General features: G+C 49.2%; 1 protein-coding gene and 3 long non-coding RNA genes across 6 annotated transcripts; 2 read left to right on the plus strand and 2 right to left on the minus strand.

Moving 5' to 3' along the window:
• Nucleotides 1-2,069: 2,069 nt before the first annotated feature.
• LOC125323842 lies at nucleotides 2,070-4,940 on the minus strand. The gene is made up of 3 exons (XR_007202673.1): nucleotides 4,853-4,940; nucleotides 3,744-3,894; nucleotides 2,070-2,152 (listed from the first exon to the last, which is right to left on the minus strand). It is a non-coding gene; the product is annotated as an uncharacterized LOC125323842 (long non-coding RNA).
• A 31,415-nt stretch (nucleotides 4,941-36,355) lies between these two features.
• Nucleotides 36,356-39,104, plus strand: LOC125322574. Its single transcript, XR_007202098.1, has 3 exons — nucleotides 36,356-36,499; nucleotides 38,198-38,303; nucleotides 39,064-39,104. It is a non-coding gene; the product is annotated as an uncharacterized LOC125322574 (long non-coding RNA).
• A 153-nt stretch (nucleotides 39,105-39,257) lies between these two features.
• On the plus strand, nucleotides 39,258-42,183 carry LOC125322489. Its single transcript, XR_007202029.1, has 3 exons — nucleotides 39,258-39,299; nucleotides 40,798-40,950; nucleotides 42,144-42,183. It is a non-coding gene; the product is annotated as an uncharacterized LOC125322489 (long non-coding RNA).
• A 23,183-nt stretch (nucleotides 42,184-65,366) lies between these two features.
• LOC125323563 (TOG array regulator of axonemal microtubules protein 2-like) lies at nucleotides 65,367-68,419 on the minus strand. Of its 3 annotated transcripts, none has more exons than XR_007202557.1 (2): nucleotides 66,928-66,970; nucleotides 65,367-65,750 (listed from the first exon to the last, which is right to left on the minus strand). XR_007202557.1 is itself a non-coding variant. In XM_048298662.1 (2 exons), the coding sequence occupies exons 1-2, from the start codon at nucleotides 68,335-68,337 to the stop codon at nucleotides 65,515-65,517; spliced, it is 249 nt and encodes an 82-aa protein (XP_048154619.1). In that variant the 5' UTR covers nucleotides 68,338-68,419; the 3' UTR covers nucleotides 65,367-65,514. The 3 variants fall into 3 exon arrangements, 1 of the variants encoding a protein (XP_048154619.1); XM_048298662.1 differs by lacking the exon at nucleotides 66,928-66,970 and adding an exon at nucleotides 68,325-68,419; XR_007202558.1 differs by lacking the exons at nucleotides 65,367-65,750; nucleotides 66,928-66,970 and adding exons at nucleotides 66,975-67,014; nucleotides 68,325-68,419.
• Between the last annotated feature and the right edge of the window lie 1,652 nt (nucleotides 68,420-70,071).

Here is a 70,071-nt window from a genome sequence, read left to right on the forward strand (position 1 = left end):
AGGTACAAACTGGCACTGGCTCAGAGAATTCCCTGCTCTCTGGCTCCTTGCTTTCTCCCAGCCCCTCCATCTGGGCACAGTTCCTTGGCTCAACCTGACAATTGCCCACACAGCGCCAGCTCCCAAGTGCCACAGGTACCACAGCCAGCGGCACGTTCCTGAGGCCGCAGAGCTCCCACTCCCTGTGAGACAGTGCCCACCAGCAGGACTTGCTCCCCACGAGGGACCCCTCAGCTGCCTCTCCTGTCTCAGCACCCTGATTTCCCCGAGCCCTGAGGACAGAGGCACTCTGCAACTCCCTGAGGAAAGACCTGCAGCTGCCTCGTGACAGCACCAAGCCGAGCCTGAACAAGCGAGTCCTGCTGGGCCCGGCTGAATCCCCTCAGAGCAGCTACCAGGGAACAGCGATACCTGACCCTTCACACCTCACAGCGCCTCTGTTCCCATTGACTTCAAATATTCTAGACAGAGGGCAGCTGAGTGCACTTACATTTCAGCCTGCTCTTGGGAAGGGAGTAGTTCATGGATTTTGTTCTTTCTAAGCATCATGAATCTTTACTATTTCAGTAAAGTACACACTGGCTGTATTTCAAAGATGCTGAGGTGAAATTTGTTTGTCCTCAAATGGACTTGTGTGCACACTGTGCAAGCCTAAGCTTTCTCTTGTGGAAAAATGGAATCTCTAGTCCAGATGGTTGATAAAAAAGCCTTCCAAATGCAAATTGATGATAGGAATACGTAAATACAGATGCAAATTGTTGGCAGATGAACTCTCTTGGTAGTCAGTTTACAAGGTATGAGAAAATTCAGATGATAAATGCATCTCTTAAGAAATCCATTGGTCATCAAAAGGACTGTTGATCATCAATTTCATGTCATGCACTCAACAGGTCGTTTTCTAATGTGCACATGGAAACATCTGAGCTGTCTCAAATGATGGAGTTTAAACATTGCACAGAATCTAGATGAACTGCTCTAGACTCTGTAGAAGTTTTGTGCTACCCTGCATGTTCTCACACAGTATGGAGGGAGCATAACATCAAAAATATTCAGATGGGAGCTAATCTGGCTGTCACTGATGTACCCCTGTCACTGCCATCAGTGGTGTCACTGCAGAAGGATGTGGATGTACACATCTATATTCAATAGGAATGGGGAGCCACGTCAGGCTAGTTCTGGTCAATTGTGAGCATGGAAGTAGCATGACTAGAAAAGAGCACTCAAAGTATCATTCCTAGCTCCCTTCTTCTTCTCTCACCCTACTCAGGATCATAGCACAGGCAGGCTGCCCTCACAGGAGAGGCAAGAGCCACTAGGGACTATGTGCTGTGTATTCACTGCAGGCAGCAAACAGCCTGGGAGCACCAGGCAGCCCCTCCTGGCTGTCACCTGCTACACAGGCCGCTGTATTTGGGTGGGGTGACACAGGAGGCGCTGCTTGTTCCCTCTTGGCATTGCAGGCCGTGGGATGGCAGCAGCGAGAAGCCATTGGGCACTTCTGGGAGCAGCAGCACGGCTGCACCAAGTGGCTGACTGCCATGCAGAGACAACCCTTGCTGGGAGAGCAGGAAAGCTGGCTGCAGAGCCGGACAGCAGCACAGGCAGAGGGCCAAGATGGAGAGTGGACAATTGATCGTGGTGGTACTCGTAGGTGCACAGTGAGCACACCCTGCCAGACTGCCCCGAGCTCATCCCTGCAGTTACAGCTGCCTCCTGGCACCAGTGCTGTAGTTTGCTCTATCAGGATGGGCAAAAGCCAGAGCTTAGGTCTTTACCACTACTTTATGCAGCTCAGCTTTCCAATGGATCAATAAGAACCAACTGCTCCAGTTCTGCCGAGCTGGAGTAACTCAAGAGTAGATTTGCTGCTCATTCTCAGCACAGGCTATGAACCCAAGATCCCAGCTGTGGTGGCTGAGGCAGGAGGTGGTTTGTGCTCCTTGTGCAAGGAAAACCGGTGCGGGAAAAAGCTGCTGTGGAGCAGGCTTACCTGAGGAGTTGCGTGGGAAGCTGCCGTCTCCATGGATGATGGGCTTCTTGGGCAGTAAGGGCACGTTGTCCTGCTTCCTCAAGACCTTCTTCTTCAAGGCACTACCAGGGTGTTTCCTCGGCACACTGGAAGCTGTGCCATTGACAGGCGGTAGGCTAAAGCCTGCAGGGACCAAAGAGGAGCTTGGAAGTGGAGGGTGACAATGGAAAGGCCCAGAAAACTTGCTGGAGCTGGGTAACATCTCTTTGTTATCCCAAAGAACTTCAAGTATAACAGTGGCACAGTACCATGGGAAAGTGATCACAGACTCCTAGAAGAGTTTATGTGGGAAGGCACCTTTAACCACCATCTAGTCCAGCCCCCACGAGCAGGGACATCTTCAGCACGAGCAGCTTCCTCAGGGCCCCATCTAACATGGCCTTGAACACCTTCAAGGATCGATCAACAACAGCTTCTCGGGGCAAACTCTTCCAGTGTTTCATCCCCTTCATTATAAAAAAATTCTTCCTAATATATAATCAAAATCTACCCTCTTCTGGTTTAAAACCAAATTGCAGTGATGCTTCCCCGAAGAAACAAGGAAACCCCAGTATTGCTTTGCTTTTGTTTTCCTGTTTCAGAGGCTGGCTGGGGAAGTTACCAAAAGAAAGCGCAGATAACCTTGCGTGATGCCCTCGGGCTGAGTGCTGCCTCCTGAGGTCCCTGCTGCTGCCCTGGGGCAGCGCACACAGCACTGCAGTCAGAGCCCCTCAGCCCGGATTCAGTCGGCAACGCTGCTTGCTCCTGGGGCTACAACAGAAGCACTGGCTCGGGGCTTCAGCACAGCTCTACAGCGCCAGCTCTGTCGCGATAGAGGGGAAACCCAGACGCTCAATATGAGTGATCAGCAGGAATCCGATTTATTGGTTGTACCAAAACTCCTTATATACTAACAATAATAGGCTCTATGCATATTCGTAGTGGCGCATCGACTAAGCTGATTCTAAACCCCTCCGTAGACCCCCTTTCGTGGTCAGCAGTTCTGCTTTTTTCCCTGGCCTTCTAACCACAGATGTCTATTGTTTATACTGCCAAAACCTAACCTTGCTGGCTCTGCAAATAAACCCATAGTTCAGCAGTAAGCCTCAATGGTGGTTCAGTTACTGAGCAAGATACATGTAATATTCTGTAACTTCAGTTGTTACACAGGATGTGTTGTGCATTGTCTTATGAGACCTTGCTCAGCTAGCTGCAAGGGTCTATGTGCCCGTTCTCACGTAGCCAGCTTCTCAGATCAGTAAGCTGCAAAGAATCTGTATATCCTGAATCTATATGTCCCTTTTCACGTAACCAATCTCTCACACAGCTCCTCAGCAGGGAGTGGTGGGAGAAGGGTCTCTGGGGTTTTCATTAGAAGGAGTTGAATTTTGTTTCTTCCAGGTTGCACCTTGGTTGAAAAGCATTCTTTTGGACCCGCTTTTCCTGGAGGCTGCTATCCAGGAGAGAGTCTGAAGCCTCAGTGTACTTTGCAAGACAGAATTTTACACTCTGAAGGACTTCAGAGGGGAAGGTGGGAAGCTGATATTCTGTTACGGACTCAGTGAGGCCATGGGCAAGACACTTCATGCCTCTCCATTTTTCTTTGGGGACCGGAAATACATCCTATGCAAACTCCCACTCAGATGCAAGTGTAACAGCCCCCCAGTCTGAGGGCAACACTGTGCAGAGGGCAAGCAAGTGATCAGAAAGGACCACAGGTGTAGCAACCACTTACTTGCTGCAGCTGCATCCCCGGGGTCAACTGTCTGTGGAGGCAGCTGCAAGGACGTTTCCTTTTCACTCTTTGTCTTGATCTCTTTCTCCAAAAGTTCCATTGGCTTCCGCTCTAAGTTCCTTTGAGCCAACATGCCCAATGCAGCACGGACCTACATGCAATGGGAATGCATCACAGACTGTAAGCAGAGACACACAAACCAGACACAACATCTCATCAGGAGCACAGAGTCCATAGAGTTCCACAGTCCTTGATGCAGCTCCATGTACATTCCAATGGTTTCTGAAGAATGTCTCCCGTCCTCACCTTGGCAATTACACACAGTGAGGTGGAACACTTTATTGCCATAACTTCCCACTGCTCCAAAGTACTGTTTCTCAGCCTATGTCAAGAGGCCCTGCTTGAAGCAAGAAAATCACAGGAGTGCTCCAAGACAGATGAAGAGCCCACGTGACCAGTGAGCAGGCAGTTCCCTTCCTACAGGCCATGGCAGGAGAATAAAAACCATGTGCAATACGCAGCAAGGAGGGGTAAGTAGCTGTTGCTTAACACTCATGGCCAGGAATTGCAGCTGTTTCTCACTTCTGGCTTCTGAAGGACTCAGCTGCTCTCGGAGACCGTGAGGCCAAAAAGAGGAGTCACGTGAAAACAAGTTGCAGAAACATTGATGTTAGTGCGCGGAAAAATTGAGAATGAGAGGGCTGTGAGATACAGCAAGAAAAGTAACCAGGAAAAATCAAATTCTCCCATTTTATTTTGCAGCCTTGCTTACACTCAGCATTAGAATCCTTGCTTCTGTGCTTCCCAGGATGCACTTTGCCCACATTCACTGATGTGTAGCTTGCTCTGCCATTCAGAACTTCCCTACAAGGGCCTTTGCACAAAAAGAATGCTTCTGGCATGACCTTAGCACCATCTCCAAACCAGTGACCTTGCCACCACTGGAAATAGCCAAGCAATTGCTCTGTAGCTGTCAAATATATTCCCAAGAGAATCCCCAGAGATTCTTCCCCCAAGAGTGGAAGATTATGATTTTCAGGGACATTTTGGGCCAAGCACTAAACAGTCACTGGAAAGGAAGTCTGCTCATCCCTGTCCTTATCCCTCACCTTTCCAAAGCCATCCTTCAGGGCTTCGGCACTCGTAAGGCCAGCACTGGTGGGGTGATCCGTCTCCTTGGCCTGGCTCACTGGGAGGCCTGTTAATGGAAGCAAAGGTTCCTGTAAATCTCTGGCACACTTCAAGCCCCCAACAGCGCCATGCTGGGCAACAGGCAAGACAGCTTCCAGATTGCAGAGCTCTGATAAGACCCAGAGATTGTGTCTGAGAGCAGCAAGCTACATATGCCTAGAACCTCTCCCAATGGATGGGCTACTGCCACAGTGCACTGGCAGCAGACATGGCATTGCTCTGTTGGCCAGCAGAGTGAAACCTCCTGCATGATGGAGGCCTCAGCCCTGGATGCTGGAGAGCCACTGTGTTTGATAGAGAAGGGCAGAGACGGAGCTTGCTCTTGACAGAGATTCTTATCTGCCCTAATTCATGCTGATTTTAGTAAACATCTTCTTCCCGGTTCCTAAAAGAACTCCCAGGTTCTAATACCTGTAAGCATTTAGATGAATATTTTCTTCTCTTTGTGGCAATGTTTTAGAGGACATGAAAAGAAAAGCTTAGCATTGCAGGAGTGTTAGCCAAATGTGAATTGTGTTCTTGAAACTGGATAATTTGCTTTCCCCAAGGATTTTCATTCTAAACTGTGTGAGATTGGGCCACTTTCAGGCCAGTCTGACTAAAGGCTGATTTTCCTAATGGAAGTGGAACAATGTAGCTCGTTCTGAAATACTCTCCATCTGAGCCGTTAAAGCTCAGAGGATGAATCACTCTTTACATGGCTTCACAGAGGATAAAAACACGTGGCAGCAAAGTAGCAAAAAACCAATGTCTTAAATCAGGATTTTTTGCCCAGCAAAATGGTCAGCTTAATCATAAAAAAGAGTTAGATATGGGCTTTGAGGAAGGAGGGCTATTCTGGATTGGGGGCAAGGCCTTGGAAGGTAAGAGCATCTGAGAAGCTGACAGGGAAACTACTGACTCCAGGGTAACCTCCTTGGGACCAGTGCAGTCAGTCCCAAGTGCAAAGTGGAGACACAAAATATAACAGAGGCCGCAATGCCAACATAAAGCATCTGAAGCTACAGTATTTCATTGGAGAGATTTCCTGGAAACTCCTGAAAAGCTGCACAGGGGATTATGGCCTTGCCAGCAGCCCCTTGAAGCAGGCTGTGTGAATGAAGAGACACTGGTGCATTAGAACCTCTGCAGAGCAGCCTCCTGGAAGGCTCCACATCATAGGCATTAGCTTCATTAGGACAGCAGGATCAGTTCTTTACTGCATGCTTGCATGAAGATCATTTGGGACCTCCTTTTTGTATATCATGCAGGAAAGGAGCTCTTAATAATACCCTGCTACTGAAACCCACACTGGGGTGTAGCTCTGTAGTGGTTCCCAATGAAGCAGATTGCCTGCTTTGTCACTGCCAGCCCTGTGACCCTGTGAGGGACCATATTTCATCCCACACACGTTCTGTCTCCAGGAAAAGCTTGCCTTGGCTTATTAGAGTGGAAAAAAATAGAAGAATAATAAAATGGACAATTATACTTGGATACGATCACACTGTTAATGTCAGCCTTGTACCTCATTCTCCCAAGGCTTGTAAGACATCCTGAAACATATCAATAGAAAAAACTCAGATCCTATGCTACATCTGAATGAAATTGCTTCAGATCATTAAGAATTCTCCTGTCAGGACCAGGACAAAACCCTTCCCACACTCACTTGTAGCTGTCCTGGATTTCTGCAGCCCTTTGTGGAAACCTGCTGTAGGCAGAGTGTCTGGAGTTGGTTTGGGCCTTTAGGAAAGATGTGTGGAACAGTATGCAGGGCTCTCCTAGGAGAAAAATGCTGGCCAGCGATCATATTTTAGTAGTCCCCTATGATGGCTTCCCACAGCAACAGCCCCAAGGCTGCTGAGAGGAAGGCACAGAGGAAGATAACCCTCCCATTTCTGAGGGAAATTCTCTGACAACAAACCAACCTGAGTTGTCAAACAGCTGTGAGAAATATTCACTCAGCCATAAGGCTGAAAGAGGAGAAAGTCATCTAAGCAAAACTCTTTATGAGTATAAACAAGTCAGCTGAGTTGAGTGCATCTCCCTGATGAGGCACAGCTCTGCCTCAAATGCACAAACCTTTATGCCTTTCCCCGGCCCGTGGGGCTGCCTGTCCCCTTTCCCATGTGCCGGCTGCTCAGGAACTGACATTCTTTCCGACTGCCCACCAGGCTCCAAGCAACAGCTCCTTTCCCCTCCCCTTTCCCTGCCGGTAACAAGCGTGGGTTCCCTCCCCTTTTCCTCCCGCCCACACTCAGCAGGCCTGGCCTCCTGCTCGTTACATCTTTGCCTGTGTGACACCAGCACTCCTTCTCATGGCTACCTGCAATGCCTGAACGAAAACATCATTTTATCCCTCACGCAGCTGGCCTGATGTTTCAAGACATGGGCCAAAGGGGAAACCTTTCAGTGTGTTTGGTCAAGGCCGGGCTATGCTCGAGGCAAAGGTGTGTCAGTGTACTCGGCTCCTTCTCTCCGCATGGTGTCCGGCAGGCACAGGAGCCCAGAGCTCCTGCAGAAACCATCACAGCACTCGGTGGGAGCAAACTTGTGTCCAGCCCTCACACAGAGCTCTGGTGTCCAGCACTGCACCTCCTTGGAATGAGGAATTGTTGCAGTGCTCTTGGAAGGAGCTAAGGAGGTTTGGCCTTCAGATCAGCTCCTTCCTAGCTCCTGATTTGCTGCCCTGGGTAAGCTGCTGCCTGTGGCAACACTTGGTTCACAGCTGACAGCCCTGCTCTGCTGGCGGGCAGCCATTGCAGGAGCTTTTGCTGGGGACATTGAACCTTTCAGATCTTCCCAAGGAGAGCTAAGGAGGGAACTTGTCAAAAGAGCATTGCCTGGGCAAAGCTTTTAATATTAAATCTTTCCTCTGTGCTCATTACCATGCACAGGAAATATTTGAGGAAGCAGGCTTCCTGCTCCAGAAATTCCCCAAATCTATCAGTTTTCCAGAAAGAAAGCACAGATTTGGGATGTGTAATCCCACTTTAATTCATTGTGCAGAAAAATACAGGAGCACTTCTTGGGAGCTGTGTGTCTAACCTAAGTGACCTTGCCACCAAGAACTGAGAAAGGTGGGGAGAGATGGAATCAGTGGCACAAAGATCTGCAGTGGGATTCTCCCACAGGCCTGAGGAAACTGCCCCGTTCCAATGGGCTTGTTGCACTAGATAACACTCATGCTTCAGGTATATGATCTCTAAGCTGAAATTTCAGGGCTCAGAAAAGCCTCAAAGAACTGACATCACTCAAATTTAATTTTATCCTCCCATCAAGTCTCTGACTGATGATAAACTGTGTTTGACCTCCACAGCAGCTCCAGTCCTGATGGGCTCTGTAGCGTGCTTGCCATGAGCATGTTTCATATAACATTACTGTATGTTTGCTGCACAACAATGGGAGAACATCATGGACCTATTTCCTTGCTATTACTCCTATGAAATGAAACCTTGGAAGATATACCTGACTCCCTGCCTTATGTACTAGCCCCACTCTCAATGGGTCCCACAGAGAGCTTTGGCTGGAACTCAGGGGAACAGGAGAGTTTATCATCTTTGGAGAAAGGGGCAGGCAACTCAGGAGGACTCTACGGATGTCGTGAGGTTATGCAGGGACAAAATTGCAAGGGACAAAGCCCAAGTTTAATCTGACTCCTGCAGGGAAATCGTAGAATCACAGAATGATTTAGATTGGGAAGATTGGAAGAAGATTTAGATAGACTGAAAGATTCTCTACTTCCAAAGCTCTGGCTGTGGGCAGGGACACCTTCCACTATACCGGGTTGCTCAGGGCCCCATCTGACCTGGCGTTGAACGCTTCCAGGCTTGGGGCATCCACAGCTTCTCTGGGTAACTTGTTCCCAGTGCCTCAGCAGCCTCACAGTAAAGAATTTCTTCCTAGAAACTTGCAAAAGAGAGTAGAACTATTGCTGTAAATACAACAGCAACAAAAGGAGGGCTGAGGAGAATCTCTGCCTTTTACTGGATGTGGGGGAAAACATAGAACAAAGCCTGAGGAAAAGCCTGAAGTACTTCATGCACTCTTCCTTCCCTGGGTGAAGACTGTCCGGAGGGGCGGGCCCAGGGAGTGGTGGAATGAAATGGAATTAAATGCAGTTGGTGGCTGGTCACAAGTGGTGTTCCCCAGGGCTCAGCACTGGGGCCAGTCGTGTTTCATATCTTTATCAATGATCTGGAGGAGAGGATCAAGGGCATCTCAGCCAGTTTGCAGACGACGCCAAGCTGGGTGGGAGTGTTGATCTGCTGGAGGGTAGGCAGTCTCTACAGAGACATCTGGCCAGGCTGGATCATGGGCTGAGGTCAGTGGTATGAGGTTCAACAAGGTGAAGTGTCCCGTCCTGCACTTGGGACACAACAACCCCATGGAAGGCTACAGGCCGGGGGCAGAGTGGCTGGAAAGCTGCCCAGCAGAGAAGGACCTGAGGGTGCTGCTTGGCAGTGGCTGAACGTGAGCCAGCGTGTGCCCAGGTGGCCAAGAAGGCCAATGGCATCCCGTCCTGGGATATGCTTTAGTGGTGGCCTTGGCAGTGTTAGCGGTCTCAGGTTATTGGGGGAACTCTGTGAGCTTAAAGGTCTTTCCCAATGGAAACAGTTCTGTGATTCTAAACCTCCATTCCTTGTTTTGAAGGATGCAGTCCCAAACAGACCCGCATTTGTGTTTTTAAGGAATTTAGCATCTACCTTTCCGTGCAAGTAAGAGGAATCAGGCTTGAAATGCTCTCGAAACACTTTTATTCCTTGATCTTAAGCTGTGTGTTTGAATTGAGGAGATTTTGTACAGAAAGGTTGGACCAGAAGATAAATGCAGGCAATTTAGCTGCAATGGCACTTGTTTCATCTGCTTTTCTGCTTCCTTTCCCCATGGGGGGCAGATTTGGGAGTATTTGTCTTGTGCTTTGAGTTCTGGCCCAGACTTGCTCATGGATGTGCTGTAAAATCTTATCTACCCCTTTCTACTGACAAAATCTTGCAGACTGGTGGGAATTGCTAGAGACAAGGCTTATAAAGCAGTCCCCTGTATGATTAGCCCAGTGTCCCTGCTTAAATCCAGGCCTGCTTGTATTAAAAAGGAGCAAACTCTTCTAACCACCCCGCCTTTTATTTGTAGCTCTTAGGGCAAGTCTTGTGTGCCATTCCAACTCTTTGTTATCAAATGTGCGAAGTGATGTTGCTGCTGTAGCAGCAGCCTGAGTTCAGTGGGAACAACTCCGAAGCACTGTCCTGGGTCCCACTGCAGTGGGCAAGGTCAGAGACTTGCCTCTGCTGCCATGGGCATCCTGCCATGGGGAGAGCAGCTGCTGGGGCTTCCTCCATTCTGCTGACAGCGGTCTGCCTCCAACATGTGGACTGTATGGCCATGATTTTGACAGCATGTGGAAAATGCATCATTTGAACATTTTTTCTGTTGCTCTAACATGACCTGACTCGAGCAGTTTGGTAGGCAGGATGCCCTGTGGGCAGGGCCATGGCAGGGATGGGTGGCTGTCACTCGCACTGGCAGCGTTATTTTTCCATGCAGGCTCCTGATGCTGCGGGGCAACGCACCAGCAGCTGTATCGGGCCCAGCGACCAGCAGCACATCGAGGAGACCCTCATCTGCACAGAGCCCATCACCCCTTTGCTCCCCCCATGGCGGCACAAGACAATTCCGCCCCAGGTGAAGGGCTGCAGCAGACTGGAGACTCCTTCAGCCAGGACTCGTTGCAATCTCCTTCCTGCAGCTGTGCCCGGAGGATGTTGGCCTGCAGCGGCGGTGCCCATGCCCAGGAATGCTGCTCGGCTCAGGGAGGCGGAGTGTGTACAAAAGCTGCGCTCAAAGCGCTGATCGCGAGACCCCAGAGCCGCTGGCAAGTGCAGCAGCTCTTCTTCATTCCGTGCAAGTGAGAGCCCAGCCTTAGAGCCTGTCCCTGGGGACAGGGAAACGCTCTGTGTATAGTTTTGAATTTTCAGGGACAGCCAAGATGAGAATTGTTTTGAGGCAGGTGATGTTAATGTTGGGTTTGGGTGTGTCTGCAGGAAAGAAAGCAGGAATAAACCCCTGCCACAAGGAAGGAGAACATTTGCATGGCCAATTTACACCCTACAGATACACTGATCATATCTGCCCGCTGAATACCGGGAGCATCTAGTGCAGCGGGCAAAGCTTCCTTTAATAGATGGGAAAGATGAGATTTGAACAAATAATTTTGCTGATGCAGAAAAAGGGATCAGATCCACTGGTCCCTTGCCTCAGAGTTTGTTCTGCCAAATCCTGGGCACGGCCCCTTTGGAATGATTCCTTAATTGCTGATATGCAGCTGGAATGCTGAATGCATCTGGGGAGAAGAATTGCCGAGTATGTAAGGTGGCATTTTTGCTGGATTAATTCTGGACTAGGAGTGAGCTATCTCATTAAAGCTTATCTTTCTCTCTTTTATTATTGACTGTAATGTTCTACAGGGGGCAAAAAATCCTGATTTCAGAAAGTTATTCCTTTTTTTTTACCGCTTGGCTGCCACATGATTTTATCATTGGTGGAGGACTGTACAGAATGATTAGTTCTCTGAGTTTCAAAAGCTCCAATGGAGAGCATTTCAGAATGACCTGCCCAGTGGTATTTTCATTAGGAAGATTTTCAATTGTTAGGATTAGCCAAGATCAGAAATATTTTGAGGCAGGTCATGTTTATGTTGGGTTTGGGTGTCTCTGCAGGAAGGAAAGCAGGGAATAAACCCCTGGGAAAATGAAGTAGAGCAAAAGTGGATTGTTTGGATAGGCCAGTTTGTTCCCTACAGATATGGGCTGCTTGAATACTGGGGATATCTAATGGAAAGTGCAAAGCTTCTTCAACTTCTAACATGGGGTGCCATTGTTCATGTGCCAGCCCTTCGTTTGTTGTGAACAGAAAAAATCAAATCCAAAAAGTGCAAAACCCAGCCCAGATGTGAGTGGGAGTTACAAAAAGAAATGCCTTGAAAAGTAGCTTTGGAAAGTGCCTTTCCTCCTAGACAGTGTCAAACCCACAGGCCTGGCCTGCTGGGGCTTAGGGCTGGCTGCCCTTGGGAAGGGAAGGGGATGGTGTTGGGATGGGGGTTTTGCGGCCATGGAAACGAGAGAACCACGGGCGAGCGCGTCACAAAGGGGCAGCCCCGCGCTGAGGTTGTGAAGGTGGCGGGTGTCACAGACACAGCGGCAGGAGACGCGTCTGGCTCTGCCTCTCTGTGCCGACTGCTGGCGATTGGAGTCCCCCGACCTTGTTCTAAGGCTGGGTACCAAGCTCCCGTCGCTGTCTACGCTGAGAGCGTTCCCAAATTCAAACCCAGATACTTCTGCGAGGCAGAAGCACGGGTTCCAACATGGACTTCAGTGGAAAAGGAAAGACCGCTGAAGAAAAAGGTGAGGATAGAATGGAGATGAAAGGCCTCAGCCAAATGGAAAAAAATCCCAGCAGATTTCAGGGAAAACTGGTCGATGGTGGTCAGTGCTGGCTCTGTGTCAGGCTGACAGGTACAGATGATCCTGTTGGGATGCCCAAGGCATCACAACATTCTGTCCTTAGTTTACTCTGCTTTCTCCTTTTTCTCAGTAGCCAAATCACTCATACTGCCAGCCAGGACAGGGACTGTGGCCACAGCAGACCACAATTGGACATGGTCATAAGATGCAAGGCCTGTTTCTACCTTTGCCATCAATGTCAGGTCTCACTAAAAATAAATTTCCCGTTCTTCCTCTGCTTGCTGATCCGCTCGAGCCCAGAGGATGTTATAACGGTGCTATTAAAACACCAGCAAGGCCTGCCTGCTTGCTGAGAGGTCTTGCTGCTTTGCAGGAATGGCAGTCAGGACTGTGTGGGTCTGCACTTGGTATGCACAGAAGCCCAGTCTCAAGAAGGAATCTTTTTTCCCCACTTATCATTGCAGCCTTCCACCTTGCCCTTCAGGCTTGCCAGGTCCATACTGTTAAGAAGAATTACAGCGATGCTATTTTCATGAAAGATAAAAACAAAGCGATCTTCTCAATATTTCAAAAACCCCTTGAGTGCCTCACCCATTTGATGAGCAGATATCAAAGGCTGGAGTTTGACTAACTCACTTCTTCCCTTGTACCTGATCCACAGCTTCTTCTGTAGACAAAACCTCAAGGAAGAAGTGGATGGAGACCATGCCTAAGGAGGGCCCTGTGCGGCCTCCCCACCCTGGTGCCCTCCCGCCCCTGGCTGGCTGCAAGGATGCTGTGCAGACCCCCAGGCTTGGCAGTGCAGGTCTCCGCTCGCAGCCTGCTCAGGGGGCCTTGGCTCAGGAGCCCCGGCAGGGGCAGCTGAGCAGCGCTGCCCCCGGGGTCACTGCCAGGGAGCACAAGGTGAAGGCTGAGCATGGCTCAGCCTCACAAAGAGGTAAGGCGGGAGCTGGGCCGCTCTCTGGCGGGAGGAAGGCTCTTGTGCCAGCCTAGAGAGCCTGGGCACATTGCCAGGGAACAGTTCTGCCCTGCATGTGCCCCCTGCACTGAGCTGTGCTGCTCCCAGTGCCCCGTGGAGCTGTAGGGCTGCTCAGCTGTGGGGCCGGGAGAGGAGCAGGAGGGTGCGTGTGCAGCTGAGCCATTCCTGGAAAGCACAGGCCTCTGGGCTCCCTGCTGTCCCAGGGCAGCCCAGAGGCCAGGCTGTTCCTGTGCTGGCTCTGTGCAAGTGGGTCAGGGTGTCTCCCTGGCCTGCCTCAAGTGGCTGCTGGCAGGAGCATGTTTCCCTGTGCAGCTCTTTAGAAGTTTCCAGGGAATCTCTCACATGAAAAATTGTAGCTTCAGAGGCTTTATGTTGGCATTGTGGCCTCTGTTATATTTTGTGTTTCCATTTTGCAGGACTGACTGGCTACACTCTTGCCAAGAAGTTTACTGTGGCATCTCCCTCTATGCTCCTTCCCTCCAAGCCATTGCCTCCCATCCAGAAGAGCTCTCCTTCTTCAAATGCAAAGAAAATATGTAGCGGAGAGCAGGAGAATGGGAAAAATGGCACTAGCTATGACGAAGACAGTAGAGCAAACCAGGAGTTGAGTACAGAGGGAAAAGGATGGAAGGTAAGGAAATGAAGCTAGAGTCCTGTGTGGAAGGTTTTCAGTTTATGTGCTGTAGGCAGAGCTCTGAGACCTTTTGCTGTGGTGTGAGGCCAGGGAAGCAGCTGAGCAAAGGGAGAGCTCAGCAGGACACTGCACTTCAGGCTGCCTTTGCAGTGGGTGTGTAGTGCAGGCTTCATGTCCTCAGCGGGTATCAATAGCAGGGGAGGTCTTTGAATGGTTTCTGGCTCTCTTGTGGCTCCTGCTCTGTCTTATGGCTGAGAAAACACCAACAGGCAGTCAGAGCAGCTGAAGTTGGCCAATCTTGTGAACCAATCCTTCTACATTTAGTAAACTACGGGTATGTGTGAACCATCTCTGTGTCTTGGTGCTGTTCTCTGTCAGCTGTGTCCGGTTTGGACGGAGAAAGGTGTTTGCTGGAACAGGCAGTCCTGCAAAGTCAGTTCCGGGTTGTGTCAGCTTTTGAGTTGTACAGCCATGCCCTTGTGCCCAGTTGTCTCTGATGCTATTTCTAGACTTCATCAGCTTCTGGGCAGCTTTGTGCATTCTGGCATGGCTTTGTCCAGAGGGAAGGGATGGCAGGTGGCCATGGGGAGAGCAGCCCAGAGCCCACCCCCACGATTGCCTTTGCAGCAGGGCCAGGACCTGCAGTTGTTTTGGGTTTGCCGTGGGGTGCAGGAGGAGGCAGATGAACAATAGCTTTGGTAAACAGAATGTCCAACCCAAGGCTTGTGTACTTGATTCAAGCCTTGCTGAGAAAGGGCCCAGCGTATCCCTGAGAGGAACTGATCCTTCCACTGAAGTTTGAACAGGGCCTGATCTGGCTCTTTAGCTGTGCCAGGGACAATGGGATGCTAAGGAAGGGTGTGCATCTGCCCCCGCTGCCTCCACCCCGCTTGCTGGACATGGCATGGGGGCCCTGGAGCAACTTGGGCAGGCAGAGGCCTTCCAGAGAGCAGCAGGGCAGGGAGCTCAGCAGAACTTCCTAAATGCCAGTGAGCCTGAGATGATGGATGTGTGGGAGCTGGAGAGCACCGAGCATGCCCAGAGCTCAGCAGCATTGGGGCTCAAAGGCTGCTGGGGAACTGTACGAGGGAAGGGAAGCAGCAGCAGAAATGAGGGGCTTGAGAAAAGCAGGTTTGGACATCCTGCAGGATGGCTTTGTGGGGACTTGGCTGGAGATCAGTACTGGCTGTTAGGTGCTTTAGAGACAGGGAGAGAATAGGGATCCAAGGCCATTCCCATACGATCCAAAAGGCCAGTGGAGGCAGTGGCACCGCAGAACATCTTGGTGCCAAACATGTGGATGCCATCTGGGAATGTAGCCACATTTCCAGACAAGTGAGCACAGGGATAGCGGTGGCAAATGTGGGACATGGTCTCTCCCTCACCACTTCCCTTTCCATTCCCTGTCCTAGACCAAGCTGCTCCATCAGTTTGACATCTCTGCCAGGTCCCAGCTAAGAGCATGGCTAAATGTCTTCAGGCATGAATGGGGGCAAGGCTGGTTGCTTGATCTGAGTCTTCTGCTCTTTCCAGGCTTCCTTGATGCCTTTGCATTCCAGTGGTGGGGATATGAAGAAGGGGTCATTGGGACCACCTTTGATCCCCCCAATACGCAAGGCAGTGAGTCCTCCTGTGAGCAGTGCGGCAGCATCTGTCCCAAGCTCTCCGCAGCTGGATTTCCAGGAGTCCCAGGAGATGAGGTAAGCCAAGGTGTCTGCTGCTCCAGTGTGCTGTTCCCCTCGCTCTTCCCGTCTCGTGAGGTTATTTTCCACAGTCATCTCTCCCTTGTATTTAGGCAAACCTCAGTGTATTCCCCATTTTGCCCATCTGTGGTGATCCAGCACAATGGCAAAGCCAACACCATATGCCCTAAGAGCAGAGGTGGTTGTGGGGAAGAGGAGGCAGGGCTTAAGAGCACCTCAGAACAGGTCCTCTGCTGGACTTGGCTACTGATTCCCTCTGTGGTGTTTGTGCTCTCATTTGGGAACTGTATTGCATGGATCTGGATACTGCAGACCTTTGAATACTGTGATCCTTGACTGTCAACTTCTGCAGCCATGAGGATATGTCAGGGCAAATATTGGCTACTGAGGAGGTGTCTGCAAATTCAGGTGCTGCTCCTGTAAATGTCAGGCGTGACTTCTCTGTGCCTGGGCCTCCACCGTGAAACCAGAGCCCAGATAAAACTTGGGGTACAGATGTATCATCTGATCCATGTCTAGTATTTCGATCTGGGCTTAAGATCAAAGAGGGCAAGGTGCTAGAGAAGAGTTATAGGACTGTACCTGATGCAAAGATATTGGCTTGGATATATGTGTGAGAAAATGTAGCTGTCAAGCTTATCCTAGTGACAAGGTTAAAGCAGGAGTCCCAGAAGTATCATTCCAATTGAAAAGCGCCCATAGGGCTTTTAAAGTGCAATCGGAATATCCTTACCTAGCAGCTGAGTTGAAAAAGGCCTTTTTGTCCTTGAAAGAGCAAGGAGGTGTACTGTCATTCTCAGGAGAGAGCAGTGCTATGGCCCCATGTAGCCCGAGACTGTCACCAGTGTAAGGCATGAGCAGGCAAAGTCAAGCTTGGGCAGGAGAACAAAAGTAGCTGCCCTCCATACAGACTTGTGTCTCAGCTCAGCAGCTCTTGCTGCTTCACAGAGGCTGTAGGAGCCACTTGGCTCCAAAAGGAGAGAACTGGGCAGGTCTGATGCAAGTTGAAGAATGACTGCTGTGTTTCAGCCGGAGCTTGGCAAGCTCTGTGGGACTCCAGCAACTGAAAGCTTTAGGACAATTCCTCAGCTTTGCATCGTGTTGGGTTTATGTGTTGCATTTCCTCCTTCATCAGGGGGACCATGCTAAGAAGGTTTGCCTCCTTTGATGCTACACACATTCCATGCCCTTCTCTTTCTACCTCCTCATATATTCTTTTGTCCTCCCTTTTCTCAAGGCCAAGATCCAGCATCAGAAGCAAAGAGAAGAACTCTGAACATGCAAGTAGGTACAGGGCATGTCTGTCCTAAACTGACCATTGGAATGCTGACCCAGGGGTGGCATTGTGACAGTTTGGTTGAAAACCATCCTGGTTTAAATGTCTTCAAATTCCTTTCAATTCCTTGATGGGCTCAGTGCACTCTCCCAGAGCCTGGTCACTGGGAGTGTGCTCCGGTGATGCAGTGAAAATTACTCCAGGAGCTGGACTGGTACCTTGGGGCTCGGGAAATGCGCCACAGGAAAAGAAAACATTCCTCTCCATCCTGCACATGCCTTTCATCTCCCTGCACCCTTTCTAAGGTCATAATTAGTAGAGAAAAAAGGACATTTAGCATGAAAGGAGAAATGTTCCCACTCCTTCCTCCTGCCTTTGAAGGAGGACACCTTCCCTTGGGGCAGTTTCTGTGCTGAGCCCTTTGAGATCCGAAGGAGATTCATGGACATTGCCTGGTTTTGCACGGGGAGAAATAGGGAAACCTCCTTAGACAGAAAGGCCTTGTGAATGTTCCAGTTAAGGGGAAGGAGACTTCCAAATGGATGCAGCCTATGCAGGATCAGAGTTTGTCATCCTCTGACAGCACAAGCCTAAAGCCACCTATGGCAGGTTCACGATGGCAAATCTCTTCCCCGACTCTCCCTGCCCGTGTCAGTATTGCAGGCTGAGGCTGGGGGAGGAGATGCCTTCTGCCTTGTCCCCCCTCCCTGCCTTGCCTGATCCCTGACAAGAAGAGTTGTGCCAGACCAAATGCGGTGTCTGGTGCATGTGTGTCAGTCCCTGCTTTCAAGTTCAAAGCCTCAATGCCAGGGTTGTTGTTCCTTTGCCATCTCTGGGCATGGAATGATAGGAGAGATGAGATTTGAAGAAATAATTTTGCTGATGCAGAAAAAGGGATCAGATCCACTGGTCCCTTGCCTCAGAGTTTGTTCTGCCAAATCCTGGGCACGGCCCTTTTGGAATGACTCCTTAATTGCTGATATGCAGCTGGAATGCTGAATGCATCTGGGGAGAAGTATTGCTGGCTAAGTAAGGTGGCATTTCTGGATTAATTTTGGAGTAGAAATGAGCTATCTCTTTTAATATTGACCTGACCTTTCTACAGGGGGAAAAAATTCCAGATTTAAGACAGGTCTTCGTTCTATGATCTGCCCTATGCCACTTCCATTGGGAAAATTTTGAATTGTCAGGAACTGCCATGATCAGAAATGTTTTGAGGCAGGTCATGTTTGTGTTGGGTTTCAGTTTCTTTGCAGAGAAGAAAGCAGGCAATAAATCCCTGGAACCATGAATTAGAGCAAAAGTGGGATATTTGGATGACCCATTTGTTCCCTACAGATACAGGCTACTTGAGTATTGGGGACATCTCATGGGGAGTGCAAAGCTTCTGCAGCTTCTAACATGGGGTGCCATTGTTTGTGTCCCAGCACTGCCTTTGTTGTAAAGAGAAATAAAACCACCAACAAAACCCAGCCGAGAACTGAGGGGGAGTTACAGATACAAAGGCCTTGAAAACTGGCTTTGGAAAGCAATTACTTCCTAGGTGGAATTGTCAAATTCTAGAGAACCCTATGGGTTGCCAACTGTTTGGAAGGAAAGGGATCCCCAAGTAGTGGATGAGCCATGAGCAGCACAGAAGCATAGTAGTGGAATCTCTCTCTCCTGTCCTGCCAGCTCCATACAGTTCAGAGCAATTATAGTGCTGCTAGTTTCATGAAAAATAAAAACAAAGCGATCTTCTCAATATTTAAATAACCCCTCGAGTGCCTCACCCATTAGTTGTGGTGATTGTAAAGGTGGGAGTTCAACTAACTCACTTCTTCCCTTGTACCTGATCCACAGCTTCTTCTGTAGACAAAACCTCAAGGAAGAAGTGGATGGAGACCATGCCTAAGGAGGGCCCTGTGCGGCCTCCCCACCCTGGTGCCCTCCCACCCCTGGCTGGCTGCAAGGATGCTGTGCAGACCCCCAGGCTTGGCAGTGCAGGTCTCCGCTCGCAGCCTGCTCAGGGGGCCTTGGCCCAGGAGCCCCGGCAGGGGCAGCTGAGCAGCGCTGCCCCCGGGGTCACTGCCAGGGAGGACAAGGTGAAGGCTGAGCATGGCTCAGCCTCACAAAGAGGTAAGGCGGGAGCTGGGCCGCTCTCTGGCGGGAGGAAGGCTCTTGTGCCAGCCTAGAGAGCCTGGGCACATTGCCAGGGAACAGTTCTGCCCTGCATGTGCCCCCTGCACTGAGCTGTGCTGCTCCCAGTGCCCCGTGGAGCTGTAGGGCTGCTCAGCTGTGGGGCCGGGAGAGGAGCAGGAGGGTGCGTGTGCAGCTGAGCCATTCCTGGAAAGCACAGGCCTCTGGGCTCCCTGCTGTCCCAGGGCAGCCCAGAGGCCAGGCTGTTCCTGTGCTGGCTCTGTGCAAGTGGGTCAGGGTGTCTCCCTGGCCTGCCTCAAGTGGCTGCTGGCAGGAGCATGTTTCCCTGTGCAGCTCTTTAGAAGTTTCCAGGAAATCTCTCACATGAAATACTGTAGCTTCAGATGCTTTAGGTTTGCACTGCGGGCTCTGTTATATTTTGTGTCTCCACTTTGCAGGCGTGACTAGGTTCATTTTTGCTAAGTCTTTCCGGCCATCTCCCTTTATGCCGCTTCCCTCCAAGCCATTGCCTCCCATCCAGAAGAGCTCTCCTTCTTCAAATGCAAAGAAAATATGTAGTGGAGAGCAGGAGAATGGGAAAAATGGCACTAGCTACGACGAAGACAGTAGAGCAAACCAGGAGTTGAGCACAGAGGGAAAAGGATGGAAGGTAAGGAAATGAAGCTAGAGTCCTATGTGGAAGGTTTTCAGTTTATGTGCTGTAGGCAGAGCTCGGAGACCTTTTGCTGTGGTGTGAGGCCAGGGAAGCAGCTGAGCAAAGGGAGAGCTCAGCAGGACACTGCACTTCAGGCTGTCTTTGCAGTGGGTGTGTAGTGCAGGCTTCATGTCCTCAGCGGGTATCAATAGCAGGGGAGGTCTTTGAATGGTTTCTGGCTCTCTTGTGGCTCCTGCTCTGTCTTATGGCTGAGAAAACACCAACAGGCAGTCAGAGCAGCTGAAGTTGGCCAATCTTGTGAACCAATCCTTCTACGTTTAGTAAACTATGGGTATGTGTGAACCATCTCTGTGTCTTGGTGCTGTTTTCTGTCAGCTGTGTCCTGTTTGGATGGAGAAAGGTGTTTACTGGAACAGGCAGTCCTGCAAAGTCAGTTCCAGGTTGTGTCAGCTTTTGAGTTGTACAGCCATGCCCTTGTGCCCAGTTGTCTCTGATGCTATTTCTAGACTTCATCAGCTTCTGGGCAGCTTTGTGCATTCTGGCATGGCTTTGTCCAGAGGGCAGGGATGGCAGGTGGCCATGGGGAGAGCAGCCCAGAGCCCACCCCCACGATTGCCTTTGCAGCAGGGCCAGGACCTGCAGTTGTTTTGGGTTTGCCATGGGGTGCAGGAGGAGGCAGATGAACAACAGCTTTGGTAAACAGAATGTCCAACCCAAGGCTTGTGTACTTGATTCCAGCCTTGCTGAGAAAGGGCCCAGCGTATCCCTGAGAGGAACTGATCCTTCCACTGAAGTTTGAACAGGGCCTGATTTGGCTCTTTAGCTGTGCCAGGAACAATGGGATGCTAAGGAAGGGTGTGCATCTGCCCCCGCTGCCTCCACCCCGCTTGCTGGACATGGCATGGGGGCCCTGGAGCAACTTGGGCAGGCAGAGACCTCCCAGAGAGCAGCAGGGCAGGGAGCTCAGCAGAACTTCCTAAATGCCAGTGAGCCTGAGATGATGGATGTGTGGGAGCTGGAGAGCACCGAGCATGCCCAGAGCTCAGCAGCATTGGGGCTCAAAGGCTGCTGGGGAACTGTACGAGGGAAGGGAAGCAGCAGCAGAAATGAGGGGCTTGAGAAAAGCAGGTTTGGACATCCTGCAGGATGGCTTTGTGGGGACTTGGCTGGAGATCAGCACTGGCTGTTAGGTGCTTTAGGGACAGGGAGAGAATAGTAATCCAAGGCCATTCCCATACGATCCAAAAGGCCAGTGGAGGCAGTGGCACCGCAGAACATCTTGGTGCCAAACATGTGGATGCCATCTGGGAATGTAGCCACATTTCCAGACAAGTGAGCACAGGGAAAGCGGTGGCAAATGTGGGACATGGCCTCTCCCTCACCACTTCCCTTTCCATTCCCTTTCCTAGACCAAGCTGCTCCATCAGTTTGACATCTCTGCCAAGTCCCAGCTAAGAGCATGGCTAAATGTCTTCAGGCATGAATGGGGGCAAGGCTGGTTGCTTGATCTGAGTCTTCTGCTCTTTCCAGGCTGCCTTGATGCCTTTGCATTCCAGAGGTGGGGATATGAAGAAGGGGTCATTGGGACCACCTTTGATCCCCCCAATACGCAAGGCAGTGAGTCCCCCTGTGAGCAGTGCGGCAGTGTCTGTCCCAAGCTCTCCGCAGCTGGATTTCCAGGAGTCCCAGGAGATGAGGTAAGCCAAGGTGTCTGCTGCTCCAGTGTGCTGTTCCCCTCGCACTTCCCGTCTCGTGAGGTTATTTTCCACAGTCATCTCTCCCTTGTATTTAGGCAAACCTCAGTGTATTCCCCATTTTGCCCATCTGTGGTGATCCAGCACAATGGCAAAGCCAACACCATATGCCCTAAGAGCAGAGGTGGTTGTGGGGAAGAGGAGGCAGGGCTTAAGAGCACCTCAGAACAGGTCCTCTGCTGGACTTGGCTACTGATTCCCTCTGTGGTGTTTGTGCTGTCATTTGGGAACTGGATTGCATGGATGTGGATACTGCGGTTCTTTGAATACTGTGATCCTTGCCTGTCAACTTCTGCAGCCATGAGGATATGTCAGGGCAAATATTGGCTACTGAGGAGGTGTCTGCAAATTCAGGTGCTGCTCCTGTAAATGTCAGGCGTGACTTCTCTGTGCCTGGGCCTCCACCGTGAAACCAGAGCCCAGATAAAACTTGGGGTACAGATGTATCATCTGATCCATGTTTAGTATTTTGATCTGGGCTTAAGATCAAAGAGGGCAAGGTGCTAGAGAAGAGTTATAGGACTGTACCTGATGCAAAGATATTGGCTTGGATATATGTGTGAGAAAATGTAGCTGTCAAGCTTATCCTAGTGACAAGGATAAAGCAGGAGTCACAGAAGTATCATTCCAATTGAAAAGCGTCCGTAGGGCTTTTAAAGTGCAATTGGAATATCCTTACCTAGCAGCTGAGTTGGAAAAGGCCTTTTTGTCCTTGAAAGAGCAAGGAGGTGTACTGTCATTCTCAGGAGAGAGCAGTGCTATGGCCCCATGTAGCCCGAGACTGTCACCAGTGTAAGGCATGAGCAGGCAAAGTCAAGCTTGGGCCGGAGAACAAAAGTAGCTGCCCTCCATACAGACTTGTGTCTCAGCTCAGCAGCTCTTGCTGCTTCACAGAGGCTGTAGGAGCCACTTGGCTCCAAAAGGAGAGAACTGGGCAGGTCTGATGCAAGTTGAAGAATGACTGCTGTGTTTCAGCCGGAGCTTGGCAAGCTCTCTGGGACTCCAGCACCTGAAAGCTTAAGGACAATTCCTCAGCTTTGCATCGTGTTGGGTTTATGTGTTGCATTTCCTCCTTCATCAGGGGGACCATGCTAAGAAGGTTTGCCTCCTTTGATGCTACACACATTCCGTGCCCTTCTCTTTCTACCTCCTCATATATTCTTTTGTCCTCCCTTTTCTCAAGGCCAAGATCCAGCAGCAGAAGCAAAGAGAAGAACTCTGAACATGCAAGTAGGTACAGGGCATGTCTGTCCTAAACTGACCATTGGAATGCTGACCCAGGGGTGGCATTGTGACAGTTTGGTTGAAAACCATCCTGGTTTAAATGTCTTCAAATTCCTTTCAATTCCTTGATGGGCTCAGTGCACTCTCCCAGAGCCTGGTCACTGGGAGTGTGCTCCGGTGATGCAGTGAAAATTACTCCAGGAGCTGCACTGGTACCTTGGGGCTCGGGAAATGCGCCACAGGAAAAGAAAACATTCCTCTCCATCCTGCACATGCCTTTCATCTCCCTGCACCTTTTCTAAGGTCATAATTAGTAGAGAAAAAAGGACATTTAGCATGAAAGGAGAAATGTTCCAACTCCTTCCTCCTGCCTTTGAAGCAGGACACCTTCCCTTGGGGCAGTTTCTGTGCTGAACCCTTTGAGATCTGAAGGAGATTCATGGACATTGCCTGGTTTTGCACGGGGAGAAATAGGGAAACCTCCTTAGACAGAAAGGCCTTGTGAATGTTCCAGTTAAGGGGAAGGAGACTTCCAAATGGATGCAGCCTATGCAGGATCAGAGTTTGTCATCCTCTGACAGCACAAGCCTAAAGCCACCTATGGCAGGTTCACGATGGCAAATCTCTTCCCCGACTCTCTCTGCCCGTGTCAGTATTGCAGGCTGAGGCTGGGGGAGGAGATGCCTTCTGCCTTGTCCCCCCTCCCTGCCTTGCCTGATCCCTGACAAGAAGAGTTGTGCCAGACCAAATGCGGTGTCTGGTGCATGTGTGTCAGTCCCTGCTTTCAAGTTCAAAGCCTCAATGCCAGTGTTGTTGTTCCTTTGCCATCTCTGGGCATGGAATGATAGGAGAGATGAGATTTGAAGAAATAATTTTGCTGATGCAGAAAAAGGGATCAGATCCACTGGTCCCTTGCCTCAGAGTTTGTTCTGCCAAATCCTGGGCACGGCCCTTTTGGAATGACTCCTTAATTGCTGATATGCAGCTGGAATGCTGAATGCATCTGGGGAGAAGTATTGCTGGCTAAGTAAGGTGGCATTTCTGGATTAATTTTGGAGTAGAAATGAGCTATCTCTTTTAATATTGACCTGACCTTTCTACAGGGGGAAAAAATTCCAGATTTAAGACAGGTCTTCGTTTTATGATCTGCCCTATGCCACTTCCATTGGGAAAATTTTGAATTGTCAGGAACTGCCATGATCAGAAATGTTTTGAGGCAGGTCATGTTTGTGTTGGGTTTCAGTTTCTTTGCAGAGAAGAAAGCAGGCAATAAATCCCTGGAACCATGAATTAGAGCAAAAGTGGGATATTTGGATGACCCATTTGTTCCCTACAGATACAGGCTACTTGAGTATTGGGGACATCTCATGGGGAGTGCAAAGCTTCTGCAGCTTCTAACATGGGGTGCCATTGTTTGTGTCCCAGCACTGCCTTTGTTGTAAAGAGAAATAAAACCACCAACAAAACCCAGCCGAGAACTGAGGGGGAGTTACAGAAACAAAGGCCTTGAAAACTGGCTTTGGAAAGCAATTACTTCCTAGGTGGAATTGTCAAATTCTAGAGAACCCTATGGGTTGCCAACTGTTTGGAAGGAAAGGGATCCCCAAGTAGTGGATGAGCCATGAGCAGCACAGAAGCAAAGTAGTGGAATCTCTCTCTCCTGTCCTGCCAGCTCCATACAGTTCAGAGCAATTATAGTGCTGCTAGTTTCATGAAAAATAAAAACAAAGCGATCTTCTCAATATTTAAATAACCCCTCGAGTGCCTCACCCATTAGTTGTGGTGATTGTAAAGGTGGGAGTTCAACTAACTCACTTCTTCCCTTGTACCTGATCTACAGCTTCTTCTGTAGACAAAACCTCAAGGAAGAAGTGGATGGAGACCATGCCTAAGGAGGGCCCTGTGCGGCCTCCCCACCCTGGTGCCCTCCCACCCCTGGCTGGCTGCAAGGATGCTGTGCAGACCCCCAGGCTTGGCAGTGCAGGTCTCCGCTCGCAGCCTGCTCAGGGGGCCTTGGCCCAGGAGCCCCGGCAGGGGCAGCTGAGCAGCGCTGCCCCCGGGGTCACTGCCAGGGAGCACAAGGTGAAGGCTGAGCATGGCTCAGCCTCACAAAGAGGTAAGGCGGGAGCTGGGCCGCACTCTGGCGGGAGGAAGGCTCTTGTGCCAGCCTAGAGAGCCTGGGCACATTGCCAGGGAACAGTTCTGCCCTGCATGTGCCCCCTGCACTGAGCTGTGCTGCTCCCAGTGCCCCGTGGAGCTGTAGGGCTGCTCAGCTGTGGGGCCGGGAGAGGAGCAGGAGGGTGCGTGTGCAGCTGAGCCATTCCTGGAAAGCACAGGCCTCTGGGCTCCCTGCTGTCCCAGGGCAGCCCAGAGGCCAGGCTGTTCCTGTGCTGGCTCTGTGCAAGTGGGTCAGGGTGTCTCCCTGGTCTGCCTCAAGTGGCTGCTGGCAGGAGCATGTTTCCCTGTGCAGCTCTTTAGAAGTTTCCAGGGAATCTCTCACATGAAATATTGTAGCTTCAGAGGCTTTATGTTGTCATTGTGGCCTCTGTTTTATTTTGTGTTTCCATTTTACAGGACTGACTGACTTGGCTACTCTTGCCAAGAAATTTACCGTGCAATCTCCCTCTATGCTCCTTCCCTCCAAGCAATTGCCTCCCATCCAGAAGAGCTCTCCTTCTTCAAATGCAAAGAAAATATGTAGCGGAGAGCAGGAGAATGGGAAAAATGGCACTAGCTATGACGAAGACAGTAGAGCAAACCAGGAGTTGAGTACAGAGGGAAAAGGATGGAAGGTAAGGAAATGAAGCTAGAGTCCTGTGTGGAAGGTTTTCAGTTTATGTGCTGTAGGCAGAGCTCGGAGACCTTTTGCTGTGGTGTGAGGCCAGGGAAGCAGCTGAGCAAAGGGAGAGCTCAGCAGGACACTGCACTTCAGGCTGCCTTTGCAGTGGGTGTGTAGTGCAGGCTTCATGTCCTCAGCGGGTATCAATAGCAGGGGAGGTCTTTGAATGGTTTCTGGCTCTCTTGTGGCTCCTGCTCTGTCTTATGGCTGAGAAAACACCAACAGGCAGTCAGAGCAGCTGAAGTTGGCCAATCTTGTGAACCAATCCTTCTACATTTAGTAAACTACGGGTATGTGTGAACCATCTCTGTGTCTTGGTGCTGTTCTCTGTCAGCTGTGTCCGGTTTGGACGGAGAAAGGTGTTTGCTGGAACAGGCAGTCCTGCAAAGTCAGTTCCAGGTTGTGTCAGCTTTTGAGTTGTACAGCCATGCCCTTGTGCCCAGTTGTCTCTGATGCTATTTCTAGACTTCCTCAGCTTCTGGGCAGCTTTGTGCATTCTGGCATGGCTTTGTCCAGAGGGAAGGGATGGCAGGTGGCCATGGGGAGAGCAGCCCAGAGCCCACCCCCACGATTGCCTTTGCAGCAGGGCCAGGACCTGCAGTTGTTTTGGGTTTGCCGTGGGGTGCAGGAGGAGGCAGATGAACAACAGCTTTGGTAAACAGAATGTCCAACCCAAGGCTTGTGTACTTGATTCAAGCCTTGCTGAGAAAGGGCCCAGCGTATCCCTGAGAGGAACTGATCCTTCCACTGAAGTTTGAACAGGGCCTGATTTGGCTCTTTAGCTGTGCCAGGGACAATGGGATGCTAAGGAAGGGTGTGCATCTGCCCCCGCTGCCTCCACCCCGCTTGCTGGACATGGCATGGGGGCCCTGGAGCAACTTGGGCAGGCAGAGGCCTTCCAGAGAGCAGCAGGGCAGGGAGCTCAGCAGAACTTCCTAAATGCCAGTGAGCCTGAGATGATGGATGTGTGGGAGCTGGAGAGCACTGAGCATGCCCAGAGCTCAGCAGCATCGGGGCTCAAAGGCTGCTGGGGAACTGTACGAGGGAAGGGAAGCAGCAGCAGAAATGAGGGGCTTGAGAAAAGCAGGTTTGGACATCCTGCAGGATGGCTTTGTGGGGACTTGGCTGGAGATCAGCACTGGCTGTTAGGTGCTTTAGAGACAGGGAGAGAATAGGGATCCAAGGCCATTCCCATACGATCCAAAAGGCCAGTGGAGGCAGTGGCACCGCAGAACATCTTGGTGCCAAACATGTGGATGCCATCTGGGAATGTAGCCACATTTCCAGAGAAGTGAGCACAGGGATAGCGGTGGCAAATGTGGGACATGGTCTCTCCCTCACCACTTCCCTTTCCATTCCCTGTCCTAGACCAAGCTGCTCCATCAGTTTGACATCTCTGCCAGGTCCCAGCTAAGAGCATGGCTAAATGTCTTCAGGCATGAATGGGGGCAAGGCTGGTTGCTTGATCTGAGTCTTCTGCTCTTTCCAGGCTTCCTTGATGCCTGTGCATTCCAGAGGTGGGGATATGAAGAAGGGGTCATTGGGACCACCTTTGATCCCCCCAATACGCAAGGCAGTGAGTCCCCCTGTGAGCAGTGTGGCAGCATCTGTCCCAAGCTCTCCGCAGCTGGATTTCCAGGAGTCCCAGGAGATGAGGTAAGCCAAGGTGTCTGCTGCTCCAGTGTGCTGTTCCCCTCGCACTTCCCGTCTCGTGAGGTTATTTTCCACAGTCATCTCTCCCTTGTATTTAGGCAAACCTCAGTGTATTCCCCATTTTGCCCATCTGTGGTGATCCAGCACAATGGCAAAGCCAACACCATATGCCCTAAGAGCAGAGGTGGTTGTGGGGATTAGGAGGCAGGGCTTAAGAGCACCTCAGAACAGGTCCTCTGCTGGACTTGGCTACTGATTCCCTCTGTGGTGTTTGTGCTGTCATTTGGGAACTGTATTGCATGGATCTGGATACTGCAGACCTTTGAATACTGTGATCCTTGACTGTCAACTTCTGCAGCCATGAGGATATGTCAGGGCAAATATTGGCTACTGAGGAGGTGTCTGCAAATTCAGGTGCTGCTCCTGTAAATGTCAGGCGTGACTTCTCTGTGCCTGGGCCTCCACCGTGAAACCAGAGCCCAGATAAAACTTGGGGTACAGATGTATAATCTGATCCATGTTTAGTATTTCGATCTGGGCTTAAGATCAAAGAGGGCAAGGTGCTAGAGAAGAGTTATAGGACTGTACCTGATGCAAAGATATTGGCTTGGATATATGTGTGAGAAAATGTAGCTGTCAAGCTTATCCTAGTGACAAGGATAAAGCAGGAGTCACAGAAGTATCATTCCAATTGAAAAGCGCCCGTAGGGCTTTTAAAGTGCAATCAGAATATCCTTACCTAGCAGCTGAGTTGGAAAAGGCCTTTTTGTCCTTGAAAGAGCAAGGAGGTGTACTGTCATTCTCAGGAGAGAGCAGTGCTATGACCCCATGTAGCCCGAGACTGTCACCAGTGTAAGGCATGAGCAGGCAAAGTCAAGCTTGGGCAGGAGAACAAAAGTAGCTGCCCTCCATACAGACTTGTGTCTCAGCTCAGCAGCTCTTGCTGCTTCACAGAGGCTGTAGGAGCCACTTGGCTCCAAAAGGAGAGAACTGGGCAGGTCTGATGCAAGCTGAAGAATGACTGCTGTGTTTCAGCCGGAGCTTGGCAAGCTCTCTGGGACTCCAGCACCTGAAAGCTTAAGGACAATTCCTCAGCTTTGCATCGTGTTGGGTTTATGTGTTGCATTTCCTCCTTCATCAGGGGGACCATGCTAAGAAGGTTTGCCTCCTTTGATGCTACACACATTCCATGCCCTTCTCTTTCTACACGCTCATATATTCTTTTGTCCTCCCTTTTCTCAAGGCCAAGATCCAGCAGCAGAAGCAAAGAGAAGAACTCTGAACATGCAAGTAGGTACAGGGCATGTCTGTCCTAAACTGACCATTGGAATGCTGACCCAGGGGTGGCATTGTGACAGTTTGGTTGAAAACCATCCTGGTTTAAATGTCTTCAAATTCCTTTCAATTCCTTGATGAGCTCTCCCAGAGCCTGGTCACTGGGAGTGTGCTCCGGTGGTGCAGTGAAAATTACTCCAGGAGCTGCACTGGTACCTTGGGGCTCGGGAAATGCACCACAGGAAAAGAAAACATTCCTCTCCATCCTGCACATGCCTTTCATCTCCCTGCACCCTTTCTAAGGTCATAATTAGTAGAGAAAAAAAGACATTTAGCATGAAAGGAGAAATGTTCCAACTCCTTCCTCCTGCCTTTGAAGGAGAACACCTTCCCTTGGGGCAGTTTCTGTGCTGAACCCTTTGAGATCTGAAGGAGATTCATGGACATTGCCTGGTTTTGCACGGGGAGAAATAGGGAAACCTCCTTAGACAGAAAGGCCTTGTGAATGTTCCAGTTAAGGGGAAGGAGACTTCCAAATGGATGCAGCCTATGCAGGATCAGAGTTTGTCATCCTCTGACAGCACAAGCCTAAAGCCACCTATGGCAGGTTCACGATGGCAAATCTCTTCCCCGACTCTCTCTGCCCGTGTCAGTATTGCAGGCTGAGGCTGGGGGAGGAGATGCCTTCTGCCTTGTCCCCCCTCCCTGCCTTGCCTGATCCCTGACAAGAAGAGTTGTGCCAGACCAAATGCGGTGTCTGGTGCATGTGTGTCAGTCCCTGCTTTCAAGTTCAAAGCCTCAATGCCAGGGTTGTTGTTCCTTTGCCATCTCTGGGCATGGAATGATAGGAGAGATGAGATTTGAAGAAACAATTTTGCTGATGCAGAAAAACGATTTATCATTGGTGGAGGCCTGTACAGAATGATTAGTTCTCTGAGTTTCAAAAGCTCCATTGGAGAGCATTTCAGATTAACCTGCACCATGCTGTTTCCATTAAGAAAATTTTGAATTGTCAGGATTAGCGAAGATCAGAAATGTTTTGAGGCAGGTCATGTTTATGTTGGGTTTGGGTGTCTCTGCAGGAAGGAAAGCAGGGAATAAACTCCTGGAGCAACAAAGCAGAGAAAGCTGGGACGTTTGCATGAACAATGTGTTCCCTACAGATATGGGCTGCTTGAATAGTGGGGACATCTAAATTTGATTGCAAATCTTCTTTTGCTTCTAACACGTGGTGCCATTGTTTGTGTCCCAGCACTGCCTTTGTTGTAAAGAGAAATAAAACCCACCAACAAAACCCAACCGAGAACTGAGGGGGAGTTACAGAAACAAAGGCCTTGAAAACTGGCTTTGGAAAGCAATTACTTCCTAGGTGGAATTGTCAAATTCTAGAGACCCCTGTGGGTTGCCAACTGTTTGGAAGGAAAGGGATCCCCAAGTAGTGGATGAGCCATGAGCAGCACAGAAGCAAAGTAGTGGAACCGCTCTCTCCTGTCCTGCCAGCTCCATACAGTTCAGAGCAATTATAGTGATGCTAGTTTCATGAAAAATAAAAACAAAGTGATCTTCTCAATATTTAAATAACCCCTCGAGTGCCTCACCCATTAGTTGTGGTGATTGTAAAGGTGGGAGTTCAACTAACTCACTTCTTCCCTTGTACCTGATCTACAGCTTCTTCTGAGTCTACAACAAACACCCAGAGGAAGAAGGGAAAAAATTCATGGTGTGTGATAGGACCTGGGATGCCTCTGTTCCCAAGGGAACTGGCTGAACTTTTTGGCTTGAAGACGGATGCGCGGAAGCCCGACCTTGGCAGTGCAGGTCTCCGCTCGCAGCCTGCTCAGGGGGCCTTGGCCCAGGAGCCCCGGCAGGGGCAGCTGAGCAGCGCTGCCCCCGGGGTCACTGCCAGGGAGCACAAGGTGAAGGCTGAGCATGGCTCAGCCTCACAAAGAGGTAAGGCGGGAGCTGGGCCGCTCTCTGGCGGGAGGAAGGCTCTTGTGCCAGCCTAGAGAGCCTGGGCACATTGCCAGGGAACAGTTCTGCCCTGCATGTGCCCCCTGCACTGAGCTGTGCTGCTCCCAGTGCCCCGTGGAGCTGTAGGGCTGCTCAGCTGTGGGGCCGGGAGAGGAGCAGGAGGGTGCGTGTGCAGCTGAGCCATTCCTGGAAAGCACAGGCCTCTGGGCTCCCTGCTGTCCCAGGGCAGCCCAGAGGCCAGGCTGTTCCTGTGCTGGCTCTGTGCAAGTGGGTCAGGGTGTCCCCCTGGTCTGCCTCAAGTGGCTGCTGGCAGGAGCATGTTTCCCTGTGCAGCTCTTTAGAAGTTTCCAGGTGGTCTGTCCCATTAAATACGTAGCTTCAGATGCTTTAGGTTTGCATTGCGGCCTCTGTTATATTTTGTGTTTCCACTTTGCACTTGGGACTGACTGCACTGGTCCCAAGGAGGTTACCCTGGAGTCAGTAGTTTCCCTGTCAACTTCTCAGATGCTCTTACCTTCCAAGGCCTTGCCTTCCAATCCAGAATAGCCCTCCTTCCTCAAAGCCCACATCTAACTCTTTTTTATGATTAAGCTGACCATTTTGCTGGGCAAAAAATCCTGATTTAAGACATTGATTTTTTGCTACTTTGCTGCTGCGTGTTTTTATCCTCTGTGAAGCCATGTAAAGAGTGATTCATCCTCTGAGTTTTAACGGCTCTGTTGGAGAGTGTTTCAGAATGACCTACATTGTTCCACTTCCATTAGAAAATTCAGCCTTTAGTCAGACTGGCCTGAAAGTGGCCCAATCTCACACAGTTTAGAATGAAAATCCTTGGGGAAAGCAAATTATCCAGTTTCAAGAACACAATTCACGTTTGGCTAACACTCCTGCAATCCTAAGCTTTTCTTTTCATGTCCTCTAAAATATTGCCACAAAGAGAAGAAAATATTGATCTAAATGCTTACGGGTGTTAGAACCCGGGAGTTCTTTTAGGAACCGGGAAGAAGATGTTTACTAAAATCAGCACGAATTAGGGCAGATAAGAATCTCTGTCAAGAGCAAGCTCCGTCTCTGCCCTTCTCTATCAAACACAGCGGCTCTCCAGCATCCAGGGCTGAGGCCTCCATCATGCAGGAGGTTTCATTCTGCTGGCCAACAGAGCAATGCCATGTCTGCTGCCAGTGCACTGTGGCAGTAGCCCATCCATTGGGAGAGGTTCTAGGCATATGTAGCTTGCTGCTCTCAGATACAATCTCTGGGTCTTACCAGAGCTCTGCAATCTGGAAGCTGTCTTGCCTGTTGCCCAGCATGGCGCTGTTGGGGGCTTGAAGTATGCCAGAGATTTACAGGAACCTTTGCTTCCATTAACAGGCCTCCCAGTGAGCCAGGCCAAGGAGACGGATCACCCCACCAGTGCTGGCCTTACGAGTGCCGAAGCCCTGAAGGATGGCTTTGGAAAGGTGAGGGATAAGGACAGGGATGAGCAGACTTCCTTTCCAGTGACTGTTTAGTGCTAGGCCCAAAATGTCCCTGAAAATCATAATCTTCCACTCTTGGGGGATGGGGATTCTCTTGGGAATATATTTGACAGCTACAGAGCAACTGCTTGGCTATTTCCAGTGGTGGCAAGGTCACTGGTTTGGAGACGGTGCTAAGGTCATGCCAGAAGCATTCTTTATGTACAAAGGCCCTTGTAGAGAAGTTCTGAATGGCAGAGCAAGCTACACATCAGTGAATGTGGGCAAAGTGCATCCTGGGAAGCACAGAAGCAAGGATTCTAATGCTGAGTGTAAGCAAGGCTGCAAAATAAAATGGGAGAGTTTGATTTTTCCTGGTTACTTTTCTTGCTGTATCTCACAGCCCTCTCATTCTCAATTTTTCCACGCATTAACATCAATGTTTCTGCAACTTGTTTTCACGTGACTCCTCTTTTTGGCCTCACGGTCTCCGAGAGCAGCTGAGTCCTTCAGAAGCCAGAAGTGAGAAACAGCTGCAATTCCTGGCCATGAGTGTTAAGCAACAGCTACTTACCCCTCCTTGCTGCGTATTGCACATGGTTTTTATTCTCCTGCCATGGCCTGTAGGAAGGGAACTGCCTGCTCACTGGTCACGTGGGCTCTTCATCTGTCTTGGAGCACTCCTGTGATTTTCTTGCTTCAAGCAGGGCCTCTTGACATAGGCTGAGAAACAGTACCTTGGAGCAGTGGGAAGTTATGGCAATAAAGTGTTCCACCTCACTGTGTGTAATTGCCAAGGTGAGGACGGGAGGCATTCTTCAGAAACCATTGGAATGTACATGGAGCTGCATCAAGGACTGTGGAACTCTATGGACTCTGTGCTCCTGATGAGATGTTGTGTCTGGTTTGTGTGTCTCTGCTTACAGTCTGTGATGCATTCCCATTGCATGTAGGTCCGTGCTGCACTGGGAATGTTGGCTCAAAGGAACTTAGAGCGGAAGCCAATGGAGCTTTTGGAGAAAGAGATCAAGACAGAGAGAGAAAAGGAAACGTCCTTGCAGCTGCCTCCACAGACAGTTGACCCCGGGGATGCAGCTGCAGCAAGTAAGTGGTTGCTACACCTGTGGTCCTTTCTGATCACTTGCTTGCCCTCTGCACAGTGTTGCCCTCAGACTGGGGGGCTGTTACATTTGCATCTGAGTGGGAGTTTGCATAGGATGTATTTCCGGTCCCCAAAGAAAAATGGAGAGGCATGAAGTGTCTTGCCCATGGCCTCACTGAGTCCGTAACAGAATATCAGCTTCCCACCTTCCCCTCTGAAGTCCTTCAGAGTGTAAAATTCTGTCTTGCAAAGTACACTGGGGCTTCAGACTCTCTCCTGGATAGCAGCCTCCAGGAAAAGCGGGTCCAAAAGAATGCTTTTCAACCAAGGTGCAACCTGGAAGAAACAAAATTCAACTCCTTCTAATGAAAACCCCAGAGACCCTTCTCCCACCACTCCCTGCTGAGGAGCTGGTGCTGTAGAGCTGTGCTGAAGCCCCGAGCCAGTGCTTCTGTTGTAGCCCCAGGAGCAAGCAGCGTTGCCGACTGAATCGGGGCTGAGGGGCTCTGACTGCAGTGCTGTGTGCGCTGCCCCAGGGCAGCAGCAGGGACCTCAGGAGGCAGCACTCAGCCCGAGGGCATCACGCAAGGTTATCTGCGCTTTCTTTTGGTAACTTCCCCAGCCAGCCTCTGAAACAGGAAAACAAAAGCAAAGCAATACTGGGGTTTCCTTGTTTCTTCGGGGAAGCATCACTGCAGTTTGGTTTTAAACCAGAAGAGGGTAGATTTCAATTAGATATTAGGAAGATTTATTTTATAATGAAAGGGATGAAACACTGGAAGAGTTTGCCCCGAGAAGCTGTTGTTGATCGATCCTTGAAGGTGTTCAAGGCCATGTTAGATGGGGCCCTGAGGAAGCTGCTCGTGCTGAAGATGTCCCTGCTCGTGGGGGCTGGACTAGATGGTGGTTAAAGGTGCCTTCCCACATAAACTCTTCTAGGAGTCTGTGATCACTTTCCCATGGTACTGTGCCACTGTTATACTTGAAGTTCTTTGGGATAACAAAGAGATGTTACCCAGCTCCAGCAAGTTTTCTGGGCCTTTCCATTGTCACCCTCCACTTCCAAGCTCCTCTTTGGTCCCTGCAGGCTTTAGCCTACCGCCTGTCAATGGCACAGCTTCCAGTGTGCCGAGGAAACACCCTGGTAGTGCCTTGAAGAAGAAGGTCTTGAGGAAGCAGGACAACGTGCCCTTACTGCCCAAGAAGCCCATCATCCATGGAGACGGCAGCTTCCCACGCAACTCCTCAGGTAAGCCTGCTCCACAGCAGCTTTTTCCTGCACCGGTTTTCCTTGCACAAGGAGCACAAACCACCTCCTGCCTCAGCCACCACAGCTGGGATCTTGGGTTCATAGCCTGTGCTGAGAATGAACAGCAAATCTACTCTTGAGTTACTCCAGCTCGGCAGAACTGGAGCAGTTGGTTCTTATTGATCCATTGGAAAGCTGAGCTGCATAAAGTAGTGGTAAAGACCTAAGCTCTGGCTTTTGCCCATCCTGATAGAGCAAACTACAGCACTGGTGCCAGGAGGCAGCTGTAACTGCAGGGATGAGCTCGGGGCAGTCTGGCAGGGTGTGCTCACTGTGCACCTACGAGTACCACCACGATCAATTGTCCACTCTCCATCTTGGCCCTCTGCCTGTGCTGCTGTCCGCCTCTGCAGCCAGCTTTCCTGCTCTCCCAGCAAGGGTTGTCTCTGCATGGCAGTCAGCCACTTGGTGCAGCCGTGCTGCTGCTCCCAGAAGCGCCCAATGGCTTCTCGCCGCTGCCATCCCACGGCCTGCAATGCCAAGAGGGAACAAGCAGCACCTCCTGTGTCACCCCACCCAAATACAGCGGCCTGTGTAGCAGGTGACAGCCAGGAGGGGCTGCCTGGTGCTCCCAGGCTGTTTGCTGCCCGCAGTGAATACACAGCACATAGTCCCTAGTGGCTCTTGCCTCTCCTGTGAGGGCAGCCTGCCTGTGCTATGATCCTGAGTAGGGTGAGAGAAGAAGAAGGGAGCTAGGAATGATACTTTGAGTGCTCTTTTCTAGTCATGCTACTTCCATGCTCACAATTGACCAGAACTAGCCTGACGTGGCTCCCCATTCCTATTGAATATAGATGTGTACATCCACATCCTTCTGCAGTGACACCACTGATGGCAGTGACAGGGGTACATCAGTGACAGCCAGATTAGCTCCCATCTGAATATTTTTGATGTTACGCTTCCTCCATACTGTGTGAGAACATGCAGGGTAGCGCAAAACTTCTACAGAGTCTAGAGCAGTTCATCTAGATTCTGTGCAATGTTTAAACTCCATCATTTGAGACAGCTCAGATGTTTCCTTGTACACATTAGAAAACGACCTGTTGAGTGCATGACATGAAATTGATGATCAACAGTCCTTTGGATGACAAGTGGGTTTCTTAAGAGATGCATTTATCATCTGAATTTTCTCATACCTTGTAAACTGACTATCAAGAGATTGTGTCTGCCAACAATTTGCATCTGTATTTACGTATTCTTATCATCAATTTGCATTTGGAAGGCTTTTTTATCAACCATCTGGGCTAGAGATTCCATTTTTCCACAAGAGAAAGCTTAGGCTTGCACAGTGTGCACACAAGTCCATTTGATGACAAACACATTTCACCTCAGCATCTTTGAAATACAGCCAGTGTGTACTTTACTGAAATAGTAAAGATTCATGATGCTTAGAAAGAACAAAATCCATGAACTACTCCCTTCCCAAGAGCAGGCTGAAATGTAAGTGCACTCAGCTGCCCTCTGTCTAGAATATTTGAAGCCAATGGGAACAGAGGCGCTGTGAGGTGTGAAGGGTCAGGTATCGCTGTTCCCTGGTAGCTGCTCTGAGGGGATTCAGCCGGGCCCAGCAGGACTCGCTTGTTCAGGCTCGGCTTGGTGCTGTCACGAGGCAGCTGCAGGTCTTTCCTCAGGGAGTTGCAGAGTGCCTCTGTCCTCAGGGCTCGGGGAAATCAGGGCGCTGAGACAGGAGAGGCAGCTGAGGGGTCCCTCGTGGGGAGCAAGTCCTGCTGGTGGGCACTGTCTCACAGGGAGTGGGAGCTCTGCGGCCTCAGGAACGTGCCGCTGGCTGTGGTACCTGTGGCACTTGGGAGCTGGCGCTGTGTGGGCAATTGTCAGGTTGAGCCAAGGAGCTGTGCCCAGCTGGGGGGGCTGGGAGAAAGCAAGGAGCCAGAGAGCAGGGAATTCTCTGAGCCAGTGCCAGTTTGTACCTCATGGAAGCCTGGCTGGGAGATGGGGCTGCAGGCCGCTCCATGGCGGGGTGCCTTGCCCGGGGCTGCAGCGCTCATGGCTGACCCTCTCCTTACAGTGACCCCGCAGACGGCCACTGGTGCCGAGCGCCGAGAGGAGCCGCTCCGTGGGAAGGGGCAGAAGGACGGAGCCTCTTTGGAGCCACAGCAGTCCTTGCTCGAGGCACTCTCCTTGCTCAGCAGCGATGACTGGTAAGAAAGGCCCCGTTCACTCTGTCTCCCTCTTAGCGTTAAGGTAGGTTAGGAGAGCATCTTGCTAGTGCCTCTGAGCCCCAACAGCCCAGAGGGCCGAGGGGCACCAGTGAAACCACTCCAGAGCAGAGAGAGGATAAAGATTTGAGAGCAGCCTTTTCTTGGCCTTGGTCTGCAGCAGTGCTCCAGCTGCAGCAGGTCCGTGCTGTTTCCTTGCTTTGCCTGCTGCTCTGTGGAGCTGCAAAGGAAATCTTGAGGGAAGAGAGAAAGCTGTGGGACAAGATGATTTGCTGGCTGAAGCCAGAAGCAGGATGGCAGCAGTTTGGAGTGTAGAGATTTGGGTGCCTCGGGGCCCAGTGGGACTGAGTAAGATTTGTCTCCGGCCCCACTGCTGGCAGCAGATGCAGGAGTCAGGGTCTGCCTGTGACCTTCCGCATGTGAGTCCCAGGAGCAGCTACAGGGAGTTCTTCTTTCTGAGAAATGCACTGAGTTGTGCTATAGAGTCACTCAGCCTGTCATTAGTCCTGAGGGGCTCATGGCAGAAGAGAAGGAAAAAGAAATAAAATCCTCTAGGAATCTTGCACTTTTGCAATTCAACTGTTTCCTTCTCACTGCTTCATATGGGCCTGAGATGTTTTGTCAATACTCACAATGTGTCCCAAACTTAGACACAGACAGAAGGAGGCCTGTAGAGGCCCAGAGGTGATAACCCCACAAATATTAGGTGATATTGGTTGTCTTTTTGATGTCTGGGTTATCATCTACTCACTGCTGGATGCTTCATTCACACTGGGATAAGGACTCCATTCACCCTGGGATAAGCATGAAAAATCTGCAGCGATGCATCTCCTTGTGCAGTCGCCTTTGCTCTGCCCTTTCTCTTCGGATTTCTCTTCCCCATTTCTGTTTGGTGCCCTGTGAGGTGCAGAGAGCTTCTGCAGCTGTGGGGGGGTCCGGGTGACACGCAGGGATGCCCGTGGCATCAGCCGCCAGCCCTGCGCTGCAGCCCCGATGCATCACGCGCCTTCCTGTAGCTCAGGTCCTGCACAAAGCAAGTGCTGAGAGAGGGAGATGTTTGCACCTTGTAAATAACATGTTGCTGTTGTTTTAGGTAGGGGCTTTTGGGAAAAGCCAGACTTTCAGCTGTTCTTGCCCTGGTGTGGAATCTTCTGGGGTATCCTGCTGCTTTCCTGGGGAATGTGTGAGGTGGAGTGGAGTGGGTGACAGACAGGCCTAGATTGCAGAGTGGAAACTCAGCTACAGAGTGCCAGTGCAGACTCTCACTGCTGAACTGCCTGCTGGGGCTGGCAAAGAAGGAAAATGCCCCAGACACAGCCCAATGGGACTGTGTCTCAGGGACAGGTACAGGGAGGTGACAAGAAACAGCAGCATGGCACGGTCTCACAGCCTCCAGGAAGCACTGACATTGGGACTTCATGTGCCAGAGACTTCAGAAAGGCTGTCTTGTTAAACGGCCACAAATGAAGAAGACTCTGAAAGCCCTCTATTTGCCTCTTGGATTTGTGTATGCTTTGGACAGCCACAGCAACCTGTGGCAGCGAGTTCCACGATCTCATCAAGTACTGCTTGAAAAGCACCTCCCTTTGTTTGACTGAGCCACCAGCCTGGTAAATTCAGAGGGTGCTGCCTAGTTCTTGGGTGGAGAGAAAGTCAATCTTTTTGGTACTTGCCTTTCAGGGAGCTGAAGGAGAAGGGACTCTTCAGCATCAAACACCTGGCTGAGTCCCACTCAGAAGTCCTTCTTTGTAGACTTCGTGAGGTTTGCTTGGCACTTACCAACGAGGTAAGAACATTGTTCTGAATCGTCCTCCGTGCTTCTTACACGGTGTGTGGAGTAGATATGTGCTTGTTCATCTCCCTGTGTGCTCAGGGACTGCCTTCATTTCTGTTTCTAGACCCTATCTTTCTCATGTCTGTCAGCTCTCTATAGGATCTGTGAGCACATGTAGCTCTATTTACTGGTAGGTCGGGCATCTGACACGCTCCTCTTGGAGCGAGCTGCCATTACAATGCAACGTGCAAATGCAGAAGCGGAGACACTAATTATGTTATTTGCTGCAGTCCAAATCTCTGCCCAAGCTGTAATTCAACACTGCCAATTAGTCTGTAGACTTGAGCCTGTGTTTTCTGTTTCCTGGCTGAGGGCTTCAACTGCTGCTGTTGCTTTTTCAAACAGGAGCAAATGACTCTTTTGTCTTTATGACTTGTGCCTTTATGGCTTGAGAGCAGCCCTTGCTTTAATTTGTTTCTTTGTTTTTTGAATAAAAGGGCCTAAAACCAAAGCAGTGGACATTCCAGAAGAGTTAAGTAGAACACTTTAAGTTAAAGAATATGTTTTAGGCCTGCAGGAAGCAGGCCTGAGGCCTAGCACAAGTAGGTGCCAGAGTTAAGTGCCTTTCTGTGCTTGTGCTCTTCTGCTCTGCCTGTGCTTTTGTGTTCCCCTGGACACAGCGGGAAGTGTTGTCATTTCCTGGGACTTTTGTCTAAGGCAACTGGTTTTCTTTTCAAGGTGATTCTTATGTTTCCCCTCATGACTTCCCCAGGTGACCAACCTTCGCTCAAAGGTGTCTTACTCTGCAATCGTCACTCTTGGAGAGCTCTTTGTGACCTTGCAGAAGGACATGGACTCGGAGGTGGATGAGGTTGCTCGGGTCCTTCTCCAGATGGTGTGGAACTCCCCAGAGTTTGTCCAGAAAGCAGCCAGTCACACCCTGGGAGTCATGGTGGAGCATGTGACTCCTGCACGAGCAATGACTGCTCTCATGGACAGTGGAGTCCAGTAGGTTCTTCTTCTCTTAGTGATATTCTTCACCTTCTATTGTGTGGGGGGGAGAAGGGCTGAGAGAGAGAATGGGAATGGTGGGAGGGAAGGGTCCTGTATCCTGCATCTTCTGTGATCTCAGTGACTTGATTCTCCAATCAACCTCACTTCTTTCCTCTTGTCACCTATTTCTGCCCTCGTGCAGCCCTTTAGTTGACAGAATCACAGAGCTGTAGAATATGCTGAGTTGGAAGGGGCCCATCAGGATCATTGAGTCCAGCTCCTGGCCTTGCACAGAACAAACACGCCAAGGGTCACACCATGTGCCTGAGAGCGTTGTCCAAAGGCTTCCTGAACTCTCTCAGGCTTGGTGCTGTGACCAGTGCCCTGGGGAGCCTGTTCCAGTGCCCAGCCACCGTCTGGGTGAAAAACTTTTTCCTGATATCCAACCTCAACCTCCCCTGACTCAGCTTGCTGCTGCTTCCTGGAGTTCTCCCAGTCTGTCCGAGTTGCCTAGATGTGGTGAATGGTGGGCAAGTGAAAGTGCCTGCAAAGGCTAAGGATAGAGCCCTGTGGTTTTGTGGGAAGAGGGACAATTGCAACTGCAGCTGTGAGCGCTCTTTGATATTTCACAGCCCTAACCACAGAGGCCTTGGGAAAAACCATGCATCCTCATTATGCCATTCACTTGAGAAGTAAGGAGGGTTCTTGCTGGGGCATGGAGCACATGGGGGAGAACGTGCTGGGTGTGGCACAGCCTGCACAGCAGGTGCAGCTCCTGCCAAGAGGCGTCTTGTAGGACTGTCCTGGCCTTAGAGCCCCACTTGCTATTCAAACTGATGTCTCATGTTAGCCTTGAGATGATGAATCACTGTACAGGCACCTTCACAGGCCGACTGCCATGGGACAGCTGAAGCAGGTGCTGCCTTAAGTGTTGGTGCTGGGCCTGATAGTCCCCAAGAGACACTGTCTAGAACAGGACAAGCTGGCTAAACTGACTGCCACCCTTTCCTCAGCTTTGGAAAAGGGGGAAACGTTCAGATGTATCTCCTGCCAAGCCTCACAGAAGAAACTGGCTGCATTGCTGGATATTCTTCGACTTCATGTCCCACAGCATGTTTTCCCTGCATTTGTTTCTTTCCCAAGGTCTGCAGATTTGGGGGTAAATGGGTGGAAATATCCTCAATCCTGCTGCGGCTCTCTGTGTAGTGGCTGGCCCCTGATGGGTCAGCCTGGGTTGTCTTTAATTTCCCCCTTTCTCAGAGTGAATTTGGGGAAAGACATTGAGTATCAGATAGTGCAAGGAGACTGAATTCCTCGCTCTTGCTTGCAGGCAGTCCTTCTGTACAGTGCTAACTTTGTGTTTCTCTGCGGACAGAACCTTCTACATGTGTCCCAAGTGTCAGGGAGAACCCAGGCCTCCTTCCCCCAGCAATGACAGGGAGCATGCTCTGGCCAAGGCCTGCGCTGTGTCCCCCTGCTCCCTGTGCCCCAGTGTCCGCTCTCTTCTTCCCAGGAGCCGCCACGTCCAGGTGCGGAAGTGCGCGGCCCAACTCCTCCTGTCCTTGATGGAGAAAACTGGAGTCACGAAGCTCGCAGGAACGCCCAGGGCTGAGAGGCTGGCGCACGCGGCAGGGACGCTTGCTCAGGACTGTCACAAGGACACAAGGTAATGATCTTCATTTCACCTCCTAAAACAGGAAAACTGTTGGGTGTCTGGCTGTAAAGGGCAAAACCACAAAAGAGTGGAAGCTAAAGGAAATATCAAGTTCCCTCACTGTGTGGATGAGGTTCACAGAGTCACGGAATACGCTGAGTTGGAAGGGACCCATCAGGGTCATCGAGTCCAGCTCCTGCCTGTGTGCAGGGCCCCCCAAGAGTCACTCCATGTGCCCGAGAGCATTGTCCAAAGGCTTCTTGAGCTCTGTCAGGCTTGGTGCTGTGACCACTGCCCTGGCTTGTCTGGGGAAATGACTGTGCTGGGGAACGTGAGGTTGTCCCGCAAGAGGGAGCATTGCCAACTTCCTGGGACTTGAATGATTCCTTCCTGAGATCAAAAGAGCCATCAGATGAGCCAGTCAAACAGTTTTGCTTGGCCTTTAGGTGCACAAGACAAAGCCAAAATGTTGGCTAATGTTCATCACTGAAGGATCGCATACATCTATTTCTCATTAACTTAAGACTTTCCTAGAAATATTCCAGGGGTCTTTAGCCAATGTATTCAGTCTTTCTAAACCTCTTCTGCAGATTTCTATAATGCTCTTATCTGTGGCTGAATGACCTCCAAATTGCTTCTTGAAGAAAACTGTGGTTTCCTAGTGGCAAAATCAACCCAGACCACCCAAATCCCCTTACTTTGAGGATTCAATTCCCATTAATAGCTGCCAAGAACGCATGAGCAACTAGCTGTCCCTGTGCATACATATGGTATAGAATAATCAAAAGCAAGCATGAGGCATTTGGTCCTGGCTTCCCTGCCAGTTAAAGAAAGGCAAATTACTGTGCAATGGCAGCAAGACACTGCTAATAAGCTCTGACTCAAAGCAGAGGTGTTTTGCTTGTTCCCTGGGGTCCTTCGATGCCACAGAAGCGCACCCACAGTTTCAGAGTGAGATTGTATTTTTCTGTTGCCCCACGTTCTCCTCTTGCCTCTTGTGTTCAGCTGACAGCACTGTGCAGTGACAAGTGGAGGTAAATCTCTCTCTTTGCTGAGTAGGTAATGCCTTCTCATGCAGGTATGGCAGCTGCTGAGGTTAAGGTATCAGCTTATTCTGTTAACGCTCCTCCTTTGTTTGTTCACCTTCTATTCTTTCTTTCTTTCTTTCTTTCTTTCTTTCTTTCTTTCTTTCTTTCTTGTTTTAGGCATTATGGACAGGAGATGGTGAAAATGATGCTGAATCACCAAAAATTTAAAAGGCTTTTGGAACAATCTCTTTCCACCCGTGACCTGGAAGATATTCTGACAAGAATGAAGAAGAAAGTAAGTGCTTGGTAGGAGAAATGTCTCCTTTGTGCAAGTATTGCCACTGCTGATATGACATCAAACATACCTAATCTTATCTCATTCTTTTTCTGCCAAATCAATTTGCTCCTGGGAATGAACTGTTGATCCGTAGCCTGTTCATCTGCAGAGCACAAAGGAACTGATAGTATTAGGGGAAAAGTGGGGTATTGGATATTTTGAATATTGGCCACAAACAGGGAAGGGAAAGAGGAGAAAATGGGTTTACATTTAAGCATAACCCCCCACCCCACTATCCCTACTCTGCCCCCAGTGACGCAATTAAGTGAGAACAGTGCTTCTGGAGATAACAGAGTCTTTGCAAAAGACACAGGAAGCAGTAGTGCCAAGAAAATTTCCAAATATACAAAAGTCCAGTCCCAGTCAATCCCAATTCCTACAATTACTGTCTGTCTTCTGGGAATGCTGTCTTGCTGTCATGCCCTGTGGAGCTGGAAGAAGCTTGGTGAATTCAGCAGCATCCAGTGGAAAATCATTTGTTTGCCTGGGGGTTTTTTAATTCTTTTTACCTACATTATAGAAGGGAGTGTGCCTTTGTGCAGCAACAGGGAGAGTGAATGTGGAATCAAATCAACTTCCAACACAATGGGCCAACCTCCAAAGAGTCCAAATTTTTCTGCAGCTTCCTTTAAGAGCATTAGTTCCCTACCAGTTTGCATTATTCCCATTTATGCTCAAGAGGAATGAATTGGGGATTTTAGACTGCTGCTCAGTATGGTAGCAGCCATAACCTGCCTTGGGCTATTGAAAACAAAGAGTTGGCATCACTGAACCTCTGGCCTGTTTCCTTCTGTAAGTTCGGAAAGGTTTGCCCAAGCCTTGGTAGCAGTGATCCTGGTTATAAGTTGTGTTTTAAACAGGTAATTTCCTATTTTACATTCTAAAGATCCATGGGGTTTCTTTATGCCTTTGTAGGGGATGGAAACGCAGAAGGGTGAACAGCCATCTGTCGAGAAGCCTGTGAAGAAGAGGAGCGATGGCTCGAAGAAGCCCCAGGCCACATTGCCTTCTAGTAAACGGTACTGAGCACTTTAGTTAGATGTGACAAAGCACGTGGCAAGCTTTACATGTCTCTTCCTCAGGAAAATCTTTCTGGTGGAGATGACCTGTGCCAGAGATTGTTTCCTTTCCCTACAAATGCTCTATCATAAAAAATGTCTCCTTCTGCATTACGCTGAACACAACTTCTCTGGAAGGGTTTCCGCAAAAAATGGGCGACAAAAAGACACCCATTGGTTGCAGCTCAGAAGATCCAGTGCAGTGGCAAGGACAGTGCTGTGGAGGCTGTGAGAGGGCCATGTCTCCGCTGCCTCACTTGGGACAAGTAAATTCAAGCAGGGTTTTTTTCCTCTGAGAGCAGTCTTTTTCAGATGGGTGTTTTGATGAGAAGTCCCAGTCTAGAAGCAAGATGCCGTTCCCCAAAATAGCACTTCCCATGCACGTGGTTTGGCCTTCCTGAGTCATGGTTTTCTTACCCTCAGACAGTACCAAGATGAGTAGTAAGTAGCAAGCCAGTTCCTGAGCAACTTTGGTCAACAGGTGTCTCAATGTGGACATTTTGTCTTGACATTCCTGTCCTTCATACTGTTTGCTTGATGGACAGCATGTTTGGTTTATTTCCCCCTGTGCTGCAATCAGCATTTGAGACAGGAATTTGGTCCTTGCTGTCTCTTCTTACCAGTGGGAGAGCTACTTGTACCTGTTGTCCTCTGATAACAGAGGGGATTTATTTAGCTCTCTCATGCTCAGCGCTGGCAGGAGAGTGACCACATGCCTCAGTAGCATAGTCAGGATCTTCCCATGCCCATGGAAGAGACAGGCTGATCCAAGAGAGTTGTTCCCAGTGGGTTTGTTAAGCTGTGGATCTAGTCTCTAGGGAAGCAATCATATGAGCGTAGTGCTGGGATGTCTGGCTTCTGTTTTTATCCCTGTTACGGATTTTCTGGATCCTTCAGATATGCCCCTATCCATCTGTTCAGATGCATCTGAGCTGCTTTTCCAGATTGTCATGCCTGCTGTAGAGACACTTCTCCAGAGGGATGAGTTTCCTTATTATAAGACACACACCTGCCTTATGATGAGGCATTTAAACATGGAAGTAGCGTCTCTCTTTCCTCACAAAGCAGTGCGACATGTGTACCTGGGAAGCTGTCTGGAGATAAGTGAGATGCATCTCATCCTTGGTTTTCCTGAGTAAGCACTGGTGAGAATGTTGCTTGCAGATTGTCTCCTGTAATGATTGTCATGAGGTCTCACGTTGTTTTTCAGATCAGGATTTTCTAGCTTGAAATCACATCATTAGGAAACCTCCCCAAGATGTTCTGCTCACAATTAACTGAAGGTATGATCACCAACAGGTCCGCATTTGGTTTTATTCTCCAGGGTGAAGGCTACCTCTGATGAACGCCTCCTACACCGCCCAAAAGCCCAGGTCACATTACCTCCGGCTGTGGAAGAAACGGAGCCGCTCCAGAAGCTGTACAATCTCCTGGAAGCCAAGGAGTTTAAGACACGGATGGAAGGAGTGGCACTCCTCCTAGACCTGTGCAAAAGCAGCCCCCAGCTCGTCTCCACTAACACTGTCCAAGTATGTAGGGTGTCTTCACTGTTCCTTTCCTTTAGCTCCTTTCCCAAGCCTGTAGCAGGAAAGTTAATTCAGTGTGTCTTGGCACTACATCCTGGCTGTGTGGGACAGGCTGGTGCCTCTTACCCTGAAATATTTAATTCAGGTCCACGCTTCAGGACAAGTTCTTTCAGTCCAGATGTATTTGTCTGGCAGGTGCCTATTGATGCTGTTCATCAGATGAGGACAGAGTTTTCTGCTGGTGTAACTTCTGCTGTCTCCTACTCCCACTTGGGTTAAGTGAAGGGAATCCAGCCACTGAAAGCGTGGCAATTATTCTCTAGACAAAAAAATGGGTTTGGATGGGGAAGAGAAGTATCAGGCTGGGCTGGTTTAAACCAAGTTTTTTTAAAGGATACTTCTGTAAACTCCGACTTGTCTTGCACAGGCACAACTCTGGTTACTCATTTCCATCGGCATCCCTAGTCCTCTTGGTAAAGACGGTGCTCACCCTTCTTGGGGGGTCTTTTTTTCTTTTTGGAAAAGGAGGGAAATGGCTAGGGACAGATCTCTTCCTTCTCCTCCCAGCAGCTGCTTTTTCCCTTTGTCCAGAAAATGGTGCCTGATAATGTGGCTGTCAAGGGACTGAACCTGCTCTAATGAGAGCGGTACAGCACATTAAATTTCAGAAGTCTACCTGCTAGGTAGACAATTGGTCTGGATCCTGGAAGAGTTGATCAGAGCCCTGCACTTCTCCAGACACAGGTTCTGAGACAGATGGAACAAAACCTGGATCTCCTCCAGCCATAGTTTTGGCAAAATCATAACTGTCCTCAGAACTTGAGGCAACTGTGTAGAAAAAGGGGCATTGTAAATATCTGGTTGCATACTTCGAAAGCAAAGATACTGTTTTGCATCAATAAATGGGATGAATTTAATGACTGAAATGTGGAGAGAAACACCATAGGAACTATCCTCTCCCCACCCAAACGTTTTCAAAATATATGAAAATCTTTCAACCAGCATGAGGTTGCGTAACCATTCCAGAGAGTGGCCCACAGGAAAACAGGGAAATTGTGCAAGCAAGTGCTGACCTGACAGGAAGGATCACTTTCATCTTTTACATTGCTGAGTGCTCACTTCTGCATCCCTTCTTCAAACAAGGACATTTTAATCCAGCTTTCATGTTGTTTGTTCTCTTCACAGATTTTTGATTATTTTGTCCCGAGACTTGGTGATACGCACAAGAAAGTGAAGCAGAAGGCGCTGGACGTGCTGGCTGAAATCATAGGCATCCTGAAAGATGGCTTAAACCCAGTGATCATCTGTCTGGTTGAAGGAATAACAAGCAACCTAAACTCAAAGGACCCCGGGGTTTATGCCGCAGCTGTGAAAGCGCTGGAAGAATCCATGGCTCACTTAGGTAAGGCTGAGCCCTGGCATGGACTCTCCTCAAGTGTGTCTCTGCCTCTGCGAGTCAAGAGAACGCTGAGTGCCTTGACAGCTGTTGTTGTCTGTGGAAACCTCCAGCTGACATCCACCAGAAGCTGTGCAGGTGCAGTCCTTACGCACCAGTCCCCCACCAGGCTTGAATGTGCATTGGCATTTCCCAAAAGTCCCAGGAGCCCTTGGCTCTGTGCTGCTTGTCTGAAGAGGAAGTGCTGGACTACAGGGCCAAAGGGATTTTTGGAGTTTGCCTGGGCCCCATTTGCCTTCCCAAATGAATAGCTTTGCTGTTGGCATGAAGGGACACTGGTGCATTAGAACCTCTGCAGAGCAGCCTCCTGGAAGGCTCCACATTATAGGCATTAGCTTCATTAGGACAGCAGGATCAGTTCTTTACTGCATGCTTGCATGAAGATCATTTGGGACCTCCTTTTTGTATCTCATGCAGGAAAGGAGCTCTTAATAATACCCTGCTACTGAAACCCACACTGGGGTGTAGCTCTGTAGTGGTTCCCAATGAAGCAGATTGCCTGCTTTGTCACTGCCAGCCCTGTGACCAAACTTCATCCCACACATGTTCTGTCTCCAGGAAAAGCTTGCCTTGGCTTATTAGAGTGGTAGGACTGGAGGCTTGTAGGCCAATGCAGGCAACAGAAAATTCAGACCCCCAAAACCGCAACAGATAGGCACAATGAAAACCAAAATACATACGCCGGTCAAGTATTGGGAAATCAGTTCATTTTCCAGTCTCTCTGCCAAGATCTGATTTCACAGATGTTACAGAAACCCACAGGCTACTGAGGCACTGAGCAGTAATAGCTCTTGTATGAGTAACTTGGAGTCTTGTCCCTAGATCCACACAGGTAACCTGACAATTTAAAAACAGCTTATCCTTCAGGTGGGAACGGAGGTGTGAATTTTGGAGCCTTCTCACCCTTTTCCATAGGGGAGAGAGAAGATCACTTCTGCAAATCTCTGGGATGCAAAACCTTTTCACTGCTTACGTGTGATTGAACTCTTGAGGTCCCTGATGTGAAATGTTTAACATAGCTCCTGGTACAGCAGACAACTTTGGATTTAAAATGTGAAAGGAGAGCTTTTCTTTTGGAATTTAAAATCCTCCCAAGTAGGCTGGAAGGAAAGAAGAAAAGGATTCAAAAATCAGCAGGAATTTCCTTTCTTTTACAAAATGTAGTTGCCCCTGCCCTTTCCCACCCCACTGTCCTTTCTCTTATGACCTCAGAAGAGAGAGCAGAAATGTATGTTTCCCTTGTAGATAAAGTATCCCTGATGAAAGAGTTCAGCCACCGCAGGAGTGAACTGAAGGGCCAAGCTCTGCTGGATGTCACGGAGCATCTCGCAGGTATGGCCTCCCCTTCTAAGGCAAGAGGTCTTCCGAGGCAGAATTTACAGGGAATGCCAGTGAATAGACACTAGAGTGGCTCCTCCAAATCAGGAGGTGCTGAGCTTGTCCCTCCTGCCCAATACCCATGGAAGGTGTATTGGGCAGGTTTTCCCTGGCTGCTGCAGAGGTGTGCAGCATCTGAGATGGGGGCGGCGCTCGGCCTCGGGGCTGAGCTCTCACTGGGGCGTCTCAGAAGCCGCCTCCAGGAAAGGGAGGGGCTAAAAGTTCCCAAGCTGGCTCCTTTCTTGGAAGCTCAGGGACAGCTCTGATCCTTTAGGGAAAACGGTGGCAAATGCTGTTTCAGGGGATCGGTTTGTTTTGTCCTCACAGAATTCTTGCTTTGCTCTTGGAAAGTTTTGAGGCGGAAGCCTGCAGTGCCTGGGGGTCACCGTTTGGTCCAAACTCAGCACACGTGTTAGAGGCACGGATTTTGTGCAAGGCAGCCTTTGGGGGCAGAGGGGCAGAAGCAGAGTGCTGAGGCTCCCTGCCTGTGCTGTGGAAGTGCCATTGGACTGAGCATTTCAGGGTGTGCAGTCAGGGTCTTCCTATGTCAGCGCTGCCCAAAATGCTCCAAATGCAGCTGAAAATTGATTGCTCAGAGGAGCTTGCTATGTCAGCAATAGCCAAGGGATGGGAAAATGATAACCTCAATATATACTAGAGAAGACAGTGTATAGCCTTGCTTTATTTATAGCCTTGCTTTAGCTGGGGCTAAATCCACTGCTAATTATGCCAGGTCACAAAAACGGAGTCATCCTTTTTATTAGAAATCTCTCAATTACCTCTCTAAAGTGCCTTTCAAACCTTCAGCAGTGGGTTTAGACAACTTCTAAATGGAAATAAACAGCAATTTGACATTTTGGTCATTCATCATGCCGGAAACAGATTGTGGAATGATTTAGTAAAGGTGTGAAGTGTGCCACAGGTACAAGGCTCGGATCTGGAGAAATTAGTCCTGAGGGCTTGGTGGTTCTGTTTTGGGGATGTTCAGCTGCTTTGCCCATTTCTGGATCATGGGGCTCTCACTGTTATTTCACTGATCTTAGCCAGAGAGACTCCCAAAATCGCAACTAGAGGTAGATCCTTGTTTGCATTAAGGCTGGTGGTTAAGAAGTTTGTGTCTCTCTTCCGGCAGCGCTTGTGGCATGGGTTTATCCCAGGAGCCCCAAAGTCGTCCAGCGCTACGCCCTGCCCGTGCTCTGGTCCTTCCTGGGGAACAAGGCGCTGCCTGTCCGAAGCGCCAATGTCCGCACTGTGGTCACCAAGCTTGCCTGCGCCCTCTACAAGGTGATGGGCGCCAAGCTGAGGAAGCATGCTGCCAGCCAGCCTCCGCATGTGCGGGAAAACCTCTCCGACATTTTGGGCTGGTGAAGGCTCGATGACCTGCAGAGAGATGACAAAGTGCTGAGTTGGACACCTCCGGACGTGACTTCTTAGCTGTGCCAAAAAGGACAGAATGCAAAGGAAGGGTGTGCACCTGCCCCCGCTCTCTCCACCCCCCTTCCTAGTCGTGGCATGGGGTGCCTGAAGCAACTTCCAATTGAGGACAAGGTGAAGGCTGAGCATGGCTCAGCCTCACAAAGAGGTAAGGCGGGAGCTGGGCCGCTCTCTGGCGGGAGGAAGGCTCTTGTGCCAGCCTAGAGAGCCTGGGCACATTGCCAGGGAACAGTTCTGCCCTGCATGTGCCCCCTGCACTGAGCTGTGCTGCTCCCAGTGCCCCGTGGAGCTGTAGGGCTGCTCAGCTGTGGGGCCGGGAGAGGAGCAGGAGGGTGCGTGTGCAGCTGAGCCATTCCTGGAAAGCACAGGCCTCTGGGCTCCCTGCTGTCCCAGGGCAGCCCAGAGGCCAGGCTGTTCCTGTGCTGGCTCTGTGCAAGTGGGTCAGGGTGTCTCCCTGGCCTGCCTCAAGTGGCTGCTGGCAGGAGCATGTTTCCCTGTGCAGCTCTTTAGAAGTTTCCAGGTGGTCTGTCCCATTAAATACGTAGCTTCCGATGCTTTAGGTTTGCATTGCGGCCTCTGTTATATTTTGTGTCTCCACTTTGCAGGCGTAACTGGCTACAATCTTATCAAGAAGTTTTCCTTGGACGTTTCCTATGTTCCCTAACCGACAAAGCCCTTGCTTCCTATCCAGAAGAGCTCTCTTTCCTCGAGCTCAGGAAGAAGGTGCTGCCTGTCTGAAGAATGTTTGAAGATTTGGATTTATACATTAGGCTTTGTAGTTACAGATGTACATATGTTCTGACATGTAGATGTAGGTTTGAACAAATGTGTTGTCATTTTATCTTTTAAATTTTGTAAATAGATTTTCAACAGTATATATTTTATTTTGATTGTTTTTGTTTGTTTTAAATAAAATAATTTTTAAAAAACAAGCCGAGAATGTGAGACCTGCTAGCCTAGAGGTTGTCAGAGTGCAGCTGACTCAATGTGCCACTGTCTCACGGTATTCTTTCCTCACAGCGCCTCTCCTCTTCCTCTTTTGCCATGTTTTCTTCATGTCATTTGTGCTGCTGTTTGTTATTTAGCATTACAATGGGGCCACCTATTACCATGTTTGGGGAACAATGGACCCAGAAGATCCTGTGTAGTCTCCAGTTTTCTGCCTCGATCTATTCTGTGCTCACAAAAGGCCTGAGCAAAGCAACAAAGAGAATGTGCCCAAATCCCAAAGCTTTGCTCCTTTGCAATGTCACACAGATCTGGCTCAGAGGTGTCTTCAATCACAATTCCATAGGTAAGAAGAGGACGTGTATTTCACTGGGAAAAGAGGCACTGCTTTGGAAAAGGCATCTGTATGTATATTTACCCAGGACAGCAGTCCAACGGCGTTGTTTGCAACTTGTTTGCAGAAAGATGAGCGGATTGTGAGGTTATTGAACAGGTGACAAGGGTTCCTCAAATCTGTACCCTAGCCTGGGTGCCATTCAGCCCACGGGTATGGGATCATTTGGTACCATGGACCAGTGCTTGCCAGCATATTGAATTCCTGCCTAGCTGGATGAAGCAATTCTGGGTTCAGCTCCAGCTCTTGGTGGGCTGCATGATCACTGACAATGCTGCCTTTCCAGAATTTATTTCTCAGTTGCCTTTCATAGTCATTTGAAGCTTTTAAACCTCACATGTCAATTTGCTCTGCCTTAGGGAAAAACACTTCTGAGCCCTGTGCAAACTGTAACCTTTTGACACCAAAGTCTTCATGGTTTCCAGGTTCAGATGTTAGAGAAGAAAATGCATGTGAATGTGTTAATTAGGTTTTCTGGAGGAACAACTCTGTGTCACGTGGCTGCGTGTGTTTGCTTAGCTATGGGTCAAATCCCGGACTAGTAAAGCCTGGGAAGGCTGGCATGTGTCAGGGAAAACTAGTCCGTGAGCTTATGGAGTTGCCATCACCAGCAGAGTGGATGTGTCCTTTGGGGATTCCTCTGGAGACAAAATTAGGCACCTGCTCCCTCCTGCAATATTCTCTTAGATCTTTCTAAAATATCCTAGAAAAGGCAGTGAAACTTCATGTCTACTTGCACACCCACTGTTTGAATAGGGGCATTTTTGTCTCTCCGCTAAGTCATTGCTCTTGCACACCAGAAACAGGAACACCAACAAACAGGAATGATGCATGATCCTCCTGCTGGTGCCTCAGAATACTGGTAAGTGCAGATCTGGGTAGCTACCCAGATTAACATTTAATTAGCATTTCATGCTCCTTCAAGATCCCCAGATCTCAGGGCATTTTGTTTCCAAGCTGCAGCTATACCATCACTCTCTGGGGAAGAACAGTAAATAGGAAACAGCGACTGCCAGTATTGCAAGAGTGTGGGGAAAACCTGAAGTGTCTGTGTAAAAAGATGAGTGGGAAGAGTGTCATTGCCACAGCCAAAGCTTAATTAGGGCAGCAGGATCACTTCTTTATGCATGGCTGCAAGATGATCATCAGGGACCTTCTTTTTGTACCTCATGCAGGAAAGGAGCTCTTAATAATACCCTGCTACTGAAACCCACACTGGGATGTAGCTCTGTAGATTGCCTGCTTTGTCACTGCCAGCCCTGTGACCCTGTGAGGGACCACAGTTGCTCCCACACATGTTCTGTCTCCAGGAAAAGCTTGCCTTGGCTTATATGAGGGGAAAAACCAGAAGAATAATAAAATGGACAATTAATCTGGTCACTTTGGAGGACATGCTCATGCTTTCACATGTCAGCCTTGTACCGGCTTGTTCGTCATCATGAAACATATCAATAGAAAAAACTCAGATCCTATGCTACATCTGAATGAAATTCCTTCAGATTATTAAGATTTCTGTTGTCAGGACCAGGACAAAACCCTTCCGACACTCACTTGCAGCTGTCCTGGATTTCTGCAGCCCTTTGTGGAAACCTGCTGTAGGTACAGTGTCTGGAGTTGGTTTGGGCCTTTAGGAAAGATGTGTGGAACAGTATGCAGGGCTCTCCTAGGAGAAAACTGTTTGTCCAAGACCAGGGACATCGTGCCTGCAGAAGTGGAGTGGCCCCGCTCCCAGCCCAAGAGTCTGTGAGCTGAGCCACGCCGGGGAGAAAAGACCCCGAGGGGCACCAGCCCAGCCGCCTCACCTGCCATGACCGTTCTGCGGAGCTCTGCTGTGGGGTGGAAGTCGACGCTGGGCGAGCCACCGAGCTTTCATCTGCTGCTAGAACTACTCCGTGATAGCTCCTGTTTTTCCCGAGAGAGAAGCCAGCGCCATCTTGTAACGCGTGTCCTGGGCGGGTTTTCCTCTGGCATTTTGGGTCTTTGTTCCAGTGGGAGGACGGTGAGGTCTGACAGTTTGATATCTACAAGTTACTTACCTATTTTTCCTTGCCTTGTGGGCATTCTGTTTGTTAATAAAGTGTTGGGTTTTTTCCACTTTCATCTATTAGTATTCATTTCTTATTGCTGGAAAGGAATTGTTGGAACAGTTTAGAGGAGACAATTTATTCCAGACTGCCCTAAGTTTTCTCAAACTGACACAGATGGCTTCACATAGGAACATCCCCAAGGCTGCTGAGAGGAAGGCACGGAGGAAGACAAACCTAGTTGTACCGGTTTGGCCAAATTTAGAAATATATCCCCTGAGAGAAGGCACATCACCACCCCTCCCCCACCAGGTTCGGGAAAAAATAAATTTTCCTTAACGGAAAGTGAAAGAGATAAAAACGATTTCTTTAACAAACACAGGGGAAAAGGAAAATAATGCTAACTAATAAAAATCTCTCGCTGTGGAGAAAAAACCTGGCAAAGTGTTAAGAGTCCTCCCTTTGGTCTCCTCGGAGCTGGGACTTGGCCCAGGGCCAGGCCCTCTGTGCTCGATGGAAAGTCCTCCCGATGTGCTCTGATATTGAAGCAGTCCAGTAGAAAAGGGAGAAAATCTGAAATTCCCGGGAAGGAAAAAATGTTCAACTCTCAGTCTCTCTCTGGAGAAAAAGAAACTGAACAACTGGCCAAAAGCTGACCGGGCAGCCGCAAGCCGGGTGCCTCCTCCCTCCCCTGCCGCAGCTGGAAAAAAAGTCGCTATCTCTGTGTGTGACCTTGAACAAGCTGCAAACTGCTTTGAAAAAGTTTTGCTCAGTTTTTCCTTCCCCCTCTAAGGCTCAGTTTAAAGGCATAAAAAGGCGCAAAAATTAATTTCTGGGCATAGGGCAGCAATATGGGATACACATCATAAAGTTACCCCAAGACACTAGTATTTCTGAGGGAAATTCTTTTACACCAAACCAACTGGAGTCGTCAAACAGCTGACCGGACGTTTCGAGACATGGGCCAAAGGGGAAACCTTTCAGTGTGTTTGGTCAAGGCCGGGCTATGCTCGAGGCAAAGGTGTGTCAGTGTACTCGGCTCCTTCTCTCCGCATGGTGTCCGGCAGGCACAGGAGCCCAGAGCTCCTGCAGAAACCATCACAGCACTCGGTGGGAGCAAACTTGTGTCCAGTCCTCACACAGAGCTCTGGTGTCCAGCACTGCACCTCCTTGGAATGAGGAATTGTTGCAGTGCTCTTGGAAGGAGCTAAGGAGGTTTGGCCTTCAGATCAGCTCCTTCCTAGCTCCTGATTTGCTGCCCTGGGTAAGCTGCTGCCTGTGGCAACACTTGGTTCACAGCTGACAGCCCTGCTCTGCTGGCAGGCGGCCATTGCAGGAGCTTTTGCTGGGGTCATTGTGATGCCTTTTCTTGGTCTTAAAATCAAGAGTCATGCATGGTTAGAAGGGGAAAAGGGATTTTACCTTGGTATTTATTTTAAGGATCCTTAGGTGTACACGTCCAGGTCATAGGCATCAAGATGCACCCCGCTGAGTCTATCTCTCTGTGTCTCCCCTCTCAGCATTGGGTATAACATTACAGGTTTTACTAATTAGCATATCTATCAAAGATTCCCCAATGAGAGGCTCAAGTGAGCTCCCCTCCCCAAGGAACCTTCCGCTGGATGGTTCTATCTTGGTTTACAGAATGTGTTCTGGAGAGGACCTTGGGGTCCTCTGGGGCACACTGATCCCTAGCTACGAAGCTTCTAAAATGTTTAGTTTCTTAGCTTGACAAACAAGTCCAAGAATGTAGGCAAAAAGCACTAGGAATACAGAAGTTGTAAAAAAGTATAACAGGGGTATAAAAGAAAAGGCAAAAATCTTCATGGCATCATTTCCCCCCTTTTAGAGACTAACAAAACTCTATCTTGTCTAGTCTCTACTCTACTCTATTTTTTACCCACAGAACCGGTTTACACTACCAGCTGCTCCACAGGAAATTACACAGATAATAACTACAATTACAACTATGAAGAATATTTCTTTTACCCAGGCCCAGTTTAGTAACCATGAGGTGAGGGTATCAAAAATATGATCAAATTTTAAAGTCTTATTTCTAGAAGCCACTTCATGTAGAATTTGAGTTCCCTTCCAAATTTCATCCAAATCTTTCTTAATTCTTCCACTTTGGTCCACATAAGGACAACAAGAGGTTTTGACAATAGCACATACACCTCCTTGTGCAGCAAGTATGAAATTGAGAGCTATCCTGTTTTGCATAACTGCACGGGACAGACTGTCAGCTTCTTCTTGTAAGGCTGAAATTGCATCTGCAGTATGCTGCTCAATATGTTCAATGACAGCTGAGATGTTTACAATTGCTCTCTCCAGTGCAACTACTCCGTAAGCGGGTACAAGGGCTCTGATTATGCTATGAAAAAGTGTGGGACGTTCAATGAGGGGATTAAGAGATCTTTTTCTCCTCTCATTTGGTTTTTCAAGATGGTCAAATATTGTTATATTTGGGACCACAGCCCCAATAGCACAAGCCTGGTCTTTGTTCACGGGCATAACTTTCCAGGCCTTATCACCACATATCCAATACAACCCCGTCCCAAACGGCTGAGCCAGTCTCCACCCTGTCAATTTCATCTTTGCTGCAATTCTTGGGTCTATTATTTCCCTGAAATTGGTTCCCACATTTCAGTGCGGTTCTCTTCCATTAAAATGCCAATCAATGGCCAGTGACCCTTCCCATCTAGGGGTGGTAACTGAGTACAGATCCAGCAATTGCTCTTATTAAGAATTTTGGACACATTTTGGACCACCGTCTTATGTAAATCATGGGGTGAACCCTGAACCATGGGTACCAGTTGGGCAAACAGCAAACATGTAAAAAACAGTTTAGACTGCATCTTTCTGATTTGTATCAGTCTCTGTCTTCTTGGTGATTTCAGGATCAGAAGCTTTCTTCACTCTGGAGTAGTGAATCCACGGTCCCTTGCCAGCAACCTTGACCGCAGTAAAAGTGGTCAGCAAAACTTGGAATGGTCCCTTCCACTTGGCTTGCAAGGGGTCACTGTCCCACCACTTGATGTAGACCCAGTCTCCAGGCTGGAATGGATGAGCAGGTATGTCCAATCCTATTGGTTTGGATAACATGACGAATCTCTGGAGCTTCTGCAAAGTGGAACTCAGAGCCATTAAATATTTACCTCTCATATGAATTTCCCCCGGGATATGTGGAACCTGGTATGGCCTGCCGTATAATATTTCATAGGGACTGATGTTGTCCCTTCGCCTTGGCTGTACGCGGACTCTCAGCAAGGCTATAGGCAGGGCTTGAACCCATCTCATGGATGTCTCTTGACAAATCTTGCAAATCTGGGTTTTGAGGGTCCCATTCATACGTTCAACTTTGCCACTTGCCTGGGACCTGTATGGTGTGTGCAGGTCCCAGGTAAGTCCCAAAATCCTGCTAACTTCCCCAACCACTGTTGCAACAAAATGCAAAATGTGGTCCCCTATCTGATGACATTCCCAAAGGAACTCCAAATCTTGGTATTATATGATCAAGCAAAGCTTTCACTACTTCTTTTGCTGTGTTGGTGCGACAGGGGAAAGCCTCAGGCCATCCACTGAAGGTGTCAACCAGTACCAGTATATACCTGCATCCCTCTTTGCGTGGCATCTCAGCAAAATCTATTTGCCAATAATCTCCTGGGAGATCTCCTGTCTTTGTCACTCCTAACACAACTCTCTTGCTTGTGTCAGGGTTGTTTTTACAGCAGGTTTCACACTTGCTTGTTACAGATTGTACAATATCAGTCATTCCTCTCCCTATCACTACTTTCCTCAAATGTTTAAAAGATTTTCTGTTTCCCAGTGGGTACTTTCATGCTCTCGTTGGGCTATTTCCCGAAGGATCGGGGTGGAACTACGACTTGTCCTACCGGGGTAACAGCCCACCCACCTTCTTTGACTTCAGCCTTAAGGAACTTAATTAATTTGTGATCATATTTTGGGGTAAATGATGACAAATCTATCTCTTTCTGTGGTACCACTGCAAAAATGCCTTTTTCTGTAATCCCCCTGGCTGTTTCGTCAGCAAAACGATTTCCCAGTTCGGGGGCTGTTTTCCCTTTCTGGTGACCCTTGCAATGCATGACAGCTACTTCCGTAGGCTTCCAAATGCTCTGTAAAAGTGCAAGAATTTGTTTAGCATGCTTAACCTCATTACCTTGAGCGGCCAGCAGGCCACGTTCCTTCCAAATAGCTCCGTGGGCATGAACAACACTGAAGGCATATTTGGAATCAGGCTGTATGTTCACCTTCCTCCCCTCACTCAGTTCTAGAGCTCTCGTTAGTGCAATGAGTTCAGCTTTCTGGGATGATACATCTGGAGGCAAGGCTTTTGCCGCAATGATTTTACCTGAGGTGGTTACGGCGTAACCGGTCATCCTCCTACCGTTTCTCATGAAGCTGCTCCCATCAGTGTACAATTCCCAGTCTGGATCTTTCAAAGGAACATCTTTCAGGTCTGGTCTGCTGCAATAAGTTTCCTCTATTGTCTGCAAACAATCATGCTCAGGCACACTGTCAAGTAACGTAGATGATAAAAACGTCGCAGGGTTGACCACAGAAGTTGTCTTTAGAGTATCATCATCCTGTTCTAACAACACAGATTGGTATTTGAGCATCCTGCTAGGGGAGAGCCAGTGTCCCCCCTTTTGCTCCAGCACATTTATCACTGCATGGGGTACATACACGACAATGTGCTGCCCAAGGGTGAATTTACGGGCCTCCTGTATCAGAAGGACTGTTGCTGCCACAGCTTTCAAGCATCCTAGCCAACCCTGGGCGACATTGTCTAGTTGTTTTGAGAAATAGGCCACAGCTCTTCGCTGGTCTCCAAGGTGCTGTGCCAGTACCCCCAGAGCAACATTCAGTCGCTCATGTGTAAAGAGTTCAAAAGGTTTAGTCAAGTCCGGCAGTCCCAGAGCTGGGGCTGACATTAAGGAATGTTTCAGCTGTTTAAATGCAGCCCTGGCATTCTCTGTCCACACGATTGTCCCCTTTTCAGCTGCTTTAAGGACCTCATATAAAGGTCTCACCAGTATACCGTAGTTTGATATCCACAGGCGACACCAACCTACCATTCCCAGGAAGGCCTGCATCTCCCTTACGGTATGGGGCTCTGGAAGTCGACAGACGGCTTCCTTCCGTTCTCTGCTGAGTTGGCAATGTCCATGGAAAATTTCCAGGCCCAGGTATACTACTGTTTCCCTGGCAACCTGTGCCTTCTCTTTCGAGACCCGATACCCACTTTGGCCCAAAAAGTTCAACAGACTTACAGTGAGCTCGATGCAGTCATCTCGTGTCTTGGCCGCTATCAAGATGTCATCAACATAGTGGAGAACCGCTCCTCCTGGTTCTTGTTTCCTCCAGTCCTCAAGCTCCTTTGACAGCTGTTTTCCGAAGATGGTCGGGCTGTTTTTGAATCCTTGTGGTAAAACTGTCCAGGTAAGCTGGGTCTTCCTCCCTGTTTCTGGATTCTCCCACTCAAAAGCAAAGAGTTCGTGGCTATTCTTATGCACAGGAATGCAGAAAAAGGCATCCTTGAGATCTAAAACAGTGAACCACCCTAATTCATTTGTTAGTGTTGTCAAAAGTGTGTAAGGATTTGCTACCACTGGGTGTATGTCCTGTGTTATCTTGTTGATTTCCCTCAAATCCTGTACCAACCTGTAGCTTTCACCATCAGCTTTCTTTACTGGCAAGATTGGTGTGTTGTACCTGGATTCACATTCTATTAACAACCCAAATTTGAGAGACTTTTCAATCACAGGTACCAATCCCTTATGAGCTTTTAATTTCAGAGGATATTGTCTTTGTCTTACTGAAGTAGCCCCTGCTTTGAGTGTGGTACTCACAGGTTCAGCTTTTTTGGATCTCCCAGGAGAATCATCGGCCCACACTATTTGAATGACAGCCTCTTCAACTTCTTTGGGAATTTTTCCATGGCATTCCTGTACAAGTATAGCAGCTGCTTCGATAATTTTAGATTCTGGGGTTATAACTTTCACTCCCCCTTCCTTTGAAAACTTAATTTCTGCTTCCAATTTTTCCAATAAATCTCTGCCTAACAATGGCATTGGGGAATTTGGCATATACAGGAACTGGTGAGTGACCCAGTGTTTTCCCAATTTAAATTTTAAAGGTTGGAAAAAAGGCCTTGTTTCACTTACCCCTGTAGCTCCAATCACATCCACAGTGTCTTGACTCAGTTTACCTTTTAAAGTATTTAACACAGAATATATTGCCCCTGTATCAGCCAGAAATTCAACATCGTCATTCCCCAGCTTAGCTACAACCGAAGGCTCTGCTGGAGTAGTTACCTTCGGTCCCCGTCAGTCTGTATTTACAGTTAGTTCCGAAACTGGGGGCTTCTTCTCTGCTCGTGATGGACACTCATTTTTCCGGTGCCCCCGTTTTTTGCAAATTGCGCATTGGTCCTCAGATAGGGGAAAAGGGGGACCCCTTTTTGATGTGTCAGATGACTTTTCCTTATCATACTTCTTCTTGTAGTGGGGTTTACGATGTTTATCTTTGTCTGCTAAGTCCCTGTTCTGGTATACCTTCCAGGCTACAGTCAACAATTTACTTATGTCCGGTGGCCCATCTATCTTTTGCAGCTTTTTCTTTATGTCATTAGCAGATTGACCTATAAACAGGTAGGCCAGGTGGATCTGCTGCTCAGGTGAGTCAGGGTCTAAGGTAGTGTATTTTTGTGCAGCCTCTTTAAGCCTATTTAGAAACTCCGTGGGGGTCTCATTTGGATTTTGTTTGATCTCATATAACCTAGCCCAATTCACTGCTTTAGGAACAGCACATTTTAACCCAACAACCCCCCATTTTTGGTATCGCTTCAGCTTTTCCATCTGTTCTGGGACATTAGGATCCCAGTTAGGGTTTGCTAGGGGATAGATATCATTAACTGACCCTTGAAGACTCCCAGTTGCAATTTGAGTTTCGATAGCAGATATAGCAGCTTTGTTGACCATTTCTCTCTCTGTTTTATCCAATAATTCATCTAGCATAACATTTAGATCACCCCAATCTGGGTTTTGGGATTTTATGGCCATTTCTACACGCATAGCTACTCTCTCTGGGTTGTCCCTGTACTTCCCAATTGAGTTTTTCCACTGCTATAATTCTCCAAGAGAAAATGGTGCCTTTATATAAATGACTCCTTGATTTCCCACAGCCTGTCTCAGAGGTGCTTCTAATACAAGTTCTTCCTCCCCCCCTTTATCTGTTTTGGACCTTGTGTGTTTAGCGACGGGACTGACTGCTCTCAAAGCTTCTCGGGCTACCCTGCCCCTTCTTCTACCACCCTCCCCGTGAGAACCATCTGTATCAAAATCATCCCATTCGCTTTTAATCCACCCCTTCTCTGCCTCTGGGGCAGTCAGGGGGCGGTGGCCAATCCACCCCTTCCCTGCCTCTGGGGCAGTCAGGGGGCGGTGGCCAATCCACCCCTTCCCTGCCTCTGGAAAAGCCAGGGGGCGGTGGCATACCTGCCTCTTCTCTGCCTCTGGGGCGGTCAGGGGGCGGCGGCCGATCCGCATCTCTGCTACCTCCGCGCCCACCCTCCGCCCCCAAGGAGGCTGGGGGTGGGGGGGCCCCGCGCCGCTCCTGCGGCTTGGAGCCGGCCGCTCGCCCCCTCCCCTGCCCCTGCTCGGACAGCGGCAGGGACAGCGGAGGCGGCGGCGGCGGCAGTGGCGGCGGCGGCACCACTGCTCCCCCATCCTCCGCCCCCACCTGTGCGGGCTGCCCCGCCGGCAGAGGCGGAGCCACCGCTCCCCCATCTCCCCCCTGTGCGGGCTGCCCCGGCGGTGGAGTCGGTGGCGGCGGCGGCGGTGGCCGTGGCGGAGCCACCGTTCCCCCACCCCGCACCCCCACTTGTGCGGGCTGCCCCGGCGGTTGAACAGGGAGGGGAGACCCCTCCCCATTGCGCAAAGCTGGTGCTACCATATCTGTATCTGTCATATCAATCTCTCTGTCCGTATTAGTATACGAGTCAGCTTGCTGCGGCTTTTTCTTTCCCTTTCTCCTCCTCAAAGTCATTTCCATATTACTTTTGTCTACCACATATGCTTCTTCCCTGTTCAAATACAAAGTAAAAAGTTCTGCATATCTTAGTTCATCAAACCTACGTAATGATCTCAAGTCTACCATCAGGTCATTAATGATGTTATTTTCCAAACTCCCATAGCGAGGCCAATTTCCTTGACTTAATTTTAACGTCGGCCAAACCCGTGTGGACAATCTGATCAATTCTCGGGTGTCCAAAGTAGTTTTTCGCCCTGTCCGCCATTTCCAGTGTTATATTATCAGCTCTAATGGGCTGTTAGGAGGGATTTTTTCATTCACACTGCCCATGTTTGCTCACAGACAGGAAAACTCTGCCAGCGGAAAGCTCTCAACTCTGGAATTCAGCCTGCAATCTGGCCTTGGAATTCCGATTTCCCAGGCAGTTTATCTAGGTTACTACACAAACACTTCAAAACAGCACTTTAAAATACTAAAAAGCAACTAGTTTTAGCAAGCAGTAAATGCGCGCGCGAAAATCTGGTCTCAAAACGATTCAAACCCACAATTTCCCGACGTCTCAACCAACCAACCAATCAACCAACCTCTGAGCCACTCCTGCGGCTGTGTAGGGTGCAGCCTCTGGGCTCCTGTGGACTCCACGGAGGGCGTCCCCTCCTTTCCACAGTTTGGAGGGGAAAAGTTTAAGCTTTCCCCTTTCGTGGGCTTCTATGCCCCCAACCTTTCCAACCCCCTCGGAGATCTCCTTCCCTAGTGCCAGCACAGCCTCGGTAATATCGGTCCCCCTCTTTCCGTGCTTCTGCCTTTCCGTGCTGGGCCCTAAAGTCCTGGTCACAGTCTTAGATTGTTGCTCCGGCCCCTCTGTAATTTGCTGGCAAAGAGAGGGGCAAAGCAAGATGTGTTCCAAACCAAGATTGCAATTTTCAAGGTCTTTAGGGTCCCTTCGTGGTCGCCAGCAACTGATGCCTTTTCATGGTCTTAAAATCAAGAGTCATACACGGTTAGAAGGGGAAAAGGGATTTTACCTTGGTATTTATTTTAAGGATCCTTAGGTGTACACGTCCAGGTCATAGGCATCAAGATGCACCCCGCTGAGTCTATCTCTCTGTGTCTCCCCTCTCAACATTGGGTATAACATTATAGGTTTTACTAATTAGCATATCTATCAAAGATTCCCCAATGAGAGGCTCAAGTGAGCTCCCCTCCCCAAGGAACCTTCCCCTGCATGGTTCTATCTTGGTTTACAGAATGTGTTCTGGAGAGGACCTTGGGGTCTGGGGCACACTGATCCCTAGCTACGAAGCTTCTAAAATGTTTAGTCTCTTAGCTTGACAAACAAGTCCAAGAATGTAGGCAAAAAGCACTAGGAATACAGAAGTTGTAAAAAAGTATAACAGGGGTATAAAAGAAAAGGCAAAAATCTTCATGGCATCAATTGAACCTTTCAGATCTTCCCAAGGAGAGCTAAGGAGGGAACTTGTCAAAAGAGCATTGCCTGGGCAAAGCTTTTAACATTAAATCTTTCCTCTGTGCTCATTACCATGCATAGGAAATATTTGAAGAAGCAAGTTTGTTGTTCCAGAAATTCCTGCAATCAGTCAGATTGCCAGAAAGAAAACACAGATTTGGGATGTGTAATCTCACTTTAATTCATTGTATAGAGAAATACAGGAGCACTTCTTGGGAGCTGTGTGTCTAACCTAAGTGACCTTGCCACCAAGAACTGAGAAAAGTGGGGAGAGATGGAATCAGTGGCACAAGGATCTGCAGTGGGATTCTCCCGCAGGCCTGAGGAAACTGCCCCGGGCTTCCACTGGGCCATGGCTTTTTACTCCACATCAAAACTTCATGCAGCGGCTTTTCACTCCACATCAAAACTTCATGCTTCACACTGTGGTGGTGAATCTTCCCTGGCCTTGTCAGGCCACACTGTGATCTCAGAAATGCTTGTTAGGCCTCAGCCTTGATGAACAGCCCCTGGACTCAGCTCCTCTTGAGCTTGCCCAAAACACTGAGTGCTCCCAGGAACTTGTGCTGTCTAACCAGCTCCTGGGGTTTTCTATGAACAGTCTTGGAAACTACTTTTCTTGCCTGAAGGCCATAACATCCTTCTTCTCGCACTTCCAAAGACAGGGTGCTGACCCAAAGTGCGGCCATGATGAAGCATTTTATGACTGAAGCCCACTGTCTTGTGGCCCATAAACAGTGGTCCAAAAGGAAGCCCTCGAAGCTCTCCTGGACCACAGCGGCTGCCACTGGCAACCTCCAGTGGGGCCTCTCAGAGCCAGCGAGCTCAAGTTTCCTGTACTCACAGGATCGTCGATCAACAATGGATCCTGGGCCAATACCCCCACTCCTCACGGCTCCAGTTTAACTACTGTTAAGCTTGAGTGCTGTTAAGCTTTTAGGCCACATTCCTTTTCATCCTTGTCCTTTCTCTCCCTTTGTCAAACCCGTCTAAACACACACACACACAGAGTTCTCAGTTCATGTCTGGTTTGATTGACTGCATTTTGTTTGTTGCTTTTTTTCCTTGTTGTGCCTTAAAGGACTAGTAAGTAATAGTGTGAATGTTGCCAACAAATTTTGTTGAGCTGTTACTTAATATTCTGTACTAGTTTGAAAACAAACCAGTGAGAGATCACAAGACAGAACTGTAATTTAATAGGAAAATTAAAATAATTGCAATAGTACAAGAACACTGACAGAGTCAGGATACAACCTGACACCCTGTTAGTCAGGGTGGTGGTAGCAGCCCAGATGAAGTGGTCCTATTGAAGCAGTGATCCTGTAGAAGGGGCTGGTCTTCAGCTGAAGGTCCAGTAGTAGCCCTTATCCTCTGGGAATCCAGTAAGGAAGAGCTGCTTGTGCTTCAATCCTACCTGATTATATCCAGGTGGGAATGCTTGGCTCCTCCCCCTGGGTGGAGCATCTCCCAATGGGCTGATGTAATTCTGTGAGTCATGGGGTGGGTCATTGATTGCCCATTTAACAGAGATAGCCCCCAGAGGGATTTATCCAGGATGAGTCATGGTAGGAGATAACAAACACAGCCCCATCTGTTTTAACAGCTTGTGAAGGTGACAATAGAATACATACTCTTGGTTGCATCTTACACTGTAACCTAGGACATATTCAATCTGGTTTTACTGATAACCTTGACAGTGAATTTTTAAGCAATCTCAAACACTCGTTCGTAACAAGCCTTGGGAGCATGAGGTACAGGGCTGACATTGGAAAGCAGGAGAATCACGCTAAAGTGACGAGTTTAAATGTCCATTTCACTGCTCTTCTATTTATTTCACTCGATTAAGCCAAGCCAAGCTTTTCTTGGAGGCAGAATGTGTGTGGGATGTACTACGCCATTACCCCATAACTCTGGGCTGAATGGCACCCAGGCTAGGGTACAGATTTGAGGAACCCTTGTCACCTGTTCAATAACCTCACAGTCCGCTCATCCTTCTGCAAACAAGTTGCAAACAACGCCGTTGGACTGCTGTCCTGGGTAAATATACATACAGATGCCTTTTCCAAAGCAGTGCCTCTTTTCCCAGTGAAATACACGTCCTCTTCTTACCTATGGAATTGTGATTGAAGACACCTCTGAGCCAGATCTGTGTGACATTGCAAAGGAGCAAAGCTTTGGGATTTGGGCACATTCTCTTTGTTGCTTTGCTCAGGCCTTTTGTGAGCACAGAATAGATCGAGGCAGAAAACTGGAGACTACACAGGATCTTCTGGGTCCATTGTCCCCCAAACATGGTAATAGGTGGCCCCATTGTAATGCTAAATAACAAACAGCAGCACAAATGACATGAAGAAAACATGGCAAAAGAGGAAGAGGAGAGGCGCTGTGAGGAAAGAATACCGTGAGACAGAGGCACGTTGAGTCAGCTGCACTCTGACAACCTCTAGGCTAGCAGGTCTCACATTCTCGGCTTGTTTTTTTTAAAAACTATTTTATTTAAAACAAAGAAAACACCTCAAAATAAAATATATACTGTTGAAAATCTATTTTCAAAATTTAAAAGATAAAATGATAACACATTTATTCAAACCTACATCTACATGTCAGAACATATGTACATCTGTAACTACAAAGCCTAACGTATAAATCCAAATCTTCAAACATTCTTCAGACAGGCAGCACCTTCTTCCTGAGCTCGAGGAAAGAGAGCTCTTCTGGACAGGAGGCAAGGGCTTTGTCGGTTAGGGAACATAGGAAATGTCCAAGGAAAACTTCTTGATAAGACTGTAGCCAGTCACGCCTGCAAAGTGGAGACACAAAATATAACAGAGGCCGCAATGCAAACCTAAAGCATCTGAAGCTACGTATTTAATGGGACAGACCACCTGGAAACTTCTAAAGAGCTGCACAGGGAAACATGCTCCTGCCAGCAGCCACTTGAGGCAGGCCAGGGAGACACCCTGACCCACTTGCACAGAGCCAGCACAGGAACAGCCTGGCCTCTGGGCTGCCCTGGGACAGCAGGGAGCCCAGAGGCCTGTGCTTTCCAGGAATGGCTCAGCTGCACACGCACCCTCCTGCTCCTCTCCCGGCCCCACAGCTGAGCAGCCCTACAGCTCCACGGGGCACTGGGAGCAGCACAGCTCAGTGCAGGGGGCACATGCAGGGCAGAACTGTTCCCTGGCAATGTGCCCAGGCTCTCTAGGCTGGCACAAGAGCCTTCCTCCTGCCAGAGAGTGGCCCAGCTCCCGCCTTACCTCTTTGTGAGGCTGAGCCATGCTCAGCCTTCACCTTGTCCTCACTTGGAAGTTGCTTCAGGCACCCCATGCCACGACTAGGAAGGGGGGTGGAGAGAGCGGGGGCAGGTGCACACCCTTCCTTTGCATTCTGTCCTTTTTGGCACAGCTAAGAAGTCACGTCCGGAGGTGTCCAACTCAGCACTTTGTCATCTCTCTGCAGGTCATCGAGCCTTCACCAGCCCAAAATGTCGGAGAGGTTTTCCCGCACATGTGGAGGCTGGCTGGCAGCATGCTTCCTCAGCTTGGCGCCCATCACCTTGTAGAGGGCGCAGGCAAGCTTGGTGACCACAGTGCGGACATTGGCGCTTCGGACAGGCAGCGCCTTGTTCCCCAGGAAGGACCAGAGCACGGGCAGGGCGTAGCGCTGGACGACTTCGGGGCTCCTGGGATAAACCCATGCCACAAGCGCTGCCGGAAGAGAGACGCAAACTTCTTAACCACCAGCCTTAATGCAAACAAGGATCTACCTCTAGTTGTGATTTTGGGAGTCTCTCTGGCTAAGATCAGTGAAATAACAGAGAGAGCCCCATGATCCAGAAATGGGCAAAGCAGCTGAACATCCCCAAAACAGAACCACCAAGCCCTCAGGACTAATTTCTCCAGATCCGAGCCTTGTACCTGTGGCAGACTTCACACCTTTACTAAATCATTCCACAATCTGTTTCCAGCATGATGAATGACCAAAATGTCAAATTGCTGTTTATTTCCATTTAGAAGTTGTCTAAACCCACTGCTGAAGGTTTGAAAGGCACTTTAGAGAGGTAATTGAGAGATTTCTAATAAAAAGGATGACTCCGTTTTTGTGACCTGGCTTAATTAGCAGTGGATTTAGACCCCGCTAAAGCAAGGCTATAAATAAAGCAAGGCTATACACTGTCTTCTCTAGTATATATTGAGGTTATCATGTTCCCATCCCTTGGCTATTGCTGACATAGCAAGCTCCTCTGAGCAATCAATTATCAGCTGCATTTGGAGCATTTTGGGCAGCGCTGACATAGGAAGACCCTGACTGCACACCCTGAAATGCTCAGTCCAATGGCACTTCCACAGCACAGGCAGGGAGCCTCAGCACTCTGCTTCTGCCCCTCTGCCCCCAAAGGCTGCCTTGCACAAAATCCGTGCCTCTAACACGTGTGCTGAGTTTGGACCAAACGGTGACCCCCAGGCACTGCAGGCTTCCGCCTCAAAACTTTCCAAGAGCAAAGCAAGAATTCTGTGAGGACAAAACAAACCAATCCCCTGAAACAGCATTTGCCACCGTTTTCCCTAAAGGATCAGAGCTGTCCCTGAGCTTCCAAGAGAGGAGCCAGCTTGGGAATTTTTAGCCCCTCCCTTTCCTGAAGGCGGCTTCTGAGATGCCCCAGTGAGAGCTCAGCCCCGAGGCCGAGTGCCGCCCCCATCTCAGATGCTGCACACCTCTGCAGCAGCCAGGGAAAACCTGCCCAATACACCTTCCATGGGTATTGGGCAGGAGGGACAAGCTCAGCACCTCCTGATTTGGAGGAGCCACTCTAGTGTCTATTCACTGGCATTCCCTGTAAATTCTGCCTCGGAAGACCTCTTGGCTTAGAAGGGGAGGCCATACCTGAGAGATGCTCCGTGACATCCAGCAGAGCTTGGCCCTTCAGTTCACTCCTGCGGTGGCTGAACTCTTTCATCAGGGATACTTTATCTACAAGGGAAACACACATTTCTGCTCTCTCTTCTGAGGTCATAAGAGAAAGGACAGTGGGGTGGGAAAGGGCAGGGGCAACTACATTTTGCAAAAGAAAGGAAATTCCTGCTGATTTTTGAATCCTTTTCTTCTTTCCTTCCAGCCTACTTGGGAGGATTTTAAATTCCAAAAGAAAAGCTCTCCTTTCACATTTTAAATCCAAAGTTGTCTGCTGTACCAGGAGCTATGTTAAACATTTCACATCAGGGACCTCAAGAGTTCAATCACACGTAAGCAGTGAAAAGGTTTTGCATCCCAGAGATTTGCAGAAGTGATCTTCTCTCTCCCCTATGGAATAGGGTGAGAAGGCTCGAAAATTCACACCTCCATTCCCACCTGAAGGATAAGCTGTTTTTAAATTGTCAGGTTACCTGTGTGGATCTAGGGACAAGACTCCAAGTTACTCATACAAGAGCTATTACTGCTCAGTGCCTCAGTAGCCTGTGGGTTTCTGTAACATCTGTGAAATCAGATCTTGGCAGAGAGACTGGAAAATGAACTGATTTCCCAATACTTGACCGGCGTATGTATTTTGGTTTTCATTGTGCCTATCTGTTGCGGTTTTGGGGGTCTGAATTTTCTGTTGCCTGCATTGGCCTACAAGCCTCCAGTCCTACCACTCTAATAAGCCAAGGCAAGCTTTTCCTGGAGACAGAACATGTGTGGGATGAAGTTTGGTCCCTCACAGGGTCACAGGGCTGGCAGTGACAAAGCAGGCAATCTGCTTCATTGGGAACCACTACAGAGCTACACCCCAGTGTGGGTTTCAGTAGCAGGGTATTACTAAGAGCTCCTTTCCTGCATGAGATACAAAAGGAGGTCCCAAATGATCTTCATGCAAGCATGCAGTAAAGAACTGATCCTGCTGTCCTAATGAAGCTAATGCCTATGATGTGGAGCCTTCCAGGAGGCTGCTCTGCAGAGGTTCTGATGCGCCAGTGTCCCTTCATGCCAACAGCAAAGCTATTCATTTGGGAAGGCAAATGGGGCCCAGGCAAACTCCAAAAATCCCTTTGGCCCTGTAGTCCAGCACTTCCTCTTCAGACAAGCAGCACAGAGCCAAGGGCTCCTGGGACTTTTGGGAAATGCCAATGCACATTCAAGCCTGGTGGGGGACTGGTGCGTAAGGACTGCACCTGCACAGCTTCTGGTGGATGTCAGCTGGAGGTTTCCACAGACAACAACAGCTGTCAAGGCCCTCAGCGTTCTCTTGACTCGCAGAGGCAGAGACACACTTGAGGAGAGTCCATGCCAGGGCTCAGCCTTACCTAAGTGAGCCATGGATTCTTCCAGCGCTTTCACAGCTGCGGCATAAACCCCGGGGTCCTTTGAGTTTAGGTTGTTTGTTATTCCTTCAACCAGACAGATGATCACTGGGTTTAAGCCATCTTTCAGGATGCTTATGATTTCAGCCAGCACGTCCAGCGCCTTCTGCTTCACTTTCTTGTGCGTATCACCAAGTCTCGGGACAAAATAATCAAAAATCTGTGAAGAGAACAAACAACATGAAAGCTGGATTAAAATGTCCTTGTTTGAAGAAGGGATGCAGAAGTGAGCACTCAGCAATGTAAAAGATGAAAGTGATCCTTCCTGTCAGGTCAGCACTTGCTTGCACAATTTTCCTGTGGGCCACTCTCTGGAATGGTTGCGCAACCTCATGCTGGTTGAAAGATTTTCATATATTTTGAAAACGTTTGGGTGGGGAGAGGATAGTTCCTATGGTGTTTCTCTCCACATTTCAGTCATTAAATTCATCCCATTTATTGATGCAAAACAGTATCTTTGCTTTCGAAGTATGCAACCAGATATTTACAATGCCCCTTTTTCTACACAGTTGCCTCAAGTTCTGAGGGCAGTTATGATTTTGCCAAAACTATGGCTGGAGGAGATCCAGGTTTTGTTCCATCTGTCTCAGAACCTGTGTCTGGAGAAGTGCAGGGCTCTGATCAACTCTTCCAGGATCCAGACCAATTGTCTACCTAGCAGGTAGACTTCTGAAATTTAATGTGCTGTACCGCTCTCATTAGAGCAGGTTCAGTCCCTTGACAGCCACATTATCAGGCACCATTTTCTGGACAAAGGGAAAAAGCAGCTGCTGGGAGGAGAAGGAAGAGATCTGTCCCTAGCCATTTCCCTCCTTTTCCAAAAAGAAAAAAAGACCCCCCAAGAAGGGTGAGCACCGTCTTTACCAAGAGGACTAGGGATGCCGATGGAAATGAGTAACCGGAGTTGTGCCTGTGCAAGACAAGTCGGAGTTTACAGAAGTATCCTTTAAAAAAACTTGGTTTAAACCAGCCCAGCCTGATACTTCTCTTCCCCATCCAAACCCATTTTTTTGTCTAGAGAATAATTGCCACGCTTTCAGTGGCTGGATTCCCTTCACTTAACCCAAGTGGGAGTAGGAGACAGCAGAAGTTACACCAGCAGAAAACTCTGTCCTCATCTGATGAACAGCATCAATAGGCACCTGCCAGACAAATACATCTGGACTGAAAGAACTTGTCCTGAAGCGTGGACCTGAATTAAATATTTCAGGGTAAGAGGCACCAGCCTGTCCCACACAGCCAGGATGTAGTGCCAAGACACACTGAATTAACTTTCCTGCTACAGGCTTGGGAAAGGAGCTAAAGGAAAGGAACAGTGAAGACACCCTACATACTTGGACAGTGTTAGTGGAGACGAGCTGGGGGCTGCTTTTGCACAGGTCTAGGAGGAGTGCCACTCCTTCCATCCGTGTCTTAAACTCCTTGGCTTCCAGGAGATTGTACAGCTTCTGGAGCGGCTCCGTTTCTTCCACAGCCGGAGGTAACGTGACCTGGGCTTTTGGGCGGTGTAGGAGGCGTTCATCAGAGGTAGACTTCACCCTGGAAAATAAAACCAAATGAAGACCTGTTGGTGATCATACCTTCAGTTAATTGTGAGCAGAACATCTTGGGGAGGTTTCCTAATGATGTGATTTCAAGCTAGAAAATCCTGACCTGAAAAACAACGTGAGACCTCATGACAATCATTACA

Source organism: Corvus hawaiiensis, chromosome 3, assembly GCF_020740725.1.
Source record: "Corvus hawaiiensis isolate bCorHaw1 chromosome 3, bCorHaw1.pri.cur, whole genome shotgun sequence".
In the NCBI taxonomy this organism is placed as follows: domain Eukaryota; kingdom Metazoa; phylum Chordata; class Aves; order Passeriformes; family Corvidae; genus Corvus; species Corvus hawaiiensis.